The 72,089-nt window shown below is 35.6% G+C and overlaps 1 protein-coding gene across 1 annotated transcript; it reads left to right on the top strand.

Annotated features, from left to right (window-relative positions):
- Nucleotides 1-47,757: 47,757 nt before the first annotated feature.
- Nucleotides 47,758-68,627, top strand: oprl1 (opiate receptor-like 1). The gene is made up of 4 exons (XM_088608085.1): nucleotides 47,758-48,580; nucleotides 48,946-49,171; nucleotides 63,651-64,006; nucleotides 66,571-68,627. The coding sequence occupies exons 2-4, from the start codon at nucleotides 48,960-48,962 to the stop codon at nucleotides 67,092-67,094; spliced, it is 1,092 nt and encodes a 363-aa protein (XP_088464211.1). The 5' UTR covers nucleotides 47,758-48,580; nucleotides 48,946-48,959; the 3' UTR covers nucleotides 67,095-68,627.
- The last annotated feature ends 3,462 nt before the right edge of the window (nucleotides 68,628-72,089 follow it).

Here is a 72,089-nt window from a genome sequence, read left to right as displayed (position 1 = left end):
GGATGCTGACTGAAGAGCACAGAAACAACACTTGACTCATCTGATAATATGGCTGAGGTACAGTATGATATTACACTACATGTCAGAGGAATTACAGTGCATACTGTAAGTCTACCAATACACAGATTCCTTCGCTATTAACCTAAAAATGATTAGGCATTAGCAGCCATTAGTGCAGGCTTAAGTGTAGTAGAAAAATTGAGAAATTTAATGAACCTGCCAAATTCCTGGTCCCAGTACTCTACATTTCGCATGATTGTATGATGGCACATGGGATAGATAATTTTAAGGTGAACATTCTCTTAAATCGAAACAAAATTGTGTTCAGGTGGCATTTTAATATCACAGTAATGATGATATTCCCTTGCTACACATTCTTTTATTGATCTTCAAATTATTGTTTTTGTGGCAAGCTGTGTACAGCCACTGTTTTTTTTTTCCCCCCTGAAAGAACAAAGTTAAAGATTGGACAGAAGTTTTCTATATTGTGGTGCCATGGGGGTAGGTGACACTGCATCAGGCATGGACAGGCTCTCCCCTGTGATGCTCTTTTGTGTTCCTTTTCCATCTTGCACGCCCTTGTGACAGTCATGGTTCAGCGCGGGGTCGTGTCCCCCACCGCCCATTCCGGCCCCCACACCTGGGCGCAAATCCAGGTCTCCGGCGTAACGCAACAGGGCACCAACCGCGCGAGCTAAAGGAGACCTCCCCCAGCCCAGGCAGCTGAGGACCCTGACATCGCCGTACTAGCTCCGCTACACACTCTCCTCAGAGAGGAGTGATCACACTGACCCCCTAATCAGGGTAACAGGATACAGGACTCTGCATTCCGTTACTCCTGGGCCCTTTAACTTCAGTCTCACATTCACCAAGTTTGTCCCGTTGTCCTCACTGCTAGGAACGTCCTGCTCCCAGACCCCAACACATAGCCTCCTGCTCCTACTCCATTAGGTCACTATTTCACACACAGCCAGTGCCTTGGACTCCCAGGTCCACCTCTAGCCCCCCCGACGTCCTCTCCTGACGCCACCAGGGTGGGTTACACAAACACACACTACCTACATCACCGAGTCTCTTCTGCACTACACACCGTGCCGAGACCCAACACACTGTCCCTCTCTAAAACACACTCACAACCTTTCTGGAGCCTCACTCACGCCCTTAGGTTGTGAACTCACAGCTGCCAGCCCACCTCACATCATGCCCAGGCGCCCCACGTTACACCATGCGGCTGCCAGCGCACCTCACTGTGCCCAGCCTCCCAGAGGGTGCAACTAAATAAACCCAACTTGCTTCCATGATACCAATGTATTGCCAGAGGGAGGGTCCCTCTACCACACCACCCACTCTTGTCCACACACACTAACTCACAACTCATTCAAACAGCGGGCACGACAGTTCTGCTCTCACACCCTAGCAGGATGCTGTCCCTTTAAATCTTTCGATGATCTCATAAAGCTCTTTTTCCTCTGTCAGTCTCCTCGCACCCTGAAGTTTTCACTCTTTTCCTCGCAGGCTGTTCCTCTCACAATCCCCTCCGGAATTGTCCGTCGTTTTTCTCTACCCCCACACGGGGGTTACTATAGCGGCTAATCAAGTCTTTGCTCACTCAGACTGTACATGACGGCATGCTTTTCGAACATCGCCACGACTAGTAGCGTCTCACACCCGCTACTATCATGCTTCAGCCCAACTCGCTCTCACAGCAGAGCCTCCGCCTTTGTTCCCTCACCACTGCAGCCACAGCAAGGCCGAGGTCCTGCTGGATCTTTCGCCCTTTTAAACCACTTCTACCCCTGCCGTTCATTCACTTATTCACGTCAGGTGTGGTTTCCACGGCAACGCGTCTCCCTTAATCCAGGGCTCAACCCCCACAGCAGACACTCCCTGCATTGTACCACAATATATATATATACAGATATATAAAATGATATATATGTGTATATATAAAATATAAAATAGTAAGAAAGTTGTTCATAAATTGCTTGGTCTACCGCCAAATAAAGTCAGAAGAATTTCTGTTCACTGTAAATTATTGGATCATGTCATGCATGAGAAGCATAATCCAGGTCTTAGTAATTCTACCAATTGAAAGGCAACATGCAGTGTGTTGTTTCAACTCCATGCTTCTTTTTACTCTTCTTTTTATGCTCCTCCCAAGGAACCTACTGTATATATTCCAGTTGTCTCAGCTGTCTGCAGTGCTCCTGGTGCTCATGCCATCTTCTTCTTCCTTGCTCTCTGCATTACTTTCAGAAACCCAGCATTCCACTGGGTAATGTGGGTGATGCACAGCAGCCTTTATGTACAGTACTTGCAGCTCCACTGAACAGCAGGTCAGGTGAAGAAGTGAGAAATTCTTTCCCACTGGATTTAAGTGGAAACTTTAGGGAGGCCGGATTGTACAATCAAACAGAATTTGACCAGGACACTGTAGATAACACCTTTACTCTTTAAATCTTTTAGGACCACATCGTCAGGACTTTGGTTTATTATCTCATGCAAAGGATGGTACCTCCTACGGAATCGTTCCCCTGGTCATCCTACTGAAACATTGTTTTCTTTTGGAAATTCCGATCCAGGGGAAGGAGTGTCCATCAACACCACTTTAAACAGAAACCGTTTAACAGAAACAGAAACAGTTTTTTCTTGGGTGTCTCCCATCCTTATTACTGAGTTTTAATCTTATTTTGCTTCTGTGAGGTGTTCTATTTGTTGCAAGGTGGTAACACTGTTGCCAAGTGACTCTTAAGAGGATGATTGTTTACTTCATACAGTAGCTGACCTGTGCCAATTCAGATAGTCACAGAATACAGTCCCTCTATTGTAAGCCAGGTACTGTAAGTACAGGCAGAAAGTCTTGGACCTACTGTTAGCTGAGTGGCCCCATACAGTATCTGCACTGACTTTGAACATGAACATGTTGCACTGGAGCTGTGCTCGTTTCATAGAGGTGGACAAAGCCACTTGTAAGGTTCAATAATGTTTTGTAGGACAATATAAAAGCTGTTTTTACTTCCTGCAGTTAAGTTGTACATTCATATTCACAAAATGTATTATGCAGACTGTGAATGAAGTCCATTACTGACTTTTAGCAGACAATGTCTTTCATGGTCTATTAGTCGCTGCTGTGCTTTCAATTTTCTATTTCAAAAATAGTTTTTTACTTAGGTGGAAAATTTAATAGATCATTTCCTGAAGCAGAGTGAACGCTGAAGTGGTGAGATTACATTTAAAGCAAGGCACCTATGTATCAGAGACTCTGCATGTGTGTCACTGAGTGAAACACAGAAATCATAATTTGGTCAGGATAGAAATAAGAGCACACTGAGTGCTGAGGGTGATGTTAAGCTCTGTAAACATGGCAACATTCTCAGTGTTAATATAGCAACGCTGATTTGTGATTCTTACCCCTTTGAAAAAAACTCTCAAGGGAAATAAGAGTCAATAGCTGCTGCCTCTGTCAAGTAACTATTTCAATGACCTCATGGATTCTGCAGATCAAGTACTATATGAAGTATACAGTATGTCAAATATGTTAAAGATTTGTTACTATATGTTTAAATGTAAACAAAGTGGGAAGAAAGCAGATTGAGTTCCATGTACTGAATACTTCAGAAATTTAAAAGAACTGAAAAGTCAGTGAAAAAGTTTTTTTGAGCTGCATTTTATAAAATGTAGCATTAAGGAGGTGTGTTTTCAGTACTTCAGTGCAGGGCTAGTGAACTGCTTTCATATTTCTAGTCTTTTTCTTCATGTCTTTCTTCCTTATTTAATTACACCTTTGTACAAAACTGCTGTGAGGCTGTGATTATGGTATTCACCATAGACCAGTCCTTGCAGACCATTTCTTATTGCATTCTTTTGCCAGGCACTGAGCTGTTGCTTGGTTACCTACTGAAAACTGCAAAATCAGGAAAAGTGCTGCTAATTAAGGCAATCTGTTTGATGCCCGAGGGTTGAAATATTAATGTAGATTTTTGAAGACTGGTTCTGTTGTTTTTCTTTGTTATGCAAGACTACAGATAACTCAAACAGAATAAATAAATACATTTATGTTAATAACATCACGTCTTGGGTAGCATCATGGCTTTGTAGTTAACTGCTGCCTTGCAGCTGCAGGGCTTGGTTCCTGTCCCAGGAGTCTCCTTGTGGGGAATCTGCGTGTTCTTCCCTCACTCATGCAGTCTTACCTTGACCCATATGCTTCTATGATATCATACAGTCTGCTACCCTTAGAAGAAAAGGGGTTTTCTGGATGTTTCTGATAGGATGGATCACATTCTACTGTGTATAAAACACATTTTCCTGTTTTAATTCAAGCTTTACTGTATGTAAACCATGACTCCAAGGGACATGGAAATATTATGAAAGTACTACAGTTAAGATGTTCTAAGATTTAAATGACATAGATGGATAAAAAATGGATTGAACTATCATAGAAAATTAATCTCATAACTGAATAGGCAAAAAGCTGGAGAATACTTATTCATCCTTCTGTACCTCTGTAGGTAACCCACAAGGTCTCACTTCTAATAGAACCTACAGTATGGATGTCTTAGATAATTCATAGAAAACACCAGGCAAAACATCTAAAAAATATTCAATGGTATAGAAATTATAGATTTCCATTAACCAGCTACCATACCTTGTGATATGTGCTAATCTGCTACAATAACAGTTATTGCATGTTGTGTTAAGACCCAGATTTCTGCAATAATCTTTACATCTCTTATTAAAGCTTCTCTTATTAACAGCACATGAAGCGAAAAGGACAGCATTTTCAGTGATTCATGCATGGTTGATCCCTTTTTGTAATGCAGAATGATCTAAAGATGCCCCTTACTGCCTTTTTCTGTGCCATTGGTTGAAAACGGGTGGCTTTACAGAAGCTGAATGTCACAAAACTGGGAGAATGTAAAATAAAAAAAAACAATTAAAAATGAATTTAGGAATGAATTATGAATTGATGAATATGAAGTCAAGTCTATGCATGGTGCTTGTTAACAGCAATCACGCATTATCACCTCTTTGACTAGGGGTTAAATGAAAACATTCGAGAACATAAATACTTTATGACTTTAATGACTGGGCTCGTCTGCATAGAGAAAATATGACTTGATTCTTGTGAGATGTGATGTGCTACAGTAAAAGGGAGTTTTTATTAGTAGCACATATTATTGCTTTGAATAATGCCAATATTATTTTTAAGTGAAGTAACATGTTCAGCTTTAAATGCTGTGCTTTTTCAACTTGAAACACAAGCAGGTGATTAGCTATCCATCATCTGATGATTAAAAATGCAGCACTTGCCTCTGAGTCAGCAAATGGCAATGTATTTAATTTAGCATTTGCTTGTACAGTGTAAAGTTAAATATTCATTCTCCCCTCACCTTATAATGTGCAGCTGTGCTGATCTGTAGTAGAAGATAATTGTTACACTGTTATTCATATTTAAAGGTCTCCTCCAAAAAGAAAACGAAAAAAAAAATGAAAAACAGGAAAGTGAATTGTATGCAAAATTATTTATCCAATTTTCTGTTGATTGCTGTTTTAACTTGTATTATTAACTATTTTACAATAGATTTTTAAATGATAATAGAATACATATTAAAAAACATCCAATAGTATTTTTGATGAATTGCATGGGTTTATCAATCAACAGTAGCAAAAACATTTAATGACGAGTGATTTTTTTAACAGGTCTCTGACTATTAAGTTAAGTGGAAGAGCACTCTGAAATGACTTACAATATGATCTTCAACACAGGATTGAAAGAATAATAATGAAGTTAATTTTATGTAGCACCTTTAAAATGGCATCTCAAAGCACTTTAAAGCTGGTGTAAAAACAGTTATAAGGATAGAAAATTACAAAATGATCAAACATACAGTAAGTGGTAAGAAGCACAGCAGAAGATACATAGTCATTAGAAAATGCAGCAGAAACAGACACTAATAAAATGAAAGCCTTTCTGAAAAGAAAGGTTTGGAGTCTAGATTCAAATGCAGCTATGGTACTGTAGGTGACTCTCTGATATCCTTGGGGATGGATTTCCAGACCTTTGGGGTGTACCAAGAGAAGGCCCTATTGCTCATTGACTGTAGAGTTTGGGGAACATATAGAAGACCAAAGTCACACGAACGAAGGTTGCAAGGTGGAGAGTAGACAGACAAGAAGTCAAGTAGTCAAAAAGTAGTGAGGTACTCTACCGTACATGTGTTCCAGAAGTGCCCGAGCTAGGGTTAGGTTTAGGGTTTCAGTAAGAACTAGACATTTTCTGATGTGTTTGCTGTGCTTTTGGATGCATTTGAAATGCAGGAAAAGTGTGGTTTTGTTGTTTCCTCGAGACAAAAATTTGGCCGGATTTTGCAGTTTTTGCTAAGCTGTCGCCCAAAAATGGTCAAAAATCCCAAAGTTTGGAAACACACATTCTGCATGTGAAATTCTCTTGTTTCTTGCATTTAATGCCAAATACAGCACCTAGTCATGCAAGGCCTTATAGGTGAACACAAGGTTTTTGAAGTCAAGTTGAAACCTGATAGGAAGCAAGTGCAAGGACTACAAGACAAGCAAGCGATCTGGTCAGAACACTAGCCGCCAAATTGAAAATACAGTGGAGTTTGTTCAATGTAGATTCAGAGGCCCCAATGAGTAGAACACTCCAGTAATCAATTCTAGAAAGTACACATGTGTTGACCAACATTTCATAAAAGAAAAAAAAAACATTTTATGCTGTTTGCTTACCAGCAAAATACCCAGTGCTTTATCAACATCTATTCAATCTTTTTACTCACCTCACCTCATTTATTCATCATTCATAGAGCTCAGATTATTAGGTACATATTTTTTCACAAAGCCTTTCAATACAGTTGTGATATTATCTGTGCTTGTCCATCTTCTTGGTACAGACTGAAAGAAATGTAACGAGGTAGGTTAATATTCTGATTTTCAAATTCAGTTATTGTGTAAAATCCAATCAACCATGATAAAATCAATAGCTGTAAAAATAACTTTTTCTAAAATGTACGCAGTAAATAAGAAGTTTCTCACTGTTATTAATCATATTTTCTTTTTAAGTGTAATCACATTCAATCTGCGTAAGACCCACAGAATTTTGTCATATTCCCTTAAAGAACAGTTAAATGTCCTTCACATTATGTTACCCATAATAACAGATTCATTTAATTCATTTTAGCTTTGTGAGTCATTATTACTTTTCTCTAGTTCACAATTTCCCATTAAATTTCTCTTTTATTATTTTACTTCAACCTTTTACTGGTTCACTTTCAGTGGTCTATAGAGAAAAACATTTTTTTTAATCAATTAACAATAAAAAGAAATAAAAAATGGCAGTCATCTGATTTAAGAAATAAAATGCTAGTGACACTGGAAGAGTGAGGAATTTGAAAAATGTGTTTTATTCGGATATTGAAACAATACATTACAATAAGAGAGCTGTTAACAGGTGTTTTTATTTTTTGTCCCTAATGCGTGGTTAGTACCAGTTTATTTAATGGGTCTGAATTTACCAGTGACTCACATTCTTTTTCCCAGCAGATTATCTCGATCACTCCTGTTGTGTTCACTGGAAATCTGATTCACAATGAATGCACATTTTCTGCTAACCACAGAAGCTTCTGAGTCACCGTCTACAATAAAATAACCAATTTGCATATTCATTGAAGATCCAATTTTGGTAACAAGCAATTAATTACATACTTAAAGGGGAGCTAAAATATCTCCAGTCTTTGGAGCACTTCCAAAGGGTAAAATGCAGAGAATTTCCAAGCCAAAATAATTGGATTATTATAGAATGGAGGTGTTTGGCCAACCTTACCTAACCAGCTTTTATATTCTAGCTTGTAGCATTTCTGCTCACTTAATATTCACGAAGACATATGACTTATGCAAAGGCATTCAAAACAAAGACCTTCTTCATAAAATCTTCCACAGACTGTTTTGTTATGTAAAAATCAAGACCAAGACATATAGTATTAATTGGAGGGCACTTCAGAAGACATTTCAAAAAGCATTCATTTAAAAGTAAGATCCAGTGAAAAGCTTTAATGGATGTGATCTTTTTTTTTACTACAGATATAGCATCTGATAATCCTATTGGAATGGTGACCCATTATAATGAAGGCATTAATGCTACTTTTCAGTGGTTGTACCAGTTCCTTTTTGTTATGCTGACATAATCCATTGTGAAAGTGGATAATTTAAGCAAGGGAAATCCTTTACAAGGAGCTCAGAAGAGATTTCAAAATCTCTTAGGTATTCATTTCAAAATACTGCACTTTTAAAAGTTTCTCGTATAATCGACACCAGCATTCAGCATGCTCTTTCAATATAATAATAATTTCTTCCATTTACAGTATATATTGTTTTTCTGGACATTCCACTCAAATCGCTTTGCAGGTAACGGGGACTCCGACTCACCACCACCGATGTGCAGCATCCACCTGGATGATGCAAATGTAATTATGTAAATATGTAAATGCAATAAGCATAAAATGTATGTTTAGCTGTTCTGAACAGTTATAAAGCCAATCATTAACCTTATGGTAGGTATATTTTTACTTTAGCATGGCTTCGTTCATGTGACATCCCAGAAACTCAGAAAAGTTTATTTCACTGTTAGTATTTTATCTTTATGATTTGTGCATGACCATGCAAGATATTCCTGCTGACTGTATCTAAAAAAGTAAAAAAAAATATACTGTATGTAAAAAAGGAATCCAAAATTGTGATCTCAAAGTACTTTTGATTTGACTCTTTTAGCCTACAAACACCCATCTGTCGATCAGAAAGCCACTGCCAGAAAGCAGCAATCCTGTCCTGGACTTAAAGGGTGCTAGTTTATGTGTGTTTCAGAAATGTAGTTCTGTAGGCAAATGATAATGATTTAACATGCTGTTTAAAATGCACAAGTATTCACCTACAATAATTTTACTAATAGTAGTATGTCAGGAGATATTCAATATAACTGTTTAACATTAAAAAGAAGTCTATATTCCTTGCATAAATGTTTACTTATGGCATCTATTTTATTTTTACTTATGTTTTCAGGGAATATTTGAAGTATGCCAGCTTATAATATGCCTTATCATTAAATGTTTCGGATCCTTAAAATTCCACATAAACCTTCAAAAGATGCAGTTAAAGACTGGCAGAAAATGTCAAACATGCTGTATACACAAAAACTTTGCTGGGTCTTACAGCTTTGTTCTTGTCACATCAATTCAAATATTTTTGTAATGCTGCTTCACGATGAGTCTCATCTCAGATACAGTAAATTAATCATGTTAGAACACAACATGGTAAAAGTCATAACAATGATATTTAGACTATGCAATACTCCCCTTATTAAAGATACTGTAGTTTATATACATTTTGACAAAGCAAAGTCATTTGTTCTAGATTTATTTTTCATCTACTTTAGCATGTTTTAGCACAATTCAGCAACTCTTACTGGAGCATAAGCTGTCAAAGAATTTTAAATTAAATGGTCACCTGATTAGATGGGGTTTACATTTTTTAACAATCAGGACTCAACTGGTTGAAGTGGAGGACTGTGTCTTGTCCCATTGTAAGAGCAAACAGGAATTGCCAATTTATGATGTTTGCTGATGAAAGCTCCCTCTGCTTATTGAAGTACCCTGAATATTATCACAGTTCATTTTACGTGATTTTATTAAATGGTGCATTGAATTTTTGAAAATATTTTGAAAACAAAAGAACTTGTTATTGAATTTAGGGAAAATGTGGTCCCATTCCAACTCAATATAATAAATGGCCAACCTTGTGGAAGCTGTCAATAATTACAAATATTTGGGACTGGTTATAGATAAAAAATTAAATATTGTGAGACCATTTATACAAAATCCCAGCAGAGACCTTTTTTTTGTAAGGATGCTTAGCTTCTTTAAGATGGATAGAACTATTTTAACACTTTTCTATAATTAATTTAATGAAAGGGTCATAGCATATTGTCTCCGTTGGTTAGGTAACATCAAAATCGCACGTTGCTAAAGCTGAAACAATTTTGAACATAAACATTAAACTTTTGTAGTACTACTAATACTACTAATTGTAGTAAATCAGGTAAATCAACTTGGGATCTAAAGAAGGCTAACAACATTCTTAAGTGTTAGCACTCTGCCAACCCGAGAGACACTTCTGTGCCTCCAGGAGTAACAGAAATAGATTTAGGAAATCATGTCACAGTAATTCATGTCTACAGTTTTACTCTTAAATAAAGTGAAATAATTCTTTCATTTCAGGAATTATTGTTCGCCCAGCACTCTTTGTTTTTGATATATTGTTGTGCAGGTCTCTGCTGCAAAACAAATTTCTCCTGAGGGAAAACAAAGGTTGAATTGAATGGAAGTGAATAGATTTTTGGCTGCAGCATACAGTATGTAGTTTTTGTATGAGCTATTGTTTGCTACTGGTGTGCAAATTTCTAGTTCAGTAACTAGAGCATTGCTGCAGTTCCAGCAGTAAGAGACCAAGATGTGATGAAGTTATATCTTCCATGACTCTGGGTGAACCAGGAAGTATAGAAATACAGAATAAGGGAAGATGACCTATCAATTGGCATTTAGCACACCCAGGTTCATAAAGATGTTCTCAGTAAGAAAAATCAACCTTTTGAAACCACTAATACATGGAATTTGTTTCATCTTCAAAAACTGGCTTGTATTAATCTAATCTGTGGCTCAACAGTTTTGGAATATTTGGACTAAGGAATACTGTACATACTATAACGTATGCGAGTAAGAGGAAATGAAGGACAACATCTTATGTGATGTAGACGAAGGCTTTAAATGATTAATATACCGTATACATACCGCTGTGCAAAAATTGTCAACACAGTCAGGAGATACAACATGTTTATGTTATGAGCATCAACAATTTACTTCTCTTGTGTTTTCTACTTTAAAAACAAAATGGCCTGTAATGAATACAGTATAGTTTGGGTGAGAAGAAACAAAGCTTGCCATCTAATAATTTTTAATCCACATTGATCAGTATCTTCAAAAACCTGATCATGACAACTCAAGATAAATCGTATGTGAGGAGCCAAGTGTTGCACCAGCAATTCTATTACATACCGATCAAATTGAATTGACTTCAATTGAAGGTTATAACAAAATGGCTAAAATGTCGATTGAAGAATACCATTCCGTGAATGGAATGAAAAACTGAAGTGAAGAGAGAACGATAAAAACTGTTTAAGGCTTTTCACAGAAAGTGTTGCTTTTAACAAGGTAATTTAAGAGAAGTCCTTTTTCAGCTTTGTACTGTAGGAATAAAAGTAAACTGAATGCTCTGTGATTACATGATATTTACAGAACAGAGTTTACAAAGGACTTTTTACAGAAAGATTCTTTAACTGATTATTTTTTTAATTGTTTAATCCCTTTGTTTATGATTGAAAATAATAATAATCCATTCTGGATTTTAGTTTTTGCACACTCCAGTCCACCCTCCTGTGATCCCCTATCTAGGAGGAAAAATAATCCATCCTTTTAGGTGACATGGCCTAATAAAAGCCTATAAAAGGGGAAACATGTCAGGTGACTCAAGCATGCACAAAGCAAAACATCAGCTGCTGAACATTAATCCTTTAACTGTGTTACTACAGACTGCAAGAGGAGAAAGAAAATGACAACCTGCTGCTCACCAACTGTCGTGTTTCATCACCCAAGGGAGACCTCTGCAACTTTTAAACAGCTGGATCTGCCTGTCACAAGGGATTGCGTCAGACACCAGTAATAACCACACAGCTGGACCCTGACAAACCAGGGAAATGTGCTACTTGTATGAAGAATTAAGCTATCTTAACATCTCAGTATTGTTTCCTACAGACCACTTCTAACATCCAAAAAACGTATTTCATTATCTTCTGTGCTTTTTCCAGAATAACCTTTATGACATATTAATGACATGACGCAGAATCTTTCAGCAGCAAATGTTCATTTAATGCTGAATATAGTTCATGCTGAACCAATAAAAAATAATAGAAGAGCATTTTTACTGAGAACAGTAGAATTGACATCTTGTGCAGATGAAACATATTGCATAAAATGGCAGAGGACAAAATGAATGCTGAAAAACATTCATCTACTCTGTAAATAGCTTATATTATAAAAACTATATTTTTGAAATGTACATGTATGAATAAAGCATGTCTTTAATCTCAATACAAAAAAAACAAAACAACACATTGAATATCACAAATGCACTTCTGACTTTTTAGTGAAAGTTCTGTAAAGGTTTTTCTGCTTCCAAATCTCTGATCTTTTTTTCTTCAGACTTTTTTCCTATAGACCTGTCAGCCCCTTTGAAGCCCTTCTATTACAAGACTTCAGAAAAGATTGTTTGATGGGGATAAATACTAAGGAGAAAAAAACATATTCTGTCAGTGCATGTTACTGGTAAAGGTAAAGTTAAAGGTTAGGAATAAAAGCAGAGTTTCTTTAAAATCTCCCCCATTCCATTTAAAGAAATAAATGACCACATCATATTGTTAAATCATTTTAGACATTTGTGAGCTTTGGGCATTGCATTAAAATATCGACATAAGACTGCATTTAGCTAGCCATTTTATTTTAATAATCAACAGTTTGTTTAAAGCAATAACGTTTAGATAGGAAAATACAGTAATTATCAAATTATTAAAAGAAAAACTTTTACATCTAGAGATTGCCTGAGACTGTAATGTATTTACATGCACTTACTGTAGTTATGTCATATGTTCCTATAAACTGAGATTTGTACAAGATAAACTTTGATATAGTAGAAAAGACAGTCTGTCAGTTCATCAAATATCAGAAGTTGTATAATGGAATTTAAATGCAGCAATTTTAATTTAATTACATTTTGTATAAAACCACTGTTGCTTTTGACTTATTCTTTTATATAACACACTTTTTAAAGTTTATGGCACAAATCATATTAAATCTGCTTAAATATGTTCTATATATTATTGTCAGCTGACCCTGTTTTTTCCAGTCAAATTTGTAAGTTTATTACATCAGCGTTCATTTTTTCCTTATGTCAGACCCATGATTTCAGCAGGGAATTAGTGAAGAATCTGTTTGTGCATGTCATTAATTATTTTGGCAGATTCATACGCCATTGCAATGAAGCTGGTGTTCTAATGAATATTGAATGCATTTTAAACAAGCTTGACTCCTGGTCAAAATTCCTTTTTCTAATTCTAAAATTAAATTTGGTGTCTCAGACGGGTCAAGTAAAGAGAGCACTGTGTTTGCTTCATTAGCATATCAAAGATTGGAAATTCATTTCCCTCTTTTTGCAGGCTAAATCGTCTTATGAGCAGGGTGCAAAATTACAACTTAACCCAAGATTGTCCATCTGTAGTGTTCAAGGATTGCAAGTCTTTTTAAATAATTATCAGAGGAAGACCTGCAAAAAAACGATTGAATTGGTCCAGTTAAGACTTAATTAGACCAATAGAAACATCCTCTAAAGAGTGTGGCACTTGAGGATTAGAGTGAGGATTCAGGAAATAATTTAAAAATCCTTGTGCTCCTCCCATCCAAACTGAGTTGGGGTTTACTTGCCCAGGAATCCAAAATCCAGTGCACTATTAGTTTTTAGTGTTGGGGGAAGTAAAGTCCATAGGGTTAACTTGTACTGATCACATTTATTGATTCCCAGGTCACTGACAGATGGCATTGCCAGTCACATTGAGTATCATCCTGCAGGAAACTGAGTTGCATCAGCACCTGTCCTTATAAACCATACAAAATACAAGCATAGGACATTGAGGTGCCAAGAGACACTCCTGACAGGACAGAATTATGAAATGGTATTCCCAGCTTCTTTTGTCTTGAAGACCAGTGATAAACTCCTTAGAGGTATAATTTTAAAGCCGCCATTCAAACCTGTCCTGCATATCTCTGAAAGATTGGAAAAAATCTCAAAGAATACTCAAAGAAAACTCACATGAATTCACATGAGAACATGTAACTTTCACCATCACCAGGTTGCCAGACACAGACCTGAAAACGGGATCTTTGAACTGCCAAGTAGCAGCACTAAAAATGTTACTGTGCCAGGCACTACATCAGGATACATACAGTAAGTCTTAATAGGAAATACTGCAGTGCCTTAACAGAAAAATAATAAACTCCCAATTAAAATACAGAACACAACTTAAATAAAAAACAAGGCTTCACTTAAAGATATCTGGAATTAATCTTGTAAAATTAATTCATTTAATTTGAATTAATTAATCTAGTTTAATTAATTTAGAATTATTGTTTCCATTGGAATTCATCACAATCATAGACTCCACTGTGGTGAAAAAAATGAGTCACAATAAATGACCTTGCAAAGTCCCAGGATGCAAGCATTGTAGTCGTGAAGAAAATATAAACAGTCTTTGCATCCTCAGTCTGAATGTCACCACAAGAGTCTTGGGATAATGTAATAACTTCACTGCTGCGAATGCACTTCTGCCTCAAGGCATAAAAAAACAGTTGCATAAAAGTTAAATTACAAAACATTCAGACAGATCCAGTTATTTAATTGGATGAATAATAAATGAAGGGACTCAGAAAATCCTGAGCTGTGGAGTTGTTTTAGCCAGGATGATAATTCCCAATTGCAATTGCCTTGAACAAATTTGGGATCGGTTGGGAGGGGAACTTTGGGAATTTTAGAAATCAGCAAAACATCAAAAAACAAACAGAAAAAACAACTACTGAATGCAATCGGAAGTGCACTAAAAATGATATGTAAAATGTTGCATTCCATTTTGTTAGATTAAAATAACGAGGATTTATTTTCTTTGCTGTTTTAATACTTAGATTTTTTTTTAATTATTTGTATTTTATCAAATTCCTTGTCTCAAACTATCCACTTAATTCATCTTACAAACAGGCTAGCTCATTATTTCTCCATGTAATGTTCTTGCTTTGAGAACCTAGATTCCCTCAAGATCATTTAGTATGTGATAATACTAGTACTAATACAGTATTCTTGATTGTGCATTAATGCCGTAAAATATAAAACACCTCCACTGTTTTTAAAATGCAATTTGTTTCAAATACCTTTTTTTCATTTGTTTAATTCTCTGTGAGATTTAAATTTGAAGAATTAGACGCGTAACACAATGTTTCTCCTGGTATGTACTGTAATTAAAATGAATAGTTTCTGGATAGGAAACCTCATACCATAGAACTATAGAAATAGCTGGTTGGAATGGAGAGACTTTACTTTTTTTTCTTTACACTATCATGAGGCTTTTATTCACTGAACAGGATTCAAAAAAATAATTTTCCTTTCCTTCGCTCAGCTGATGAATGTTAAAAGTCAGGCTTTAAAAAGTGTATATGTACACACACAAAACATGGGCTAGTGATAAATGTAAAAAAAAATCGCACCAAGCTGGAAGAGTTTGTTAGTCTTCTGGCCTAATGAAAAATTCTGCATGCATTGAAAGTGTCAGGGAACTTTTGTATTGCTCCATGCTAATGGCTGCTATGACAATCACAGTGTATAATGATTCCTACAGGGATGTCATTTTCATAGCTTAACTGTTGCATTAAAGAACTGAAAACACATAAGGCTGAGCAAAGAGAGATATTATGAACTGCATAAAAATAGAGCAGTATGAAAATGAATTAAGCTGAGATTCATTGGACGCACTATTAATTGATCATGCAAAAGAGAAGCTTTATTTTACCTGTGGCCACTTAAAGAGAAAAGCACAGAAATCATGTTTTTGAAATAAAACCCATAGAATGTCATGTTTTTTTTTATGTACGAGAGGTTTACAATTCCTAACAGTAAAAGAATTGCTGTTTTTAAAATGAAAACACACATATTTAAAAATGTTTTAGAAACTAATTTTAGTCTAGTTTAGTGTTTCATTAAATTTAATGTTTTATTCATGGAGGGATTCAATAGCTCATCATCTTCCTTCTGGGGTTAAAAATCTGTCTTTCTACATCTGCTGCTCAACGGGTATTTGTTAATAAAACCTTCACCATTCTGTTACTCACATGTGAAAGGGCAGAATTAGATTAAGCTAATAATTTTGCTGTAACTGGGTCCCTTACTCTTTCATTATGAAAATCATAATCATATTATCTGATTTTGACAGGCATTCTGTCAGTGGTTCAGAACACTTGTTTTAAATGTTATTCCACAAAAATAAACGCAGATGTGAGCTTACACAGTTCTCTAAAAAATGATGCATAAGATTTTCAGATATTATATTAGAACTTTGTTTTTTTTTCAATCACAGCTAGGTTTTGTGACATAGTTTTGTTTTAGCAATTATATTAGAACATTTTAAAAAGGCATGTGCAAATCTTTAAATAATAATTTGCTCATTTCATCACATTTAAATTTGATTCTGTTTCCATTTCCTCCAGTCTTATAGTATGTACAGTTATTACTTTTGTTTACTCTTCATCACAATGAACTCTTATAAAAACACACAAAAATGCAATCCTGTCAATAGTACAGTACTTGAAACACTTCTCTCCATCTGATAAATGAGCTATATTTGCCTTTCAAATATCTGAACAGAGTTACAGTATAACAGTGTCAAGAGCAGATGCTTGTTCTTATATTTACTTTCACTCTGCTATTTTCAGTCAAGCTGATACACATTCCAGAACAGTATACTGTATTGTAGTAATAACATCACTTGAAGCTTGGCTCAAGGTCTTCTGTTTAAATATTTGATTCTTCTCTGGCTAGTGGTGATATGACTCCCAAATGTTTTAATGAGAATACTACCTTTGTGTGTGGAAATAGAGGCGGTATTATTAATCTGTTTGGCTTCCACTTTTATCTGAGGCAACTTACTGTACTTCTGCAACTTTTGCAAGTCCAGAACCTTAGCCACAGCTCTACACTGCTACCCCCAAAGCACAAGCCTTTAGATGTTTTGAAGCCCCAGGTGCTCTATATAACCAAATGTCATTTCTAGAAATACTATTAGTGAATCTTGATTTTTCTCTTGCTGAAGGAGTTTTATGACATAACACAAACCAAAGTGTGGACATTCACGTCAAGAGAATGAGAACATTGGAATTTAGAGCATCTTTGGAGCCAAATAAATCTCAGATGCCTGGCTCAAAATACTGCTGCAGTAAGTAATATCAGTTATCACTGTCCCTACCTTGTATAATTAAATGCTAGTTTTGTGAAAAATTATGCTCAGCTGTAAAATCTGTGTTCTGTTTAACAATCTTTTGAAATGGTTTATCTCCTATTTCATCTCTGTTTGCTATAGAGTAGCTGAAATTGCATGCATCATCTTTTGGTATGAGTTCTGTGCATTTGATATATAGTACTCTCATTTTGAATGGATGCGTAATTACATTTTTGAAGCAACTTTTTTTAGAAAGGCTGGAGGAGTTAGCAAAGTAATTTCTTTGGGAAAATTCTTAATTAGGTTGAAGAACACAAACCCTTTGTTCTCAATCCATAAACCTCTGAGTTCTGGCATAAATCTACAGATCAAATAAAACAGTAACCTCCTCTGGCATACATAGGGCCATGAGGTAATTCTATTTATTTCCACTTACAATAATCTCCTTAATGGCATATATTATCTTGGTTGTGATTGGATAAACCGGAGCATGTTTTTGCAGGATTTCCAAGGAGAATGTAAATGTATATATAAACCTAGTTAGTAAGGTTTATATGTAAGGTTGGGATTAGCAGAAACTTTAGCAAAATTCATTTATTACCCATGTTTTCTGCACTTTATCATTGAGCATTCAAATCGTTTGGAAACTATTTACTTTAATTGTATAAATTCTCCCATTTCAATTAGGCTATGATCTGTGTGATTACATGTTTTTCATGCATTTTAGCATTTTAGCTTGTTCAGTCATTTACTTGTCTGTAGAGGTCTTCTTGTATTGGCAATTTAGAATTAAGTTAATGAAGTTCTTTGGAATTATAAAAGAGAATATTGAGCTTTTTATCTCAGTATAACATATTTTTTAATTAATGGTCAAAAACACTTTATGTGCCCCATTCCTATAAATCATATACAGTATAATAAATATGGCACGTAGGTCATGAAACAAAGTACATAGAAGAGTATTAAGCAAGCCTCCTTACTGGTTTTACTGCTGAAAACTGAATTTAGCTTGTGGCCATCTTGAACATCACACTACTGTAGTTTAAGAAAATGACATTGAAGCTTTTCTTAAATCACTCCTAGTTGCCTTTTTCCTTTACTGTGGCTGATTTGATGATAAAGGCAATCATGGACCTTCTGCTTTTCATGCCTGATTGCTGGGATCAATTGCTTGATCAGTCTTAAATTTAGGGTAATCTTGTAACATTGGTGTTTTGTGGCTTGCAGAGTGCAGCTCTGCATCATCAGGGTGATGAGCTGAATCGTAGAACCTGTAATAATAATACAACTGAAATACTCCCATTTCAAACCATTTAACTACAGATGACCCGTAAAATAATCATTTTTTAAATGCTGGCCTCCTCCTTCAGTTCCTCCTTCAGGTAAATGCAAACAAAAGCAATAGAATCTTTATCAGGTGTTATTTTAACTCATTAAGTTTATTGAAGGGGTAAAAGTATTATGGAATGGACTATGTGTATTATTAGGTCAAACATTTTACCATATATTTTGAGTACAGAAGAACAGATTTAATCCTTCTTGAAAGATTGATTCATACTGTAGTTTAGAACTCTTTCTAGTGGGATGTTGGATATTTAAGAAGGAAAGCCTCCAGTTATTTCAGAAATGAAGGAGGTGGAAATCTACTCTGTAGTCTACAGTATGTTCCAGAGCTAACCATAATGGTTCAAAGATGTTTAGATCTGGTGTTTGAAGAGGCCATGGAAACTGTTTGATTTAATCTCAATGTTCAAGAAACCACTCTTGAATCCATTAAGATGTGTGTATAGGGGTGGTATTGTCTTGGATGATCGGATTCTTTAGGAAATAATGTTTGTACAATAGGGTGTAACTGGTTGGTAAAATGGCTTTGTAGTCTTTGGCTGTAATTTAACTGTGGAGAGAAAGAATTGGTCCCAATGACTGCCATGAGATGGTTACCCTTACCATAACAAATCTACCACCATAACAGCTGGGACCAAGCAGTGCGGGTTGAAGACTTCCTTTGGCTTTCTTTTTACATAATTCTGTCCAGATGTACAGTAAGAAAAAGTAAAAGACAGCTCATCAGATCATTTTAATTTCTTCCATTTCTCTGAAATCCGGGTTTTGTGCTCAATACACCAGGTCATGCTTTGCTACTCCTTGGCCTTCTTTACAAGTGGTTTCTAGATGGTGGCCTTACAATAAATATCTACTTTGTGAAGCTCTCAATGTAAAGATTTTGTTGAGACTGGATCGTAGAGGAGTAGATTCAGTTCTGTGTGAAGTTTTGAGGCCATTGGTTTTTAGCAATTCTACTGTGTATATCCCTGACAATCAGCCTTGATTTGCAAAACTGTTCCTCTTTCATGATGCTGTTTTCCCTTTTTTCGCATATGCTGTCCTGTGTTTTGACACTGGCACATTAAATTATTTTGCCGTTTCTGTGAGTAACCTGCAATTTGGACACCAACTATTTCTCCTTTTTCATCATCTGTTAGATCTCTCATGTTGCTTTAAAAACTCACATATTAAAGTGTTGATTTTAAGACATTTTTATAGCATAAACATATTAGTAATCAGTACTGAAATGAATATGAAACACATTTGTAGAATACTTTCTAATTGCGATTTAGTTTCTTGAAAGCATAGTGTAAGTCCTTTTTCAATGGGTGATTTGATTATTGTATCCACCTCCTGGATAATTCTATAATCTGCCAGAAAGGGCTGTGTATTTCTCTAGTACCAGTGAAAACTAGCATTATGTTCATCAAAATGTAAAGTCAAAGTATATATAAAGTTACAAACTAATGTAGGTTTATAAAAACCTAGAAAGATTTCTCAGAACTCTAGTTTAGTGTATTTTGTGGTTCAGATCCATAAAGGTTTTTTTCCTTTCATTTGAAATTTAAGATAAGATATCATGGCTTACTTTAATCCTTAATGCATTTTTCAGGAGCTTTAAACTGCAAACAGGCTGTTGGGTTTGAACTATGAACTGTGTCAATTGAAGGCTAACTCATGAATGACTAAGCTTTTTCTCTGAGGGCAAGTGAGGCGTGGTCTTGTAAGAAATCTTACAATGTAAAACTGCAATAGTCTTCTTTCACAAAAGAGTGCTTTGGTGCCAACCTGATTGAAACGGTAATGAAAATTTACATTGGAATGAAATGCTAGTTTACTGAACAGAATGAGAATAAGAGGTTTGTGATATTCGTTTTTATTTAGATGATACAGTACCTTGAAAACATCGAGCTCTCCATTTTTCTTAATTTATTTCTCTGGAATTCTACATCAATTAGATTTATGTTCTCATAAAAACTGTTTACAGTATGCTTTTTCTCAAACAATATCTGGTTGTGTTGTGAGTGAATTCACTAGAAATAAATTCTGTATATCCATAGAAAAATAGAAGTGTAACAGTTATGGTCCTTGTTACTTTGAATTCTAAAACCCAGAGTACTTTATTTAATAAATAATGTTTTCCTGTGTTTTGTAATTTTGTAAACTTTTTCAATTTATTGTATTAATTAATAATAAATAATAATGATAGCTTTTCAAATGCCTGTCAGCCTGCATTCAGAAAGGTTTGCAGTGGTAATTTGTACGGAGGAAATAAATGTAAATAAATCTGTTATTTTTCAATGATACAGAAGAAAATAAAAAAATGGGAAAATTGGTGTGTTGAATACATTCTGGAAAACCTGGTGTAACACTTTAAAGTAAGGGAAAATTAATGATTTCTTTGTTCCTTAGCTTTCATGTTGCTCAGAAAGATAAAGAGATTGAAGATGCCTTCTTTAATCATGGCTAGTTGGCTTGTTAACTTGTTCTGCTTGTAGGTTTTGAAGTAATAAGCCTGAAACAGATCAATACAAGTACGTGTAAGCAAGTCAATAACAATCTATAATAATTACATCCAGAATCCTGTCACCTTCTTTCAAAGGCTTTAAAAAAGGATATCTCTTTTCTAAGGAGTCAGTCAGAATTTATTTTAATGGACTGATGAAAGCATATTACGTTTCTGCATTAGTATGCTGTACCTTGAAGGAATACCTAAAACACTTCTTTTTCAACAGATTGGAAATTTGTCCAAAGTCGACACCTTATTGAAGACAAAGAATTTCCAAGAGTCTTTTTCAATGGTTTTGAGTGTTTCGAACTCTCTTTCCTTGGGTTGAGGAACATTTTCATATCTGATGACTGGAGACAGATTGCAGGATTGCTCTGTTGAAACCCCAGCTAGGGTTAGGGTTAGCATTCCCTCTTTGCTTGGACATTTTTATGCTCAGTGCTGGATTCTAGTTCCCAAGGGAACTTTAGGACGAGTAGTTTTCAGCTTTTTTTCTGAGATTTTTGTCTGCCCACGTTTTACAGAATATTCAGTAGCTAACAAGATGTGACATCAAGAATAATTAAGATTTAGAACAGAAAGGGGAAAAGGTGCTGTAATCATATCTGACAAAACTGAGTTAAGAACCTGCATGAAAAGTAATGCACTTGTGTCGAATGACATAAACACTTAAGAGGTTCTGGCATCTATCCCTGTGAGCGATGACATCCTACTTTATATGAATGAGGCAGTAGGAACTCCCTCATTAAATGAGCAAAAGTTTTGCTGAATTGGTTGTATTGGATATGTGCACAAGCAAGAGTTGGGGTATCATCTTGTCCCAAGCTTTCATTTGGCTTTAAATTAGATTATTTTATGAACACTAACAAAATAGCATGTATTTTGTGATCCAGGGATGGTGATGCTTTTGGTTTATGAATGCCGATATTAATACATTCCAAATATAACAGGCCAGTGGGGATAATATCTTCCCTCATTAAAGCCAGTTTGCCAGCATTTGGACATCTGGCCAATGAATAATGCATAAAGAAATATGAGACTAATTAGATAAACAAGTGGCATATCAATGGAAATGCACTATTACTATAGAAAATCTCCAATATGTTTTCACTGCATAGATTTAGATTTTCTAGGTATCTCCTTGTCTATGGTGAATAATGTAACTGGCCTCCTTGCTACTGAATAGGTAGCTGGCTGTGACGACTGTTATCTGCCCAGTTTTTTATCTCTTGCTGTTCACCCCTCTTAATTTTCAGACAGCAATGTCTTCAGATGTCTTTGCAATCAAAGACCTTGCATTCCTTTGATTCATTATTCTTTGATTATTGGGCTCAGGGGTGCTTTTGTCTTCCTGGATTTGGAATATGATAATAGTTAATAATAACGCCTAATTTAAAGTTCTTTTCTGAAGATGCAGTTCATTTATCCAGGAAAACATTAAAAGAGAGATACCCCCTGATTGGGTAATTTTTAAACAAACTGAGGAAACCCCATGAATTCCTTTAGAATATTTTTGGAAGATTAAGAAGGAAGATATTTACATGAATGGGTATAGTAATCTCTTTCTGTTTATTTATATATACATTTGTGTGCAGACAACTAACTATATACAGTACAGTATGTACACATATAACTCACCAATGTATTCAAACCCTATAGAAATAGGAAAGTCATTTGCTCTTACATTTAATTTAGTAATTAACAAATTTCACTTAGTAACTTACATAAAATTAGAGAGATGTTAAGAGTAACACTCTAATCTGCAGAATCAGCCTGTACAGAGCTACACTATCCCAGCTTGCAAGGCAATGCTATTAATAATATATAGTCAGGATATGTCAGTAGGTTTCAGCAGTGCTCACGTTTAAGCCTCTAGCTCTTGGGACTGTATACCAATGACCTTAATATAGATTGCTGTTCTCAAAATGCCATCTCTGTGCTGATCACAAAGTCATCACCGCATCTAGTAGGTGTAGGTGACAGAGGTTCTAAAGAAATTAAATATGGATTTTCTTACTTCTCAGACATGATGAAAGAGTAACTAATGTGTATCTATAGGCACATAATGGCTCCTGTGCATCACCCAGGTTGGTGGCATACACAGTACAAACCCCCAAGCTTGTAAAGTGCTTTTGGAGTCTTTGGCATGAAAAGTACTAAAGAAATTTAAGCATTTTTATTATATGCTTTAGATTGCAATTGCAATTAAATAAAGTAAAGTTGATGGGATCCGTCTTAGATAACAGTGCTTTGTTGTCTTTCACTGACAAATTTGAATCAGATGACCTATATAAGTGTTATTCCTCTCTACCATTATCTAGTGAAGATATGCTAATGCTGAAGCTGCATGTGGCATGTGAATGCCACTTCCTTGGCAGGTTTCCACAGATCGAGCTGATACAGTGTAACCCCATTTCTAACTTCTAGACATCTTTTGGCATTTGAAATGAAGTGAGAAGGAAGACTGACTTCTCAAAAGCCTTGTATTCAGAAGATCAAGCTTCCTTTATATCTGAAAAAGAATGTTTTTTGTGGAACCATCTGCATACGGAAGAGCACACAGATGAATGATTAAGAGGACAGATTTAATTCCCCTCTTTCTATTTGACTGTCAGTGACTCACTGCAGGATAAAAATGCTCCCGCTGATTAATAATTCATCAGCTAACAGAATTGACCTTGGCATCCTTGTTTACTTTGTGTCACCGCCATTCAGAAACATGTTGGCCCTGTCCTGGAACGATTCTGTTTCCATCAAAAGCTTCTGCTGAGAATTATGGCAGGGCTGTTACAGTTCAGCTGCCACAGAGCTAATGTGGATATGTGTTGTAAGCCAGATTTGTCACTCTACAAAAAGAATTAGAGTGCAATTATACAAACACATAAAGTACAGTAACCTGTGTCTTATGATGTACAAAAAGCCATCCCGTGTACAGTGCAAATGTTGTAAACCATCTTCTTTTTTTCTGCAGACAGACAAGATTGAAGAAAGTACTGTACATAAACAGAATAGATAAATACTTCCAATCAAAAACAAAAGTAAAATTAAGGAAAAAGTCAAGCATGTAAAGTATCTATATTTGTGCACCATATACTGTATTATCATGCTGTATTCAAAATGGATTCCTCTTGTCTAAAACATTAGAGGAGAAATTGTTTCATGCATTGGTGGTGGGGTGTCTCTGGATTTGGCTGGGCAGAGCTTTGAGGAGCTGGGAGGGCTCATGGATAAGGATTGTCGGACGGCTTCAAAGATGTTGACAGGTGAAAGGAGCACATTAAAGAGCTCTTGAATGCAGTGGACATGCCTTTCTTTCAAGAGGCAGTGCCGGAAGCCTCTGGTAAGAATGGACCATTTCTGTGGCTGAGGTCGCTGCGGTCATTAACCAGATCTGTAGTGGTAGGACTACAGTGGTAGATGAGATTCAATCAGAAAAGCTGAAGGTGCTGGACATTGTTGGGGTATCGTGCCTCTGGATTGGCAGACTGGGGTGGTAGTACCCTTTTTAAAAAAAGTTGGACTGGAGTGTGTTCCAACTATAGTGGCTGTTTCCGTTAAAAGCTTAAAATGCTGTTATTCAATCAACCCAGATGGATTTAATATAATTAGTCTAAAAAAAAAAGGTAACAAACATGCAGTACAAAACAACCTCATCAATCGACAAAACAAACTCTCCATCACCCACCCACACTCTCTTCTAAGTCTCCTGGGAAAAGCCTATGCTGGGAAGAAGATGTTGTTGACTCAGATACAGGGAAAACAATGAGGATTCTATCCTCGCCATGGAACAGTAGACCGACTCTTTATCCTTGCACAGATGTTTGAGTGGGCAAGAGAGTTTGCCATCCCTGTCTACACCTGTTTTGTTAACTTGGAGAAGGCTTACAACTGTGTACCCTGGGTTATCTTGTGCAGCGGGAGTATGGAGCACTGTGACTGCTACTGCGCGCCACCTGTCCAGGTATTTTGAACCAAGAGTTATGTCTGCATTCAAGGTCAAGCCCATTCAAGGTGGGTGTCTGACTGCTCCAAGGCTTGTGTCTTGTCTCCTCTCCTGTTCATGATTTTCATAGATTGGATGTCAAGGTGCAGATGATGTTTGGAGTGTATCCAGTTTGGGTTGCATCTCTGCAGATGATATTGTCCTATTTGCCTCATATGACTGTGAACTCTGCATACACTGGACAGGTTAGCAGCTGGTCAGGATGAGGGTCAGCACCTCCAAATCTGAAGTCATGGTTGTAACCCGGTAAAGAGTAGCTTGTTTAATTTAGGTGAGGGGGGAACTGCTGCCCCAAGTTGAGCAGTTTAAGTACCTCTGTCTTGCTCACAAGTGAGGGCAGAGGGAATCATGAGATTGACCAGCAGTTTGGTGCAGCGGCTTCATGTCACAGCTTGAATTGTATCCCTGGATATCATTCTTAATTCCACAGTTCTGAAGAAAATACTAATGACTACCCTTTTCTTTTATTAAAATGTATTCATATTTAACCTGTTTAATCATTAATCATGTATCTTTATTAGCAACTTTTGTCTGATGCAAACACAAATGTCTTTTTTTCAAAGGAGCCAGTATCACAGATTGCTGTGCTGCATTTTCAAAAGGAGCTTAGCATGTCCATATATGAAGAGGTCTCACTGTGAATATGACGTTTGCTTCATACTGAAACAGTTTACAGTTGGCAGTCATGTACATATAAATGAGATCACAGGAAAATAAACATTTAATTTATAATAATCTCTTGAAGACACTTCACTTATATTTTCTTAAATAAATAGAGATGAGATGCCTGTTTGTACAATAGAGTCTTTGTTTTATAAATCTGGAGACAGCAGAGTGACAGTTGTGTAGATGAGATTTGTCCAGTGTTTTGAATGCACGCCAAAATAATGTGTTTATCTTTATGTTTTTATTTTATTCATAATGATGTTTTGAGTTATGCACACAACAAATCTACAAAATACAGGTTACTTCATATCAATTAATCCCACAAAAAGCAGCATGCATTTTTTCTAGCTCAGCAATAGTATCAAATGCTAAACCAACATATTTTGTGATGTGATCAAATGATCCATCTGCCAGGGGCTCAGATCTCTTTTATGGACCCCCTAGTACAAAACAAATGGACTTTAATCTACTAGGGGTTAAGGAGGGAAAATTTCCTGGTGTTGATTCATCTGAATGAAAAGAAGGGAAGCATTCAGGTCAGTCTATGATTGATTGGTATGAACTCGACCTCAGAAGCTTAGCAATATTTAGGTGCATTGGATGAAAATCTTTTCTGGATAGACTGCAGCTCCAGATACAGTATCTGTTATTAGCTTTCAAGCTAGGTATGTTAAGGCAGCAATTAACTGGCACCTCCAAGTACTATGGAAACAGAATTTCCAGTGAATGCTTTTCGTTATATTTTCTTTTTATTATTTGGAATCAAAATTATACGACTGCATGAAATTTTAATTATGTACTGAAACAGTCAGTGGATAATACAATTGTGATGTAAAGTTCAGTTTTTGGGTGAAGACCATCAAACGTCAGTTTTGATACGCTCTATCTCCTGCACTGAGGAACCAAGAATGTCTTGAATTTTTACGCATTCCTACAAGGCAAAACCCCAACAGCTTGGGCCATCTTTTTAAAGATAGAAATCTTACAAGCATTTCAGAGCAATAAATATATCTGCAGTGAATTTAAGATAAAAGGATTGTGCTTTTTATATTGGAAGAAATATTTACTTCTGTTTAGTACCTTCCAGGCAGAATTTATATCTCTGAGATTTATTATCTGCTTTATAGAAACAATTTTCCCAGTTCAACATCAGTTTTAGAGAGCAGACTGTCCTGAGGAGGGTATTTTGTTATTTAGAAGTATCACTGTCAGTTTGCATTTTACAATTTCTCTCTTCTCCACACAGTCTTCTGCATGGTGGGGATACAGTACTGGTGTATGATGGTTGCTGTGCATTAGCAAAGTGGGTGCTGTACTTAAGCGGTGGGTGAAGTGAGTTCTCTCTTATGTACAAAGCACTTTGGGATTCATCACTATGAAAAGAGCTAAACAAATGCAAGCAATTATTAACATCTATTGTGCCTCAGGGAGCTTCTGAACTCACCATGAAGACAAAAAGGGATTTATTTACAAAATATAGTATAATGCAAACACCTGTTAAAGAAAACAAAATATTGTAAGCTTCAATATGGTTAACAGCAAAGTGAAAATTTTCAGAATCCTAAATACTATGATTAATTAAGCAAAAAAAGTCCACACAAATTTGGTACCACTGGCACAACTGCTTTTATGTGATTACTCTGTTCAATTGCCTGCTGCAGAAAAGTCAATATCCCGCTGTCACCTTAAAAATACAGGCTATTCCAGTATTCTATAATAAAGACAATATCCCTCTCAGATGACTACTGTATACAGTTCATGAGAGACATTATAGGGAAACAAAATGTGTCTGCTGAGTGAAACATTAAGAGAAGATGCACTTCTTTTGCTAATCACAGTTTTGCCATGATGCTTTGAGAATGAAGCACCATGACTGGCTCACACAAGCTGGAAACACAGGCCAATGTATTGGCATGACAACGACATAACAACTACTGTATTAATTTCCAGTTTATACTTTTATAGTAGGAAGAGAAACTGTAAGTACAGTATCACCAGGTTCCTGTTTACAAAGTAATTTCAACTGTCAAGTAAATAAACTGGAAGGAGAAAGACCTGCATAAAAAGCTTTGATTATTTTATTTTATGTTATTTCTGATCATGTCACTGATGGAAATTGTTGCCTTTTAACAAAAATATTTAGTAAAAATAATAGCAAAGATTATAATATAAATGCACATTGCTTCAGAATTTGAGAAACCACAGGAAAGAGATGAAAGTAAAAGTGTTTGTATTGTGAAGAAAGCATTAACATGTTCTTTTGCTCTACAGTCATCAAGATGTGAAAAAACATGTAAAACTTAAATAAGATGTGTGAACATCTTTCATACTGCACTAAATTTAGTGTTTAAACTACTTATTTAATGAATAATTGAGATTTTGTATGTTTTTGATTCTGTGTATGTACTACGCCATAAGGAGCAACTATAAAAATCTAAAGTAATGGTAGGACTGAATTACAGTTAATAGGCATTTACCGTAAGTAAATGCAAGAAACTGCAATAAAGGTTCATTATACAGGCTGAATTTTTAAAAAGGCTTATTAAAACTGAAAATGATCTTGAAAATTAAATTAGTGTACATGTGTCATATGATGATATAACATGAAAAACTGATGGGAAAGGTTGTTTATTTTATTATCAATTATAAATATTCTATGAATTTTGTCCTTGACTGCAAAACCCCCATTTTCACTTTGAAACCTATGTATGGCTTCTCTTACGGCTGGCTGAACTAATGTTTTCTGAGGCTTTGAATTAGTTTACTTCACACAGCAGCAAACAGATGGCCACAGGTTCCAGGACAATACCTTTAATCTTCCATCCATCCAGAAAGCTGCTTATTTGTGGAAAGGGTTGCAACAACCCAGAGCTTATCCCGGAAGCACAGAACACAAAGCACGGATACAATTGACAGGATGTCAGTCCATTGCAGGGTACACACAAATTTAGATACATCAATTGACTTAACCAGCATATTTTAGGGAGGTGGGAAGAAAACACAGCATCCAGAGATACAGGAGCTACACAACAGTACATACAGACTCTATACAGAAGGTACGCAAGTCCAGAAGTGAACTCAGGATCAGGAAGAATAAGGCAGGAATTCTAGCTACTACACCACTGTTCCAATCAAACTTTTAATTTTGTCTTGTTTTTTCTGATGTTTTTTATTAATGTTTGTTGACAGCTCTCAATTAAGTAGAATGAAGAAAACTGTTTTTTTATTACATTTTTCTTCATATTTTGTTGTTGAGCTCTGTAGATTTTACAAAATGGACAAGAATCGAATATTATAGCCTACATAGCCTGTATGCTTGTGAGAAAAAAATAACATTCATTATTTTCTACACATTTGCCTCTAATCTTCCCATTGTGTGAACAGGTCAGTGGGACAGTCCAGTCATATGTACTTAAGGACTACTCCCTCACGTAGACACCTGTTTTCATCAAAACAAATTCTCAGATACTGACTGTGAAACCCCACACTTTCATCTGGCTAACAGTTGTTCCATTGAATGACACTGAAATCTCATTTCACCTTTCTGTATTGTAAGAGTATTTTAAGAGTGTACACTGTACTGTATGTGAATGGTTTATGGGGTACCTATTGTAACACAAAGGATTATGTTTCACTCAAAGTTTGTGAACTAATACAATTCCCCAGGCTTAGGCAGACACAGTTTAGGAGGGTCATGATCAATTATTGTTTTTCTTTATTTTGGGGTGCAAAGGGACTAACACTCTGGGGCAATACAGAACTTAAGTAGACATTTACATATTCCAAGGATATAAGATTTTTTGCACAATGTAAAATTCTAAAATTATGAGTTTAGTTATTTCGTTAATTTCTCACTTGCAATGTTTGCATACAGTATAGTACACAACTGTTGTAAAATGTTGTTTTTTTAATATTTTGAAATTTGCCTATTGTCTTCATTACAAAAAAAAATATTTTCAAGCTCTACAGCTAACCTAATAGGATGTTTTGGTTGGTATAAAATCATATCCTCCCACAGAGGATATGAAAATTTAATTCCTGCTACATGTAAAATATTTACTGTAGTTACCTCTGTGTGAAAAATGTAGTATCTGTAGTATCTGTGAATTTTCATAACATACTTAGAGATAATTCACTAATTAGCTGAAGATCAATGGTATTTTCATGAACAAACTGTATGGCAACTGTATGTAAACTGTAAATGAATGTTGTAGTTTTCTTATTAAGTATTGACAATACTGATAATGATAATGTAGTTCATAATAATCATGTACTTTATGGGCAATATAAATGTTTTCTTATTTTCATGATACTTTGAAACAAATTATCAGTGGAGGACAAACTTGACTTCATCTGTCAAGCATCCCATCATTCAGAATTTTAGCACATTTCTGACCTAGTCACTTAATTAAATCTCAGCAGTGCCACCAAGTATTATCTGATGACATTTTGTCTTTCTTGTGAGTGAGATAATATCATTCAAGAGCATATTCTCCTTGTAACCCACTCAAAATGGAGAAAGACCGATTATCACAAAGCTGGTGGGTTAGAATTTCCAGAACAGGAGATTAAACTCTTTAATGAAATCATTCCAAAAGAAGTCCTTTGTTCAAATTAAGACAAACTATGCAAGGGATTTTACTATGTATCATTACTGAACTCATTACTGAACAACATATTGCAACTTTTCTGTTGTAGAAGTAGTTATATTTGAAAACATAGTTACATTCTTTAGAGGATATATAAGTGATATATAAGTATCTTTTGCTGCACTCAAATATTCTTATTATAAAAAATAAAAAGTGAACAACATTTGTGCTGAAGATCCAGATCTTCTAAAAAGTGTTTATTCTCTTTGTTTATGTAACTTTGCTAGTGTACTTACAGAATATTGAAACGTAAATTAAATATTGGACTGCACCGCATCTGACCGTAAGGCACTACAGTGGGTGGTCAAAACTGCCCAACACATCATCGGCAGTGCCTTACCATCCATCCAGGAAATATACAACACCAGGAGTCTGAAAAAAGCCACCAAACTTATGTCTGACCCCACTCACCCAAGTCATAACTTGTTTGTTCCCCTACCATCTGGCAGAAGGTTCTGGTCACTCCAGTCGCACACAACTAGACTCCAAAATAGCTTCTTCCCCAGAGCTGTCAAGTTGGTGACGCCCCCACTCCCTCCCACCATATTATGATCTCTCCTAACGTCTTCCTGTACCCACAACGACTGTACTCCTACACCACCACACACACATGTAAGGCGAAATTGTACTGTCCCCTCGATAGCCCAGTAAAACTGTAACAGGCATAATAATATTTAATATTTATTAATTAACCATACTATTTTTAACCATACTATTTTTGCACTGTTCCAAGAATTACCTTGCACTGTTTTAGTCCTGTTATATTTTCTCTGTTTGCGGAATTTTGCACAGTTTTGATTACTTGATTACATGTTATTTATGTTATGTTATTAAATGTTACTGTTATTGCTATTGTGTAACTGTCTATTGTTTTATCTTCTGTCCTATTTATATACTGCACCTGAGTGACTAATGAGAAACACTTTTCATTATACTATGCACCTGTGTAAGTTTAATGACAATAAAGTTGAATTGAATGTCTCATCCAAAAGACAGTGCCTTTTTACAGTATAGTGTCTCCATCACTATATTGGGGCATTAGGACCCACACAGACCACAGGGTGAGTGTCCACTACTGGCCCCACTAACACCACTTCGAGCAGCAACCTTAGTTTTGCCCAGGAGGTCTCATATCCAGGTACTGACCAGGCTCACACCTGCTGAGCCTCAGTGGACTGCCAGTGGTGAGCTGCAGGGTGATATGGCTGCTGGCTAAATTGGATTTGCAAAATACACTTCTTTTCACTTTATTCAAACCCATCAGATCAATATGGTTACATTTTGAAATATTGACATTTTATTTGTTAAAGAATTCCACAATTTATTATCCTCAATAATGACAAGTAAGTGTCATTATGTTTCTTTTGACATTTTCAAGGAATATTTTATAATACTGATTTTTTGTGAACAGGGATTCACAGTTTGAAAGGTTGTGTCCATTGTTTTTATTCTCACCTTCCTAAAAAAGGAAAATAAGGATAAAATAAAGGTTCAAGCTCTTATTTTTGTTGCTATAATGAAAGCATGATACAAATAAAACTACAAATAGAATTAATCGTCTGGGAACTAGAGCTGCCTCTTTAAGTAAGTAGCATTTAGTTTATGAATGGAAATAGAGCATTCATCCACTATACTGTAGATTTATAGATATAAATGTATTAGATTATAGCAATCAAAATTTTAAACATATAAGTAAAAAAAACAATAGATGGTAGTATCTTTTGCTCCCTCTCTATATTTATATATTTTTTTAATTTGGTACAGATCACTTTTCTTAGCTTCGTTGTTAAATAACATAAAATGCATACCTGATAGTAATAGCTGGAGACAGCTAATTTGCTGTAATGTGCTTGTCTGCTGCAAATCCAGTCCCTTTCCACTTCAATGAGGAGCTGTATTCAATTTAAGTATCTAATCAAGTTTATCTCACGGCTGCCAAAACAGCAGATTACCTGCACAAGTCCCACGTGAATATAAATATTCCAGAAGCCTTTTCCCTGTGCCTTTGCCTTGTGATCTGAACAGCTTGTGAATCCCAGACAGACTGTTTTTAGATACATGCATGTGTAGATGTGTGCATTACTGTATGGATGGGAAAATTCATGATTTAAAAATTAATTTGCAGACAACAGTGAAAGTACATTTACACGATATAGAAAGAGCTGTTTTCACTCTATTTTGAAATTAAATTTTGGAGGGTTAGTAATGGGTTAGTAATGAAATAAGAATTAGTAATGAAAGTTGCCATTCATTGATACTACTTTACCTTTAGTATGTCTATCTAGCTAATGTTCTAGGTTTGTTTTGTCTTTATTTAATGTCTTTATACATGGGACGTACAACAGGTAGACAATAAATTATACAAAATATTAGGCAGTGGTGTTTTTAAATGTCTAATTTCTATACAAGAATCATTCAAACTTTTAGATTAAGCTTCAACTTCTTTAACATGTATAATAATAATAATAATAATTGCTTACACTTATATAGCGCTTTTCTGGACACTCCACTCAAAGCGCTTTACAGGTAATGGGGTCTCCCCTCCACCACCACCAATGTGCAGCATCCACCTGGATGATGCGACGGCAGCCATAGTGCGCCAGAACGCTCACCACACACCAGCTATTAGTGGGGAGGAGAGCAGAGAGTAATGAAGCCAATTCATAGAGGGGGATTATTAGGAGGCCATGATTGGTAAGGGCCAATGGGAAATTTGGCCAGGACACCGGGGTTACACCCCTACTCTTTTCGAGAAACGCCCTGGGATTTTTAATGACCACAGAGAGTCAGGACCTCGGTTTTACGTCTCATCCGAAGGACGGCACCTGTTTACAGTATAGTGTCCCCATCACTATACTGGGGCATTAGGACCCACGTGGACCACAGGGTGAGCGCCCCCTGCTGGCCCCACTAACACCTCTTCCAGGTGTTTATAACACCTTTAAATAGCAAATCTGAATTGTAGATTAATCATCCTGATTTAAAAGATAAATCCCCTGTAGCTAAAAAACACAGGTGTTAGGCTTAATTGAAAATAATCTTCTTAATTTTAATTTGCTAGAAGATACAAAATGCTTAATGATCACTAACACATAAAAATCAGCATTTATTTAGAAGTGTCCATTGCATAAAATCACATAGCACAATGGCTGTAAGAAAGGTAGCAGGTGATGTGAAGGTGTTATTTCCAATCCCTAGGGGACTGTATGATTTGTTACTGGGTCCACTTATCTGTATTATCTGAACTGTAGATTGAAAAACACATTTTTAAAAAGGTCGTTGGTTTTTTTAAGTATGTCAGTGAGTAGACCAGGCTGTCAGCCTTTTTAAAAACTGGGTTGATCTGGATTTCTGGATTCCTGTCAGAGACATTTTGCCACGTATGTCTTCACAAGAGACTTTTGAAAGCTTTTATGCTGATTACAAAACAACAGCATTTTCAAAATGAAGGTCAGAAATGCCCTTTTAATACAGTATATCTTTCAAGCTGATATTTTTTAGTTTTATTATTTTTCATATTTCTTTCATGAATGTGCTTTTGGTGAAAAGGGAATAATAGGGCAGCCAAGGAAGGAAACAGAAGGAGGACAGAAAAAAGAAACACCTTCACCTTGAACCCTTGTTCAAGCAAGAGGACTTGTTCTGATCAGTCTTGGAGACCAGATTCTGGTTTAGTAATTTGAATCTTGTTTTAAAGAACCCACTGTCCTACTTATTTAAAGAAATTCTTGTTATATTTATTGTGGAACCCTCAGGATAAAAACGTCCTCTACAGGTTAATGATGCATTCTTCATCAATAGAGAATAGAGTTTGACCCCACGTAGCTTTTGGACATCCTTGTTGTAGGAAGGGGGATTTAGTGGTGGGTCATATTCTTATTTGTAGACACATTGTATTTTGTAGGTGGCGTGTTAGGGTGTTGTATAGGATTTCAGATTACAACTAGAATTTTGTGTTTCTGTATTTCTGGTTCTGTAGAATGTAAGCTTCTGAGGTACACTGTTTTGTACAGTGTGTAGTATAAATTGTTTAAATTGTGTTATTGTTTTGTTAATACGAGTTTGTCTACTTGTTTTGTGTCTGGTTGTAATGATCTTGCCAGAACTGAAAACAGAACAGAATTAGAACAGAAAATAAAGAACTCCACATGTCTCAAAAGTAGACCTACTACTTGAGCTTTTTTATTTTATTTAACTAAATTATTTTACAGCATAATTGACCTGACACCACCTTTATTTGTAACAGAAGTGTTACCTAAATCTATTCCTTTAGACACAAACTCTGCCATGGTTTTTGTACTGACTGAGCTCCTCAATAGCTAATTAAGTTCAATTAAACCTTTAATTAAACACTAATAATTGTTTTAATCAAAGCTTTTAGTGTTTATTGTCCTCTTCAAAAGCTGGATACATGTTTAAAAATATTTTAAAAAGGCCTAATTGAACAAATAATTAGTTCACATCAGTAGCTAAGAGCTCAGATGGACGATAAACCACAATACAAAATATCTGCATCTGTCTTAACATCTTCAAATTGTTTGGCATTCTACATAACTTAACCTGGTTTAATTAGCTAACAAGAGCTATTCAAAATAGACAAGTATACTTAAAAGCTTCTCTTTAATGGCACCTCTTCTGTTAAGTTAATAAAAAACAGGAAAAAAACAAAAATGAAATGCATACTTTGTTGCTCAATCATTATGCTCATATTCATTGTTGTAGCTGCAAATGTTAAACCAACAGGAAGAAGTATAATTTTATCGCAACCTTATCAGCCAATGAATAATGACTAAGCCATCAACAGATATGAGGCCTTTTATTAAAGAAACAGTAGGGAGGGGGAGAATAGCTACAGGAATGAATAATATAACTATGTAAATGAAGGGAATGGCTTTGATCCTCAGAACAAGGAATGTGAGCCAAAGAGAAAAGTCATTAAGAGTCAAAGAAATGACAGATAACAGGAGCATATGAAGCATAATAGCATTCTTAGTCTAAGTGACATTGTAGGGAGACTAACCACATGATGTGACATCTCCAGACAGGTTTATGCTTTCAAAATTAAATTATACAATGTGGTGCCAACATCTTCTTCACTGTTGTAAGAGTGCATGAGAAATGGTAGAGAATATGACATTCAGTTTAATATGTTCAATGTGATAGGACTGCAACAAATAGTATTTTATCTATTTCCTGTAAAGATATTAAAGGGTTTTATTTGTTTATTTGCCCTTGGTGTTGTTAATTTTAGTTTAGAAATATGTTCTGCAGTAAGCAGCACCTTGAAATTATTCTGGAGTTTCATCACAGACAAACATTTTAACATCATTAAGTTGCACTACTTAATATGCTCTCTTGTAATAATATTTAATATGTGCTGAAATCTACCATTCACAGTAAAGACTGTATGCTGTTTAACACAGTGACAGGCTGAAAAGAGCCTTAGTGAAATCATGCTACTTGGATTGTAACAATAATGCCATTAATTCAGTAATATGAAGGCTTTTTAGATAGTCAGCTATGATATCTCCACAGCCAAGCCAGGACAGCCAAACGAAAGATGCATTTAGCACTCAGCAAATTGGTTGTTTTCCATGCAAAGATTATGACTGACTTATAATTGATATTATGTACAGTATCCTGTATTTTGAATTCAAAATTAAAGTTACAATGAAGGTATGCTGTCTTGCTCTAAGATGTTTAGGGAATACATGTCTGCCAAACAACTCCTGCAGTGAATTAAATAACTAAAACAATCTTGCTTCAATTCTTAAAATACAATTTACTTTATTAAGGTTAGAGAATTACTGTTCCGATAGTTCCCGCTGCACAGTACTTGAGAGAATCAATGAATCACATTATTAAGTCTGATGCTTTTGGACCCTTGGCGCAGTTGGCACAAGGGTGGTTGTTTCATAATGACTAAAAGAAAAAAATGAATAAAGTATATTTTACAGATTTATCAATAACATATCTTTTGGATACTTCTGCTTTTTAACTGTACAATAGGAAATAATAAGCATTAATCAATATACTGTAGCATGAGGGAGTGAGAGGTAGCTTATAGGAAATGGATGGTGTTAAAGGTAAAAACCAGTGAAGCAAGACAGACCTGGTCTGATCAAGTACTTAGTACTCAGAGGAAGTGAAATTCCACATGAGGGACACAAGCTGTCAGGAAAGGTTATACATGGAATTAGCCACTCCCCCCAAGCTGATTATGAGGCTTATTAACAACTGGAAGGAAAAGGGTCTCAGGTGGTGTCTAGTAGGAGGAAGAGTGTGCTCCCCAGAGAAAGTGTGCATTAACGGTTGACTGGACTGGCTTACAGGCCTGTAGGACTCAGTGACCTAGGGATGCTAGAGAAAATACAGCTTAGGCTGTACTGAGTGGTGTCACAGGTTCTAGACAGGTGAGCTGTATGGTTGTTTGCCATACTCAACTGGGCTGAAATGGACTGCTGATGAACAAGGTTGGCCAGCTGAACCAGAGCTGAACCAGGACTGACCTGAGGGGGCATTACTTGGCACGATAGTACAGTAGTCTTCTCCCTCCATCTGAGAGAGAAGTATAGGTGGGACTACCTTTCAGCAGACACTGATGATTAGTGTGAAGTGAGAAAGAGAAGAAAAGACAAGACAAACTGGCTGCTGCTGTATCAGTAGTGCTAGTGTTGGTTACAAAAAAACATCCCTGGCCAAACAGGATCAACCTGGATAGTGATCAGCAGAATTTCTGATTAATGAAAGCCCTTGATGATTATGAAAAAAATGAAGAGCATTGAAGTGTAAAAAATATAGGCTAGACCAGCAAAAGAAAGAAGACTGCAGCCTTTCCCAGGAGGGGAACAATGAGAGCTAGGTTCCTGGAAGCAGTCTAAAAACATCACCACTTCTTCCAATTCAGGGTCACCACAATTTAGTCAGTGCACCTCTTGTGGATAGTTTAAGAACTAAACTTTTACTTTTCTTTGCCTTTGGCCCTGCTACCTGATGTACCCTTAGTCTCAATCTGATATGAGGTGCTGGTTAAGGAAGATAAAAACTCTACCTGTCTGCTATGGATGTACAATATTTATGCCTGAAAGATGTTTGTCTTCAAACTTGAATAAAATTATAATTTAAATAGCATATTCCATAGTTCTTCATTTTTGTTGATAACTCAGTTCATTATATCTGATGTGTAAACTGAAACTCAAATCCACAAAAAGAGCTCACTTTCTATGAGCAAGGCTAACATTAAAAAAACCTGGTGCCTGGTGATACCTTCCACTTTCAACTTCCATTTCCTGGAAATTATGGAAAGAGACCTACTCTTCCAATCCTGGGACATAGTGGTGTTTTCTGTTGCTGACAGGTGGCAGGATTGACATATTGCATATCAAAACTTCTTCTGAAAGATCTATTTTAATTTGGTTAATGAGAATTCATGTTAATGTTTTGAACTACACAGTTCTAAAATGGCAAGGTTTAGTTTCTCTTAGGCTTGCAAGGTATAGGTTCTCTGCATACAGAAGATGCTATGTCAACCTGATATTTTTCCTTCCATGTATGTATCGTTACATTTGTCTTTCAAAGTCTTGTCTTTTCTCCTGTAATAAACCTTTATGACCAAAAATATCCTCTAGAGAATGGTTGTGAGAATACAATTATTGCCTAAGCAAAACCCTAACCTAACACAAAGATGACTCATAATCACAACTGTGCCTATGTACGTTAAACATATTGATTATTAGGTATATACCATGCTCTCAAGTGAAATAGGAAAAAAAATATGTACATTGAGTTTTGGATTAGATAATATTGTGCTTGTGCAGTACATACTACACTTACTATACACTTCTAGTAAAAAAGTGTAAAGTATCACAAGCATATATAGTAAAACTAATATATTCCTAGTATGAGTATGAAATTAGCATGAGTTTTCTTATAAACGCAGCACGGGAAATTACATATAATATTTGAATATGATACATGAATAAATTATTCTATAGATTACATTATGATAGAGCCACTGATGTATCAAACATCCTGACAAATCAGAATCTACTTCAAATCTGATTAACTACAGCTATTTCATGTTTTCATTCTTTGCTTACTCTGCTCTTTGTTACAAAATCTGTACTGGTTTGATACAGCATTAATAATTCTAATTTACAGTAGTGTCGGAGAAGATCCAATAAAAAAATCATACTGTTGAGATTTCCCCAGAATTGGGTAGATGTGTGGGATGTTACAATAGTTCACTTAAGGATGAGCTTTGGTTAAGATGAAAAAGGATAATGATGAATACTGCAGCAGTTGATTAATGCAACTACTTACATGGGTCTCTTTGGCTCTGAAAACAAACAAAAGATAGCATCTACCAAGTAAAAGGAAAATGCTTTATCAGTCTCCATTTTCAGTAATAAACAACAGACTCTGAAGTAATGGACAGGAAATTAGGGACCCTTCTGTTAACAAGACAAATAGTGAGTTTAGAGACTTTTACTCCATCACAGAAAATAATGAGACCTTGAAAGCTTTTCCTTGTGATTGGTAATGGCTGCCATGTTTTAGAGATGTCAAAGGTAGCAACTTAGAAATTGTACTGTATCAGATAACAGAAGAAGATAAGAATTGTTAATAACGAAAAGAGGCCCTTCGATCCATCTAGCCTATCTGATAGTTCGTAGCTAACTGATCCAATGATATAATTTCTTTAAGTATGCCAAGGTATTGACTTCAACCACGTACTGTAGCTGAGTTGCTTGATACATACTCCCACTACCCCTTATTTATAGTGAGGAGTATTGAGGTAGTGCCTCTTTTTCTTGATTTAACTGTATTTCCACGTCATTTTCACTTGCGTCCTCTTGTTGGTGTTTCAGTGTTCATTCTGAAGACGTCCACTTGGTTGATAGTCAGGGTCAGTGTTCTCTTTCGGGGTGGCTCAGTGGCACAGTGGTCAGCATTGCTGCCTCACAGCGCTGGAGCCCTGGGTTCAATTCTGGACCTGCTGTCTTGAGGTACTATCTGTGTGTAGTTTGTATGTTCTCATCATGTTTGCATGGGTTTCCTCTGGGTCCACCAGTTTCCAACCTCAGTCCAAAGACATGCTGGTACAGTAGGTCAATTGGCTTCTGGGAAAACTGGCCCTGGTGTGAGTGTGTCTGTCTGGTGCACCCTGTCTTGTGCCTGTTGATTGCTGGGACAGGCTCTGGCTCACTCTTATGATGCTGAATTGGAAGAAGTGGTCTGAAAATGGGTGAATGGAATTTTCCCTCTTAATCTTCATTGATCAAGCATTTCCTTACAAGGGTACAGCGACAATGGAGGCCCCAGTCCACTTATCCAGCAAGGTAGGAGGGGACCTCTTTGGCAGGTGGGAGGAAACCCTGAGAAAGAACGTGTGGACATGGAGAGATAATGCAAACCCCACACAAAAGCACCCATAGGAAATTGAACCCTGGAGCTACAAGATGGCAGTTCTAAACACTGGGACAACCTACTGTATAATAAGCTATAAACTACTTTTAATTTAAATAGTTCAATGTCACTTTTGTCTGCTTTGTTAAGCTGTGCAGATTCAATTAATGTTTTGCTTTCCTCTGCCATGGCTCCTAATCCTGAAATTGTCCATAAAATATTCTAAGCAGTGCACTGTTCTCTTCCTAAATGGCATTTTCTCATAGAAGCCGGTTATTACCGCAGAATTCTAAATCTGCTCCTCTCAGGTCCTTCTGCAGTGGGGTGGGTGTCTGCAGCATGATCTATCACTGATTGTCTGATTCATTTATTGACATTCTGAGAGCGATAGAATCTGTTCAGGCCACATATGATATGTTACTTTATGATTGATCTATTTTTATTCACCTGCTGTTAACTGCTGTCTTTAGCATTTGTAACGGTTTGTCAATATTGAATAAACAAATAACTAAGAACAAGCCCTGTGTGTCCTGAAGGCTTTAAGAATGAACATGCTTATAACATCATCCATATTATCTGATTTTGAATGCACTTGTAACTTACTCCACAATGCAATCACACTGCTTCTAGCACAAACTTGTACAACTAAGACAGACAAGCACAGTCGTTTGGTAAATCAATACAAAATCCAGCGTTAATTAATTTCTACTCCTTTACATTGGTGACTTTACAAAAGTCACCTATAACGTACAGATCAGTCAAATAATGGCAATATTTTAAAAATGTGCATTTCCACAAAAAGCACATGAATAATAGAACGTACTGTAGATGTGTTTGTGCAGTATGTGTATGTCTGTGTTGGTGGTGGGGATGTTACAGTATTCCTATTATTTCTACATTTGACCTAAGACTGTATCAGTTTTTTTATCCATGGGAATCATTGCACAGATCCCACATTCTATTTAATTGTAATGAATTTTGTTATTTTTAGTGGAGATTTTCATATTGATGAAATAATTCGAAAGGCACTGTGATGTGACTCATTTCATGAGTCACATGTATGATTGAAAAAAAACACAAGAATCTTAAAGAGCAGCTGTGAACGAGGTGTCAGAGAGACAGAACCAAATAAAAGGTCTGTGCTCACAGGCTTACTTTCCCTATCAGCACTTCTGCTAGAGGCTTTAACTGTTTGCCATTTCATGGAACTAGTGTGTGGAAGGCAGTCTGTAGATCTTACCAGTTTTCCTGAGATATCAGCTCAATCTCAGCTCATTATATTGGATAAAAACAGTGAGGTATCAGAAAGTCTTCAAATGAGAACAGCTGGGAGGTGGATCACTATGGGTTTTGCATGTTTTTTGGTGATACAGAATATGAACAGCACAACCAGTAAAATGCTACTCCCTGAAGGATAACATTAAAAGATGTTTGTCATTAAATATGTCTATTAATTAAACTGGAAATTATTCCTGACACTTCTGTTTTGTATTCTTGGAAAATAATTCTTATTTCTTATAAGGAATTCTTTTAAGATTTAAACAAAATTAAGATGAATGTTGAAATGTATCAGGCCAATGGTTTATATGAAAGGATGGAAAAATGGATTAATACAACCTGTTGCTTAACAGTTTTCCTGTTGAGTAGCTGTGCTGCGCTTTGAACATTAGGAATAATTCTGACAGTCTGACAAGATGACACAAATTCTAAAGTATATTTCTGCTTTTAAATATTTTTTTACCTTCCTTCCTTTTTTTTCAATTCCTCCAAGAATTATTATGTCTACAGTCTAGTCTTCATACCATTGAAATGGTATAATGTATTATTTGTATTTGTTTGAATTTATGTCTTATTTGTTATTATGCACAGTACAACGATTGTCATGGTTTCTATATTCACAATTTTGAAAGGCTTTCTTCTTTGGCTGCTATTATGATTTTTTTTATTATTTGTCCTTAACAGAAAACCAGGTTAAATTTCCATATTTTAGAAGTAAGTGACATGAAAAATATTTAGAGCTCAACAAACATTATTAAAATACTATTAAAAAACTCATACTTTGATGGCACATTACTAAGTATGAATACCAGGGAACATAATACAAAATACTAAGGTATGATAATCACAATTCAAATGTTTAAGGCTTGGCATTCAAAGTAATTCTGACATTATCAAAATAGATTTTGTTCTTGTTTTGTACTGTATGTACTCAGTTTAGTATTAAAAAATATTTTTCATTTTGTCCTTAGGATCAGTATGATCAAAGCTAATTGGGTGTTCATTCAGCTTTTAAAAAATGTAATAGATATGCAGTCAGATTTGCATGATTAAGAAGACGTTGCATTAATGCCTTCTCGATTTACCAGACAAATTTACATTATGACATTTAAAGATTAAACTCCAATAATCAGTTTTATTGGGTGGATGTACAAACTCTCTGCTTCCTGTTGTAAGAAAATAATCGATTTTTTTTATTTCCAAGAAACTTCTATTTACCCTTTATAGTGACTCACAGCTTATTAATTAATTGCATCAATTCCATTGGACTCACAACTCTTATAAGTATACACAGAATATGTATTTTTCTTAGTATCATTTTAAAATATGTTGTTGCAAACATTTTTATATTTTAATGATTCTGTGTTTTGACATGATTAAGGTAGAACAGGAAGTATTATGTAAGACTGTTTTTAAATACTGTCCATCACAGGACTTTTACTTAAATCTTTAAGAAACAACTTTACATACTGAATAGACCAACTTGTGATTTCTGTTTTCATTTACAGTGGAATTAACCTCTGCCTGCTCCTCTGTAGCTTGACAGACACAATGACAGACCTCCCCAGTGTAAATCCTACATACAGTACAAAATCAAGGCAGCCCAAACCTTTCAGTAATGTCACAAGAAATAATATCAAGTTTCTGAAAATGTATTTATTTCATATACTTGCTTAAACATTTGTTTTACATTTTAAGGTGTGATTGCTAATTACCAATTGTCATCTAGACTTCCTGCTATCACTGAAGCGATGGGTTCATTGTGCACAACTCCCTTTAAAACTGCATTGTTATAATTAACATTAAATGTTGGCCTTGTTGTTAAAATTACAAACTCACAGGTGCTGTGGTCACAGGGATCATGGTAGCATGGCAAGTCAAGAATAACTAAGGGCACTGGGATCTACACAAACCAGGCACTTGACAATCACATAATGAAATAGCCAAGGTTCAAGCTGTTGGTGTCTTGACGGAAGAGCTCAGTGTGAGCTCTGGACAGGTGTCTTTAATAGTTAGACCATTCCCAATCCCAAAGTTATTCTTTGAAAATCACAGGTACGAATATTCAAAGTCATAAAGCAGTACTGTCTCCTGAGCATTCATATTCTAAATTCTTAGTGATTGCATGCTCTTAGAAAGCCATCATTATCCAGGAGTACATTCTTTGAAAATAAATATCTGTATTAAACAAATGGACTGTGGTATGTATTTCTTTTCATCTGGTCTGAGTAAAGAGGATAGAGCTGAACATGACAGCACAGTTGTCATCATAACAAAGGATGTAACAGTGTTAAAACCTGCATTGAAAATTGCAAGCATATTCTGTATATTGAGTAAGGGAAGTTTTTTTCGGAGGGTTTATATCAATAGCACACACATGAAACTTCCAAAAAGATTTATAATGTAAAGTAAGATTTGGATTAAAAAATTCTGCTTTGGTTATTTAGTTTTTTTCATGTGGAAATGTAAGAGTAGAGATGGTTTTGAAAGTCCTTGAAGGAATATAAAATTATGATTAATTTGATCAACTCTAACAGATCAGGCTCGGCCTTGTTCAGTCGCAGCAAAAGTACGTTGTGCCAAATCAGGACAAAATAGCCCACAAGCTGTCCTGTATGGTCCAGAGGAGATAGATGTCAGAAGAGTACATAGAAAATAATGTTGATTGATGCTGTTATCAAATTGTAACAGAGAAATCCGTCTAATAATTCTATATTTGATCAGCCACCTATCTGTGTTTACTAATGGAGACTGATGAATGCAAATGAAGATTGTATGAATGTTTTTGGAAACTGACATGCTATTATGTTGGGAGCATTACGTTATGGGGTTGCTTCTCATCAGCAGGAACAAGGTAGGTAAGTCAAGTTAAGTTAAGAGGAGTAAAAGAATGGAGCAAATCACAGACACATCTTTGAACAAAACCAGTTTTCGCTGCTTTAGACATAATCTGGGATGAAAATTCACCTTTCAGCAGCTAACAACCCAAAGCACTAGGCCAGCACTACGCTGGCTTGGCTTAACCAAGAAACAAACAAAAAAAAAGAAATAAAAGAAACACAGAAAGTCAATGTTCTTGAGTAGTAGTAGCTGGTGGTTGGTAGAGATTTATCCAAAAGCCTTGCAGCTGTAACTTCCGAAGGTGCTTTCACCAAGTATTGGGAATAAAAAAATATATTCATTTCATTTTCTGATTAATCTGTGGCAGTTTTAACTGACATGTAACTTATTTCATCCATCCATACAGCGTATGTTCAGTTTGAGTTATCCAGTTTGGATTAAAAATACTCACTTTAAATAGGAGTCTTATCACTTGTCAAGTACATCATTTGTAATACAAAAATATGGGACATCATTGGAAGGCATGAATACGTCTAAAAGGCATCGTATACAACCCATCTATATTTTGAGTACTGTACCAGGGACATATACTATATATACAGTATATACATCAAAAACATGGGAGAAGCAGAATTATATGAGACATGTTCAAGATAATGCAGTATTGTGCATGATGGTTACCGATTCTGTCTTACAGTTATTGTGTTGGGTTGTCTCCAGGTGCTCTGCTTTCCTCTCTGCTCTCACAATTTGCTGGCTTGGTTAACTGATGTCTCTAAACTGTGTGTGTGTGCCCTGCAATGCTGTATATTCCTGCCTTGTGAACAGTGCTTCTGGAATAGATTCTGGGAGCCACAGTCTTTACCAGGAAAAATAAAATTGGCTTTCTGATAACGGATGGATGGGTCATACACGTGCGACAGCTGTAGCTTTCTGAAGACAGATTAAAGGATTCAAAAGCAGAAGGGAAACGAAGAAAATCTTGTCTGCAATGTGGAACAGATGAAGACTTGTGAAGATTTTCTGTTGTTGAATCAAGTGGTACTGTATATACTGTAAATTCTTCAAAAGCCTCTCAATTAAGATTACAGCACTTGTTTCTCAAAATAATATTAAATATTCATACATTTTTGTCATGAAAAAGTATTCATGCTTAAGAAGAAAGAGTCTATCCCAGACTGACAAAGTGTTTTACGCAGGGGGAAGAAGGGAAGCAGTAAAGTGAAAGGAATTTGAGCTGAGAGGTGGAGAGGAGTGAAAGGAGGCTGTCCATTTTAAGAACGCTACACGCCACTGATTTTTTTCTTTTATATTGAACTCAAGCTTCTAGAATATTTCAGAAAGCATTGTTAGATGAATATTAAATTAACGCAGTGCTACACTGAACTTTATTTTATTTGTACTCATCCAGTAAATAGTGGTTATTTTATTAATGTAGCTATTTATTATTAAATTCTATTATTTCTGTGAATTGTAATTGACTTTTAAAAAACATATAGTCAATGACAGTACTGAAGCTCCTGCAGACAGATTTGATTACAAGCATCAGAGTTCCAGTGGCTTTCCATAGTAACAAGGCTGACAGCTACAGCAACCCAATTAACATTTCCCAACATCCTTACAAAATGTCAAGCTCACATTCCAATTATTTCTACACAAGCCTCAGTACACTATCACTTAATTTAACAGCTTTAAGAGACATCTGTACCAGACTCCATTAGTGGACTTTGTTGGCATCTTTGTGTAAATCAAAGTCTTGTGTGACTGAATTAAAATCCAGTTCTATCAGAGGCATCAATTAAATTGGAAAAAAAAACTAACTTTTTTTTTATTTCCCGTTTCATAGTTAAAGTTAAGCCAATATGCTACAGTATTTGGATGGTAACTTTTGTATATTTTCATTTTTTATAATTAATTTTAGCCAAATGAGAAATTGTAAGAAATGGACCTACTGGGTTTGCTTGCAGAAAGCCTGGTTTGTCTCGCGGCTCTCATTATAAAGGAATTGATGCTTTGCAGGCACTATGGTAACGCCAGAGCAAAAGTCGTGTTAACGGTGTTGTAGGGAACGGATTGGAGGATAGGTGTTAGCGCAGCGAACTCAGCGATAGATTAGGCTGGAGGCCGTCATTTTTTTTCCAGAATGGCAAGAATTAAAGTATGTCTTACACCCCGAATTGTTCTGGAAAGCGCCAAGGAACGAGGCTGGAGCTTTCTCCCGCTGTGCCATCGCTGATCGGAAAGAGACGGTGAAATCCACAACCTCTCGGCTCAGCACCATGGACAGCGGTCAACAGCTACAGCCTTGACAGCACAAGTACTTCTTAGATTCAAAATGGCTTTCAGCTAGGAAGGTTTTATTGTACAGTAGCATGTTGCGATATTATTATTTGGTACTTTCCTCATTTTAAATTTATTTTAATTAAAAAATGATTTAAGAGCATATCAGTTCAAATGACCTTCTATAGCAGATCTACGGCTATACTATAAAAACGATTTTTTAAACCTTTTTAGAGTTTTGTGATAATGAACAACTGTCTAGTGTTTTGCTCCATGTGTTTAACGCTCCAATAAAAAAAAAAAAAACAATATGAAATTAAATTCTCCAAAAAGCTGTTTGAATATGAATTATTCAAACGGGGTTGTGATGGCAAAGACATTTTATCTTACATAAACAACAGACTTTTACTTTTCGGCGTGGGATTAGGCTCTAGATTTGCCTTTGAAACTCGCACAAGCACGCAGCTCTATGCGGCAGATTGACATGCCTTCTTGTAAAGGATTAATGATTAAGAATAATTGCATCGGGATACTGTATTTTCGATAATTTCAATAACTTTTTAAAAAAAATACAAACTGGAAATAAACATTTAGGACTGATACGAGTAGTAATGATGCTCCGCTATATGTACTGTAATACAGTAGTGCGATTGATAGGAAAATGTCATAATTTTGAACGATAGCTCCACCTGCAGACAGTAACCGAGAGAGCTGGGAATGAGAAAGGACGAGAGGGGCATGACTACAATGCGCTGGTATTTAAGATGTGCACGCGCGTAGTGAACATGGCGTGTATCCTTACACTCATGCAACGCCACATTTTCAAAGCTCAATGTTTCTTTCTTAAATCTTTTTCAATATAAAAATATGTTGTGGTCCTTGCTATGCTTTGATACTAATGGAAACCTGGAAAGAAGACAGAAACGTGCTTTAGGGCTAAGACGGACCTGTGTTAACATAATGAGAATAATGAAAACAGTAGCTATGTAAAAATATGCGACTAACTGTAGCCAGTCCAACCACAGGACAATAGCTTTCTGGTCAAGGTAATTACAGTGGCTGTGCCATGACGCATCAATTCACAATAAGCGCCTGTTATTTTAATGTGATTACTTATTAAGTAAGACAGCAGGTGCTTTTCAATGGGGTTAATGCAAAATGTACTGTTGATGTATTAAGTCATTATGTACAGTACTCATGGGCTATTCATATGGCTTTCTCTATTCGCCAAGATTGAATCATGAACAGCCACTTACTGAAAAATGTTTCCTGTTTGGTATTTATATGAAAACATAAGATGTTAGTTGTCCCATCCTAATAACTACTTACTGTACATAATCCACTGTCTCATTGAAAACCATTTGATAGCCATTTCTTTATACCACCGCAATACTATTGTACAGTATATACTGTACTGTATGTACATGCATGGGTTTGAGTGGTGTTATTACATTGTGTTTGATTCATCTAGTAAAATGTTTTCATGACACGTTTCCACAATGAAAAAAAAACCTTAGTAAAGTACAGCCAAAAACATACAGTACATACAGTATTAACATAATTTACATCCCCTTTAAGAGACAGATTGTGTTTGTAGTACACTTCCGTCTGTTGGGCTGTTCTCTCGAGGTTTCTGCATACCGTACTGTATATCTGAAACACAAGTTGTGAAATTTAATATAAAGCTTCACTTTACGCTTTTCTCTGCATTACTCTTAATCGTACCGTTTTTTATCGTTTACAACATAGTGTGCATCCAATTTAATTTTTTTAAAAAAGGGGTCTAGCCCGAATGCAGTTAGGGCACGGAGCCCAGCAACTCGATGCTGTAAAGCATATACACCCAAGACAGTCAGTAGCAGTGCGCTAGTAGCTTCTGAGTGCGTGATTGGAGACAAATTGAGTTCGACCTCAGAAGTTTTGATTTCTCCGCATACGGAAACAGAAAAAAGAAGGGAAAAAATACAGCAGGCACTGACACACACACAGAGGTACCAGGGCGCTCAGTCTACCGACTAGATGTCTGTACTCGACTGAAAGCCATGAAGACGCGTTGTATTTTAAGACTAGCGAAGAATAACAGTCTCCCTTAACACACAGTAAAGCTTCCAACGGTACTGCTTGAGCTTAATCAGATCTGGATTGCAGAACAAACGAAGAAGAAGGAGGGTTTCAGCGTTGCCTGCTGGAAAAAAAAAAACATCCGCTTTAAATTGAGCGTTATCTATCAGCAAGCACACTACCACACCTCCCCCCTCACATGTAAAAAAAAAATGTTTCGTTCATCTTAGAGGTCTACAGTAACCTGAACAGGCTTTGAGAATTGCAAACAGAACACTGAGAGGACATTTAAAAAGAAGGGGAAAAAAAAAACAATCTACTGAACCGGAACCTTTGACATTCATCTTGGGAGACAAAAAAAGAGAAAATACCTGATATTGAAGGAGAGGTGGAGTTCGCAATATATACCGGTATGTACCTGAAACTATACTGAATGATTTGCATGGGTCGCAAAGGAACTGGGGTTTAGCTTTCGTGCTGGGGGATTTTTTCTGTTACTTGACAAGTGATTAGTCGTTTTGATTAAATATGTATTGACTGTAATGTTGCCTGTAAAAATCAATTATGAGCCTTTGATATATGCAACGTAATTACTAGGGTGCAAAGTGACCTGACGTCAAATTCTTATGTAACATACTTTCTTAGTAAAAGTGATTGAGGCAAATAATTCATAAAACTGGGTGTATTCAACTGTAATCAAAGAGTCTGCAAACAGGACCCGAGTCTAGAGATAAATGTGACAGGAATGTATCCCTTTTGTTTCCTTTAAAAACAGGTTAGCAGTTCATCATGGATTTCCCAAATGCACCAGGTGGTTTTAGAGACCCCAGTCTAAGCCGATTGCTCAACGACTCTGCTTTTAACATGAACTTCAGTGCTTATAACTACACCTTTGAGGGGGTACTGCCCATTGGCGTGAAGATTACAATTGTTGTACTGTACATGATCGTCTGTGTAGTTGGGCTGGTGGGAAATTGTCTGGTCATGTACGTCATTATCAGGTAAGTAAGACACGTTCTAACGTGCAAATTACTCTCGAACATACAGTAGATGTTTTATTTAAACTTTAAACATTTGCTGCGCGTTGTTGGCCTTAAACGTTTTATAATGTATGTTTTTTAAAGCAAGACATTTTTAAAATTTAAGTTATTTTATTGGCTCTTTTGCTCCCTCTTTTGGAATGTGGGTGGAATGAAAGGCTGTGCTCCTGTATCTCTTTTAAGTTTTAAAAAAGTTTAAAATTCCGCATAATGCCATATTATGAAAGTCCTCGAATACGCAGTGTTGTTTTGATCACATTGACGTGTTCGACTGATTATTTTTTGTTTATCTGTTCCAAGCGAATTAATCAGTCAAAACCAATATCAGCAAAAAGAAATCTGCTTGACTAAGTTGTGATGTGTGTCATTGCATGACGACCTCTAAAAGGTTACTGAAATGCCCCGAAAACAACGATGGAAAACGGCCTTTGATCGCGCTTATAAAACGTATGTATTGAGATCTTAAAGTAAAAAGAAAAGTTTTTAAGGATTTTTCTGATTATTAAACATAAGATTTCCTTGAAAATGTGATTGCTGTGTACACAAAACGTGAAGCAATTGAGCAAAAGTGTTGTTGTAACAACAGTACTGTATGTGTATTTTCACAAGTCCAACCACACTTGGCTATAAAATCATTTTTAAACTTTAAACTTTTTTTAATATGAATAAAAAAACTGCAAATTAAAGCATAATAAGCAGAAAGATAAATTAAACAACAGACAGCTCTTTTTTTCAGTGATTGTTCTGTTCCATATAAAGTATAAAGTATTCTCTGGAGTGGTTTATACTGTATATTGTTGTCTGTCGTTGTGCTTTGGCAGAACTGTAATGTATCAGTCATTATTGCCAATAAAGCCCATTGAATTGTTTGCAACCAAGTGATTATATTTCAGTTACAACTTCAGCTTTATATCTCGTGATCTGAGCAGACTGAGCTCATCAGGCCAAAACATCTTTCTATTTTTCAACTGTTTAAAGCATTTTGTTCAAACTCCAATGCCAATGCAGCTTTTCATGTTCACACTCACTGTTAACAAATCTACGTGGTCCAATAAAATAGTTTAACTTGAACTATGTTAAGTCATGGCAGCATAATTAATTTTCTTGTGCTTCGTTGTTGTTGATATAGGGTACTGAATTGTATTTCCTTAGCTTGCTGGTCATCTTATAAATACAGGCCCAGGCAAAAACAGCAGATCATCTGTTAGATGTCTGTTGTTGCTTGCTCGAGCATACATGAGACAGCTGTGCAGGTGAGCCTTGAATGTGAGTGAATGCCGACTAGATGTTCACAGGTATCTGACAATCTTCCTCGAAACTCACCCAATGTCACTGCTTCTATTCTATTTCTGGTTAATGTTACCAAAGATGCTCCAGGTTGGTTTGAAACTTAAAGTTCACTTATACTTTATTCAATTTCCAAATATCAGTCAATAGCAAATGTTTTGAAGTCATTGAGAAATGCTGAAAACATTGTGTTTTTGATGTGACATCTTTTTGAGAAATTCAGTGTGAAGTATAACCACAATGGCATTTGTTTTTATGGTGGTCATTTTGGTTTTAGAAATATTTTCATAGCAAAATACAAATAGGAAATAGAAATTTCTAACAATCCATAGCTGAACCGCTTAATATACAGCCCCTCTGATCCACTTCTCTGTTGTACTCTAGTGCAACCAGAACCTCAGTTACTATATTGATCCCACTTACTACTTACTAATTGCTGAAGTGAGCAGCTGCTTGCTGCAAAGTTATTCAAAGGACTGGCTTGGATAGACTGCAGGTTGAATAGCTCTGGTGTGTAATGTACCTAATATAGAGAGACGTCCTCTCTATATATTTATCTAGGACATGTATGAAACCCAGTAGAAGCCATAATCAGTGCTATCTGGTATACAAATGTGTCTAGTGCTAAGTCAGATAGCAGCTCTTCATGGGGTTATGCAATTTTACAATTTAAGAGAACAGTCTGTGAAGTATGGAATGCCACTGGCTCAGGACAAACACTAACAGTGGAACACTTACATTTATTGAGTAACAAATGGCATTGTACAGAATTACATCAGTTTAACACTGCTATCATAGTCTTAGAAATGTTCAGTGCCAAAGCATACTCTGACCAATATGTGAGTTCTGATATATAATTGTCAGTACTACAAACACATTTGAATATCTGTTATTAAGGAACAATGAAATGGAGGTGGAACCATTTATCTTTTTTTTAAAAATGATAATACTAACATAAGACAGTAGGAATGTATAAAAGTAAATGTACTAACTCTTATTTTTATGTACAAACACACCCATCCAAAATATTTCTCTTTATTCAGTATGCTGTGTTCGACATCTATTGTTTAAAATTTTGAAACAAAACAACCTTAGGGTATAGGTGTATTAAGGATCCAGATTCAGATTTTTTTTTTCTGCTAATATTTTTTGCTAAGTTAGATATTGTGTGCCTTCAAAACTACCAAATAAATCAGAAGAATGAAGATAACAAAGGGGTATTTTGATGAAAGGTTTAAAATATTAACAATTTTACAAAATGTTACTGTTAAACATGATTGAAGACTCTTAGGCTGGTTGTCACATCTTTTTACTCTATTGCAAAATCTGATTTTGATATTCTGAAACAAACTCTTATAATAAACTTGCAAGTCCAGAAAGGCAAAATAAATATGAACAAGTTACTGTATATTAAGTGTTTTTTTTTGCTTTAGCATAATTTAGGAATTTTGGCTGGATTCTGTTTGAAGACAGAGAGAATGGAGCAAATTGTACTGTACATTAGAGCAGAAAAATTTGAAATTCTTTAGCCTTATGTGTAAAGGCTTATTTGGAATCTGATTCATAGGAAAACAATACCTCTCTGAAGGCTTTCTTGAAGGACAGAAGTGAATGTCAGTATTATCTTCATCTTATAGGTCACATCGGTATTTTGTGTTGTTTAGTCCTCTAGTTGTGATTCAATTCTTAAGATACTTCCAGTATCATTCAAGATGTAATGGTATGGCCTTACTTGTTTTTTCAAAAACGTTCTTTATCCTGAATACATACATGAATGAGTGACTTGTACTGTAGGCTTTTGCATTGCTTCTTGAATATGGATCACCACAAGTGATTGTTGGAAAACATAACAGTAGGTGTGCTACAAAGTAGCACTAGGGTCTAATAAAATAAAAGGGAAATGTTCATTGCTGTTCATTTCCCAAAAGAATGGAGAGGAAGGATTATTTATGGGCATAGCAAGTGTAAGGAAGCTTGGCAGTTGTAAACAGTGCAGCAGCTGTACTTTTTTTACTTTGATGTTTATGCTCCAAAGCTGAATATGAAATGGGGCATGTTTTCATATGAGATGTGAATTTGAGTAATGGGCTATTCAGGAATTGCAAGGTCTGAAGCAATAACTTGTGGGTGATCTTCATGATTGCTATGAAGGCTAAATCTGTTCATTTTCTTACAGCCAGCTAGACTTTGTATGAGTTGAATAATTTTGGTTCTGGTGAAATGGCAGCTGTGTTATTTTAATTCAGGCCTCATTTCTATTTGCATTTCCAGGGTTGCTTACTCTCACAAAACAGCTTTGCTTTCTCAAATTAGGTGATCTCTGTATTTATTGTATTTAATTATATTTACAAACCCTAGAGGCACAAAAGTGAGGGAGAGAGATGAAAAAATGGTTTTATGAAATCGTGCTTACCAAGGTTGGAGAAAGAGTACAAAACAGCAGACATCTCCCTCTTGGCAGGTGGTATCAGCACTGTTTCTTTCTGTATTTAGATTTTGCCAGCTTTTTGCAAAAAATCATCTGCACAACCCTATAAAACAGTTCACTCCACACCCACTCTACAGATGGCCTGAGAGGCAAGCAGATTCCTGGAAACAATGCATATATTACAGTGGCCTCTGGCATGACTTGAAAACTGTAATTGTGATCCATTAAGTTGTCTACCGAAAGATCCATGAATCTTTATAATATATATGTATAAAATCAAAAGTGTAAAACTAAGACTATAAAAGAACTGCTTGTTCAATTATTCAATAAGAAACTAACTGGTTGCCAAGGCAGCAATGTGCTTTGGATGTGAAAAAATTATAATATACCAGCTTTTCACATTTGGTTGTGTCTTTTTTTTATATGCTCTTTGTTACAGTACATTTCTACTTCAGGGGGTATAATTAAATAATTTTAATTTTGGAATACTCAGAATTATTTGACACCTTTCTTAGCCAATATTTCCAGTGTTCTGAAACACCTGAGAGGTCTACAGATGATGTCAGTGGGTGCAACATCATGGATACCTTCATCAGCGCAGGATTACATTGTGATTTAAAGAATCTTCCTGTAAGACTGCCTTTGGGAAGGACATTGTAAAGAGCATACTTTTGGACAACGTGATGACAAACTCAAATATTTTCCCCTGAACAGGAACTCTTTAAGATTTCATTGGATGGAACTATATATAGAAACAGAAGAAACATAGGAACATGCCCAGGGGTAGGCGCACTGCATAATTTGAAATCATGTACAGTATACATAATTCCTTAATACGCACCTCATCTGCTCTCTCATGATGTCTTTGTTTTGCCTTTTTTAGATGATTACACATCTAGCAGGTTTGAGAGGTGGCTGTATAATAGTGGAGCTTAATTAAATTAGTAATTACATGATTTTCTCTGCATGGTATATGGCAGGGGTTGGCTCTGTTACATTGTAAGTCTCTGTTCCACCTAATCCTTAGTAGCTGAAGTGACAATTAAACAATCAGAAATCAGTTTAGTATTGGTTCTGAATGCATCCCTAGGATAAGCATCCTGGACTAGAAAAAGCAAAGGTGCCTACATACAGTATGGTCAATGATACTGTTGAAGATGTTTCTAACTGCAGTCTCCTGTCCTGGTCATTGAAGGCTGATATGTCTATCAGTTTTATTCCAGCTCAGCTCTTAATGGATTAAATTGGCTCAGATTAATCTATTCTTCTTTTTAGATTCACCTGTCTGGTTTGCAAATACCAGATCATACTGGATATGATCTATCATGAAAAAAAGAAGCAGGTGTTCTGTGTCTGAGTATGATCTTAATTGACTAACTCTCCCACAAAATTGTCTATCAGTTTTTCTACCTCATCATTATAGTGTCGCCAGTTCTACTAAGACTAGCTGCTGGTTGCTGAGAATCCAACGATTACATTTTTATTCATACCTGTATTTTAGAAGTTGTACAGTCTTGTCTATTTGGTCAAAACTACAAATGTATTGTTTCTGCTATTATTTATTGCCTTATTCAGGACATGACAAGGTACAGATACTCTTTGGGTTTCTGAGCACATATTCTTCACATGTCAAGTGCTGAGATGTGTTGGACTGGCAGGCTGTCACACAATATTTCCATCAAAGGAAGGCCTTGCTATGAAAATTCTTTCTGCAACATTGCAGAAAGAGAAGCTAGTTTTTGGAGTTTCTTAAGACTTACTTTTTATAGAATATTGTATCAGCAATAATGGCATTTGTCTTAATGTATGAAATCTCCCATGTAAAGAGTAGGGTTTTTCATGAGAAAATTTGATGTGGTATATTTGAAAATTATACAAAATGTATTTTCATGTTTTATTTTTTGTTTTTTTGCATAGGTCACATTTATTTGGTCTGTTAGTTGGTGTTCCCAGGTGCTGTTTCCTAGTGTCTTATCCACTATCTACCTTATCCATCTTACAGTATGTTGGATAGGTATATTGGTACATGTACATAATAGGAACTGTACCCAAATACAAAGACAGATTTTTTTTCTTAATTTCACTATTAAAATCATTTAACCAGTAACCTCTTTGACTGGGACATTGTTTTGGGGGTTAGTTTATTTTTAGATTTTAACATTATGCTTATAAACTGTAACTATGTATCCTCTATTGATTCTGAATCTATCTGTTCCCCGCTACACATTGGGTCAATGAAAAGTAAAGGTTTTTTTTTACTGTAATGAAAGGTCTTTTTCCTTGGATTATGCTATTTTGCTGCACATCAGACATCAGGGATGTCTAATTGTGTATGACTGCTCTATTACACTGGACTGTATGATGATATTGAGTGATGTAAGAGATATACTTTAAATGTTTCTGGCTAGCTGAGATTCGTTTGGGTGACATTTTTGAACACAGTATATGTAGGCAGTACAATCCAGTACTGTACAGTATGTGTGTTCCAGAAGTGCCCGAGCTAGGGTTAGTTTTAGGGTTTCATTAAGAACAAGATATATTCTGATGCATTTGCTGTGCTTTAGGATGCATTTGAAATGCAGGAAAAGTGTTGTTTTGTTATTTCATCGACAGAGAAATTTGGCCAGATTGTTTAGTTTCTTCTAAGCTGCGTGGCTGTCGCCTAAAAATGGTCAAAAATCTAAGTTTGAAAACACACATTCTGCATGTGAAATTCTCTTGTTTCTTGCATTTAATGCCGAATATAATGATACTTTTAGCCATACTGTAGTGGTAATTGTAATGCTATGCTGCAAACGGCACAAGACATGCTCATTTTATATGCCACTTCAGGAGCAGATGAGAAAAAGCACAATACTGGAAATTTAAAACAAATTCAGTGCAGATACATTGAATATACAGTACTAAAAAACATCATTGTACTGTACATGTATTGTGTTTGTATCAGTGTCAAGCCCTTCTTCAATGCTTACATTGAATATTATAAATATTAAAGTTATATGTTCATTTTCACAGATTTATAATTCCTTACAAATTTCAGAAAGAATTACACTATACTGTACATTACAACTACTATCATATTTCTAAAAGCAAACAGAAGCTTCTACCAGTAAATATTGAATGCCTTTTTATGAACTGAATCTTTAGCCAATTCAATTATACAGTATGTTCTAATGGCAGTAATAAGATTTGTATTTGAGGAAATGTTTTTTGTTGTTGCTGTTTTATAATTGATTTGTTATGTTTTGGAGAATTAAAGCTAATGAAAAATATGTTCACAGACAAAGTCATGAGACATTAATTAAAATGTTACTACATTTAATTTGCAAGCCATTTAAACAATAAATAAAAATCATTTTGGTTCCCTTTTATCCATCTTGCTTTGTATGTCTTGAATAAATTCGGATCTCGAACTTTGGCCAGTACATTGCCACCACACAGTGAGATCCTTAAGGGCCCAGTCAATACAATAAAATCTTTACTTCACTATTGTTGTTGAAGTGGTAGTTCCTCAAAGGGTTTATCAATGTGCCTTTTTAAGCCATCACATCGCTCCCTGAGGATCTCTATCAAGCCACAGTGCTGAAGCTAAGTGGGAGGGCCTTGATGCAGATATACAAAGAGTTGCAGGGCTTTAGTCTTGTTTGAGCTAGATACCTCAGGTTAGTGTTCATTGAGATATTTGTGTTTGCATTTACATCTGGGTGGCAACCGTGATCTGGATGAGTGCTAGGAATGGGACCCAGTAGGCAAGAGTCAATCTAAGTGCTTCTGACACTACAGAGAACTGTTGTTGAGATGGGGCATATCAAGAAATGTAGTTTGACTACTGTGAGTCCTCACCTGTGTACGCCATTCACCTGCAGAATGTACCAAGGCTACTGTACTCCTCTGGAAGACGTTCAACAAATGTTGCCTGTTACACATAAAGTGTAAGCAATTATTATTAATTATTATTATTATCTGTGTTTGGTTGTGGGAACATAGAACAAGCTACCCAGCCGTGTTGTTAAATCCTGGCTTCTTTCAAGAAAGAGTCTAATGAGATACTTGTATCAATGAGCTACTAACTACCAAATGGGCTAAATGACCTCCTCCCAGCTATAACCTTTCATAGGAACCTACTGTATGTTTTTACTTTTCATTAGTTTTTTCAATATAATAAGCACAGATGCTTTACAACTATTAAAGGTTGCTGCATTTCTGACCTTTTTGAACAATATCCTGTTTTTGTCCTATATGAAAACTGCTCGTTAAACAAAATTCAGCACTTTGGACAGTTCAAACCATTTTTTTTTCTGCAGTGTGGTAAAATCCTCTTGAGTCCTGAATATTTTTTGTAAGAGATAATGAAGGAGTGTCAGTCTGTCAATAAGTACCAGGCACTTCCAGTTAATCAGAAACTCAATCTGATTGCCCTGAACTGCAATTGTGTTGAACAGTAGACACAATCCCCTGGGCAGCTGATCATAGCCATGTGCTCTGCCTTCTATTTGTGCAGTCTTATACAGTATGTAAGTATCTCATTCATTCTTGTCTATAACCTCTTTGAACAAGGTTATTCACATTTATTAATTACAATACTAATATCATGAAAATTAAGTTAAAATATATGCATATAATAAATAGGATACAGCAGACCATTATTTTATATTCACTTGGCAGCACAATACATGTTTTCAAAACCCCAATTTGAAGTTAGTTAGTATGCACGTAGGCATTTGCAGACTATACTGTATGTATAGCAAGAGTAGACTAATTGTTAGCTTTTACTAATAAGAATTAATAGAAACATGTATAAATAAATGAATGAGTTAGTTAGTTAGAGTCTTAGTTAAACCATCAAGCACCTTAAACCTTTGCTGCCTGTAAGTGATGTTAGTGGACCAGAAGGGTGTTCTCTCCCTCTGAACTCCCTCTGAGAAGCTACCCTTCAGATGAGACATTAAATTGAGGTACTGCCATCCTGGTCATTAAACATCACATCCCATGACACTTAATAAAAATAGAGGTATGAACCTCCTCAGGCTTTGAATTGTCCAACTCATTGCACAGATGGGAACTGCACTCCAGTGGTGGTTGAAGTGGGTACCCTCCTGTACTGTATGTAAATGGCTTTGGGATAGAAATGCTATAAATTGTAGCTTTGTAATTATTTAATTGTATAATAATGTTAATTTTTTAACTAATTATTTTTTAGATCCAGGATGTAGTTTTCCTGTGATCAGTACAGTCAAAACTTCTATATTAATATGCAGCTGCAGAGCACAGCTGTGGTTTCTGATAGGACTAGATGATGTCTTGAGACAGATCTCGTGTTTCCTGCTGACATGCAATAGACTTTGCATGTAGTATCTTCATGCATAGATATATTTTTTACATTATTAAGCCATTGCTTTCAAAAGCTTGTTGTGTATTTTGTTCCCGTATTATGTTCCCTGAGAGAGCTACATTCACTTATCTTAGAATAAGTGAGTGGGAATCTTGTATCCCACTCACATTTCACTAAGTGGCCCTTAGTTCAGAACTGCTGCTTTACAAACATAAATCAAGTTCAGTGCTATTTTTTCATGGATTTAATTTGAAATACTCTTGATGGTTTACAAAAGTAGTAGGATCATTTACAGATAAAAGAAGAGCTAATGACAGTACTCATTTTGTGTAACAGCTCCTGCCCTTCAATTTTAGATTGTACTTTATACATCTGATTCCCACTGCTGATTATATTTACAAGTCTCAAATGTCTAGCATGTTTTATGTATGTTTTTTTTCCAAACATACATAAAACATGCTAGTTTGCTTCTTCCAATTCAGAGTTCAGGGGAGTCAGTCCCTTTCCTGGCAAGCAATGGGTGCACCTCATATTTTAGCCTAAAGGACAAACAAAAGTCTTGCACTTTGACAGTATCTCTTCAAATGAAAGCAGGGACATATGAATTTGAAGCATTTCCCTACTTAACCTTTAGCAGCCTGTAGTAACGGTAATTGGAAAGTTTGCTGTCTTAATAAAAGAGAGTGCTCACTTTGTTTGGAAGTGCAAACATGCACTTTCCATTGGCTGCTTAATGTTATTGTCAAGAAAAGCTCTCCAGGTTGTAACACATGACTTTAGTCTATTACAATCATTAATAAGAAAACAATTGTAAAGTAATGGTTTGTAGGGAATTTAGGAATTGGGATGCCATTCATCACGCTGGCTGTGGTCAGATTGACATATTATCTAGCAGTCTGTATACTTTCCTTGAAACTCAAAAACCTACATACCATTTCCAAAGTCATTAAATGCAGATCATGCCAATTTTGGCAAGACATTTTGTTTTGCAATATGAATGGTGCTGTTTCTCAGTGCAGAGCCAATTGGCTTATAGTTACATTCTTAATTGTAATTATTCTGCAAAGTTTCCACTAAAGACACAACAGTTTATTACAAAACAATAATCCAGTCCCACAGATCTTTTTAGTTGTATAATTGATTTTTTATAAGGCCAAATGTCACATTCATTCAGTAAGTTATATTGGTTGCTTACGCATGACAGTGTAGACATTGCAATTATTTCTACATCATACATGAAAATGGCTTGAGAAGCTTTGTAATTTCATGAAAATGTCAATGATGCTGTCAAGACTTGTACAATTTCATTTTAGGGAAGCATATCCATTAACTCCAGCCTTTTCTGTTTTGTTTTTCAGATTGAATAAATGCTATCAAGAAAGCTCTTTTTTACTTATACAGTATATATTTATTTAAAATGGAGGAAAAAAAATCTAAAACATATCCTCCATAATGCAATATAAAATATAAGAGGCAGTGAGCTGAGATGCAGTTCCAAACACATACCATATTGTGAACAGCTGGCTCATATATTTCTGGAATATTAAAAAAATACAGCACCTTGCTGCACACAGAATGCCGTACTGACAGACTCCCGCACCCTCATGTCAACATTGAGTGCACTTCTGTAACTGCAGTAATGCTGAAACAAGCTATGCAAATATAAAAATGGAGTGGAGACTTTGAACAGGTCCTGTTGTTTATTATTAAGCCGACTGAGTAGCAAGATCAGTAGGCAACAAGTTCAGTGCACCAAGTAGCAAATAAGAAGAGCTCAGCATGGTTCAGGGAATTTAAGTAGCACCCTGTTGTGAATGTCGTTGTGCAGACTGTAGGGATTGTGGGAGAGACTGCACTGTAGTGATGAGCCATAAAGATGACGTCAAACAAGAGCTACATACAGAGCTACAGAGCACCACAAAGAAAGATGGATGGGTGAATGGATCAATGGATGCATGAACTGCTTTGATCACAATGTTTTTTTTTTGGTCAGATGTTAGGCTTTTTTTAGCTACTGTATGTAAAATGTGCATGAAAGTGTATTTAATCTCAGACATCATTACAGTGTAGCAATGCCTTCAGATGTGATATTTCATCTTGCTCTAAAAAAACATTTAGAAGAACAATTTCGAACCAGAGAACCAGCTGTTGAGACTCATAGACTATCATTCAAACAGCCCACAGTATAATTTATTGGATTATTTCTATTATGTGAATGTCAAGGTTTTCATTGAAATTGAAATTAGCACAGACCTTCACATTACTTCTGTTCATTTGTGTTTGAAATAATAATGTTAACAATTACGCCCTGTTGTTCTGCTTTAAAAACCCATATGGTGTTTTGACTCAAAACAAAGCTTGCATCACAATCTTTGTTTAAAAACATTTAACAAGTGTCAAATTTTTATACCTAAATATACAATTTAACATTTCTTTAAAGTTCTCTTAAAAAGTGTACCTGTTACCATATAAAAAGACAAAACTGACATCCCCATCAGATCATGATTCAAATTGAAATGAACACTATTTACATGTCTCCTCTTTCAAAAGACCCCTGGATATTATATCAATTTCAGATGTGTGATCCTAACCTTTATTAGCAAGTCACAAAGATGAACAACCAAAAGACAATAGGTGCTTTGAAATAATTAGTCCATGACTAGAATTTCATCACATTTTTGCTTATATTAAAATAAATATACTATATTTATACCTTTTAAACTTTGTGCAGTGGATTCTGAATGATAAAGTGCTCTGGAGGAGGCCTACAGTTTCTCTACTTCCTTTTACCAGGAAATGTTAGTTTTGTAACATTTTACCTATCCCAGTGGTCGAAGCTGAAGTAGCTATGTATTATAAACACTATGAAAATTTGGTGAACTTCTATGTGCAGCAAAGATGTGCTTGAGTGGTCAAGCTGCAAAAGGGAATTTTAAGCAGTTACCCTAACCTATGTTATTATCTGTGGCTCATACTGTTCGGTTAATGTAAAAGTATATTCTGACTAAGAAAGACATAGAAAAACCAATATAAACTTTTGGTGTAACATATTAAATAAACATAGAAGACCCAAAGAAGACTCCAACAGCCGAAACATGGTGTTTCTTTTCATCTCTTTTCAGCATGAAATAAACCTTTACTTGTTCCTTTGCAGCCTAGGCATGCTGATGCAGCTTCCTACTGTACGTGGAATACAATACGCCATTTTTAAAAATATGTGTTCATGACTGTATGGCTTATACAGTATACTGTATGGCTTATTAGTGACAGTTCTATAAGTCAGCCAGGCTGAAAGGCATCAATTTATTTACTGATGTTTTCTGTTCTGATAATGTAATGGTTGACAGTTACTATTATATGAGTGAACTATTTAATATTGCTAAATGTTAAACACCAGGTCGAGGAGTGACCAGCTTGTCACAGTATTGTTTCCGTGTGTTTACCAGAAGCAAACAAGCATAATTTGTGAACAAGAATATTTGTCATCACTAATACCAAAAAATGAAGCCAATGGTGACCAGATATCTTACCTTTTTAGCTTCATACATATGCTAAACATTCTAAATTGAGTGTAGGAGAACATTACATATTTCTAAGGCTACAATGATTACAGCAAATTATAGTACAGGTCTTTATTGGAAGCATTTTTAAATACAGTATTCTACAAGGCACATTTAGCTCATACTAGCAATCACTTCAGTCAACTCTTGTAAGACAGCTAATTAGCCATTTTAATTTATTCATTATGTAATTCATCAACAGCAAAAACAGAATTTTAATACATAATTACATTCAAATTATTCTTCCAGCAGCAATATGTTCAGCTCATTCCCAAAAGAAGTTATTATTTACTAGGTTTTCTAAGCATACAAAAGCTTATAAATACTCCTTTAAGTATTAAATTTGGTGTTTTGGTGTAGCTCAAATATATACAATAAAGCATACACCCTAAAATATTGGAAGCATTGCTTTTAATTTCACATCTGTCTTTTTTATCCTGTACTGTTTTAGACAATATTGTAATGTACAATGGTGTCCTACATATGAAACAAAAGCAATGTTTTCTTCCAAAGATTAAATATATAGTATATGAATGGGTAGAGTAGAGGAGTTTATTGCCATATGTACATGTACATTGAATTCTTACAGTATTTGTGTTGTTCTCTTAGGACATGCACTGTACAGCTGACGACATACTGTAGACAGCATCACACAATGTAGGCAGTACATTACAAAACAGTACATAATAAATAATAAATAAATAAATAAATGAGACAGTGGAACTTGGCATTTGAAAACATTTTTACTTTTCTATTGACCTCAATCACACTATAATATATAGTATGAATTAAAATCATAATTAGCCACCTATTGTTCCTTCAATATGTTTTTAAAACTCAATACATCAATTTACTCAGTGATGTACTGTATCATCTTGGAAATTTGGTGGATTGCTAATGACCTAGCTCACAACATGGCTTAATTTAGAATTCCTTTACGTAAAATATAATCATATCAGGATCCTGAAGCTATTATAAACAATATCTGATTTGGCTATTTCTGTCTGAAAAGGAAATATCCAGTTTGATCCATTGTAATGAATTAATATTAGTGTGTTTGCTCATGTTTTTTCAGTAGGATTTAGTCCATGAAAGACTTACAAAATCAAAATATATACAGTAGTAATATTCAATATTGTTTTCTTCTTTGATTCTGTGTTGTGTACAGTATATCACTCTAAGAGATAATCACTCAAACAAGTAGCACTGTACTTGTTCCCAGCAATACACACATTGGAAGATAATGCTCATGTGGAAGACAAAATCTTTTTGTAGGAAAAACGAAATTGAGAGCAGATAAATTCAAAGCATGCAAATGTGAATTAAGATTTACACTCAGGTACTGTACCTTCTTTTGTTTATAGCCTAAAGAAAGTCAGATGAATTCTGACAACAAGGGGACATGTTTTTAACGTTCTGATGAAACAATATGACTGTTTTTAGAGGTTTTGGTTCAGTTCCCCTTTGTAGCTCTGAGTCACACAATTTCACATTCCAGATCTAAATCCATTCCAGCTGAAAGACAGGGATTTGAAAAGTCAACACAGGACACAGTAGTTCTAATCAAATCTGACCTTTGGCTCCAGGGAATGAAAGCAGAGCTGCATTGTCCCATTAATCTCATTTCACATCAATCTAAGAAGCTTTGGTATATGAATAGCATATATAATAGGACAAATATAATGGGGAAATATATAATAAAATATAATAGTATATAATAGGGCAAATATGGCTCACAATATGGCTGTGTATTCTGTGGGTAACAAAGGCCTATCTCATTCTCTTTTTCAGGGAGTCAAATTCTAATGAACTTTTTCATTTTACTGTTTGCAGGTACACAAAGATGAAGACCGCGACCAACATATACATCTTTAACCTAGCCCTTGCCGATTCTCTGGTTCTCATCACATTACCTTTCCAAGGCACAGATGTTTTCCTGGGCTTCTGGCCATTTGGAAATGTGCTCTGCAAGATAGCTATCTCAATCGATTACTATAACATGTTCACCAGCACCTTCACCCTCACCATGATGAGTGTTGACCGTTACATTGCAGTCTGTCACCCTGTGAAAGCTCTTGACATGAGGACACCCCATAAAGCCAAAGTCATAAATATCTGCATCTGGGCCCTGGCCTCCGCAATTGGTATACCAGCCATGGTGATGGGTGCTGCAGAGGTTCAGCTCATTGGTATGTAATGACAGAAATGTCTTCTTTCTAAGTTAGTGCATTGAAAAAGCTGTTGTACTGTAAGTGAAAGATTATTACTTTAGCATGGTTTCCATTGCTATCCAAGTGATCAGGTTGAATATACCTTTAAAATTTTACACACAGCCCTTTTATAACATGCACATCTTGACAGTCATAACAAGTAGAATGAAATGCTGAAACCCCAGGATATTTTTTAAGTTGATGACTTAGGATCTTCAACAACACCTCTCAAATACTGTATATTACAGAGATCACACATGCTGTGTACAGGACATTTTAATTTGCTGGAGGAACAAATTCAATTTTTGCTGGTTGTGTTAGAATTTTAGAATATTTATATGATAATGTACAAGCTCCAAGACATTTCTTTGGTGCATTTCTTAAAAACAGAAAAAAGTAAAAAATCTTGATCTACAATATAAGCCATTGTAATCACAAATGTTTGACTTGACAAGGAAATTAATTTGATCAGGTGGCCCTTATTTTTACCGTATCTATTACAAATTAAATTCACACGTGAGTCCTAATTTATTGTGAACTTCACTGTTTTGTTTGATTTCACTGTGACATAAATCTGGTCACAGTGGATATGATATTGCATTATATAAAATATTTAATTCAGTGCATAAGGCTAAAATAATTCAACTGTGTCAGACATTTACCTCAATGTATTAAGTTAAGCAGTGGACCAGAAGAAAATATGTGTTAGATATTTCATATTCAGAAAGAGAAAAGAGACCAGTCTGAAAATGACTGGAAAAATGATTAAAACCTAAAAAGCTCTTAAAACTGCAAAGACAGACATGTAAAATTAATATTAACTTAAACACGATTGACAAGGCAAACCCCCAGAAAGAAAAATGTTTTTGTTGTGAACAACATACTGTACAATATCACCTGTCCAGGGTGCAGTCAAGTCTTTTTCTGTTGAAGATGACTTAATGGTGGAATTTATTAAATAATGACTTTTTGTTAATACCGGTTCAATGAACTGGACATAAAATACTTATAAAGAATTAATATAATTTGTGACCGATTGCAGTCATTCATTAGAAATATTGGACTAAAATCTTTAAGCCTCAGTCTGTCAGTAGTGTTTTCCAGAAAAAAACTAGTTCTTTATCCATTTTTAATTAATGACACCTTAAGCTCTTTATTTCTTTTCTTGGAAAACAAATTAAAGTTAAAAGATTGAAATTAAGTTATGTTAATACATAAAAGTACAATTTTCAAAATATGAGATGTTTGCATGTGATTATATCATTTGTCTTCACACTTACTGACTGGCATCTACTGTACCTCGTGTCTTTTTTCATGAAAATTAATTTTAAGGAAAGAATGTCAAGATATTTGCTGCTGGTGTATTGTTGCAGTGTCAAATAATGTGTTCATTAGTTACTTGAGGCGTTAAAACATTTTCTTTTAACTTTTTTATTTTCTTCTTAACTTTAATTTACCTCTAGGCAGGACTCTCATACTGTATGTAGAGGAATCCTCACTGAATTGAAAGCTGAAATTTCTGTTGTACATATTTAAGTTATTATGATTTACTGTACATTGCCAGCTGTAATGTAGATCTTTTTCATAAGTGACAGAATAAAACTAAAAAACAGTTTATAATCCAGACCTTAATTTCTTTTCTGTTCTTTTATTCAGCCACTGAGTCATGCTAACCGTTGTGTATAATGGAAAATCATATTGCACTCCTTATATTATTATTATTGCCTTGGGTGTATCATTCATATTGCATATTGCCAACTAATTCTTAGATGAATGTTTGCCTCTTGAACCTGCATACCAACATCTTAGACTTGTCTTGCATTGATAACACAAAGAACTACTGTATAGGCAGGAAAGAAACATTCTTTTTACAGGTGTAGTAAATTAACTACCATTCAAGCTGACATTAATAATGGCTTGACATAGCTTAACCTGTGCCTTAAAGAGAGAAAATTACATGAACTTTGTGTAAACAATACAATATGATGGATGTATCAAACTGTAATGTGGTTTTACAGTCAAAACTGTCAGGAGACCTGCCTTTTAGTGTAATGGATTTCACAAGTGCTGCATGGCTCTGTAGCTAAGGATCTGCGCCTGTGGCTGGAAGGTTACCAGTTCATATCCCAAAGCCGGCAGAGGAGTCCTACTCTGTTGGGCCCCTGAGCTAGGCCCTTAACCCCAACTGCTCCTTGGGTGCTGTATAAATGGCTGACCCTGCGCTCTGAACCCAAGCTTCTCTCTACCTGCCTGTGTGTCTCATAGACAAATTCCTAATACAAGAAATTGTATATGGCCAATAAAGTGATCTTATCTTAAGGCAAGTGAATCAGGAGAGGCACCACAAAGGACACAGTAGCAATGATAAAAGTTTAAACTTTTTGCTCTAGGAATTAAGCTGGATTAATTGTAATTTTTGAGTGATTTATAGTATAGAACATTTGTTTTCCAGCCTTTTATGAAGATTTCATGGGGAGCTAGGCTTTTTGAATTGACCTCATTGTGATTTTCTTTTTGTTTTATTGGTTTCTTGTTTCCCGCAGGCATTGAGTGTATTATTGTCCTGCCTCATCCGGACAGCTACTGGGAACCTGTGTTCGGTACATGTGTCTTTCTCTTCTCCTTTGTCATTCCCGTGGCCATCATCACGATCTGCTACAGCCTGATGGTGAAGCGCTTGAGGAACGTGCGGGTGCTCTCTGGCTCCAAGGAGAAGGACCGGAATCTGCGCCGGATCACACGGATGGTCCTCATCGTGGTGGCCGTGTTTGTTGTCTGCTGGACCCCTGTCCAGATCATGGTGCTGGTCCAGTCTCTTGGCTTCATTCTGGACAACGAGGTCACTGTGGCCGTCATGCATTTCTGCATCGCCCTGGGCTACGTCAACAGCAGCCTGAATCCCGTCCTCTATGCTTTCTTGGATGAAAACTTCAAGCGGTGCTTCAGGGAGTTCTGCTACCCTTCCACTTTCCGCATGGAGCTACAGCAGTCCAGCAGGATGAGGAGCATCGCCAAAGAGGTGGCCTACAATTGCAAGAATGCAGATGGGACTAGTAATCCAGCATGACTAGGCGTGGAGCTGCCACTAGTCAGCATGCCCCAACCAAAGCCTGGCAATTCGAACGCTGAGCTTACCCAAATAACAGCCCTTTAGCATTCCTGTGTATTATACCACACTGAACACAAACACCATTGGGATAAAGGGGCTTTTTTGTAGTGGACAGAGATTTCACAGCTCTGATTTTAAAACAAAAATTAGAAGATGTATTTCATGGCCTTAATTATTCTGTTGTCTGTTAAATGAAGCCGGACCAGGGTGTTAAATTTGTCAATTGGTGCTTTTTGTTTCTAATGCCTAAAGAAATGTCATATTGTGAAAAGGACAATGAAACTTGGAGAATTTTATAGTTGTGCATTGGTGAAAAAAAGTGAGCGCTTCTGTTTTTGTTTTTCTTTTATGTCCTGTGAAGAAACAACAGAAAAAAAATCTGTTTTCAATGTGTGTATGGTAGCATTATTGGACAAGTTCTTGGAAAATATGGAACAATGTATGTGGCATAAAAACAAATGTGTGGTTCTATAGATGTACATAATTCTAGTCCCTGCATTTTAAAACACTATATCTACAATGTGCCTCTACATATTGCTGATTTGTTTTAATATCTGTTAGCAAAGAATATTGCATGTCATTTTACATTTTTGTAAACCTGATTGTTGTAATGTTGAACAGGAACAATGGGAAGGAAATTAATGGATGAATGGTTTGTTCATATACTGTACTCCCATTTGATATGCCAAAAGCTGCAAAAGTGTCCATATATCTAAGATTGCATTTATTTCTTGTATGACTGATGACTTTATTATTAACTTAATAATTGACCGATTACATATCAGGCTTACAGAAAGTTTAGCATTAATTCTAAGCATATCTATTTTTTTCTGCACATTAATTAAACAGCAGTCATTAAAATTATAAGTTGTAATCTTGCTTCTTTCCAATGATTCTCAATGTTTTTGTGTGCCTGTTACAGTATACTGTGATTTTTGCACTTTATAGACTTGCCTCTTTTCAGCTCTGATCTTTAAATGCTCAGTGTTTGAAAAGCTTGTTAAATTGTTCATTTAAACCTATTACGTATTCAATACAGAATGTGTATCCCACATCCCACTGGCTGAAAATAAATAGTACCTCCATGATGGGCTGAGATTCCAGCAGATTAATTTGTCTGCATTGAAAAAAGAATGTGAGCATCCAAATCAATAACCAATTTCAGAGGCAAGATTATGTAAGTCCACTGTGAAATATAGTTAGGGAAATGGGGTTAACACCACTACTCATACTTACAGTGCTATGGGCTCTTTAATGACCAGATATTCAGGACCTCAGAGTTTAACATGCTATTCAAAGGAGAATGCCTCTTATAGCACAATGTCAATACTGACCATATCCAACCTGTAAACTGCCAAGATCAGACTATTATATGTTACAGAACACACATTTTTTGATAAGTAAAGGTGATTGAAGACTGTTGTATTTTAAAAGTTATTTTATATAGTACAATAATCAGTTTGATTATCATATTAAAGAAAACATAAGATATTGGATTCTGTAATTCTGTTTTATTTCTGCCAGCCTTGTATGGAAGCACTGAATAGTACTAGCAAGACAGGATATGAAAAGCCCTTGAGCTTAAAATCAAATTAAATAAAATAAGCATTCTGCGTGTGAGGCTCTAATTTAATTAAAACCTATGCTGCCTTGCAAAAAGTTAAGTCCTTTCTGTGTAAATTAAAATTTAAAATTGATCCATCTTTTTCCTGATCCCACCACTGAAGCCAAAAGGCTATCGGCAGTCATTGATCTACAGCTCTCAGTGAGAGCCCAATAAAATACCACTTCCACCACTGAGAACTTTGACGTCTACACTCTTCACCTTTTCTTATTGGTATCATTTTGTTGATGTTGCTATCATTTTTATGGAAAAGCTATACGGTAGTTTAACATTAATCAATCTGTTGACTTTTACAGCACAAAGATATTGATTCTTTGGTCATGGACAATTAGTTTACGCCCTTATTTATATTTCCTAAACACTGTGTTTGCACCAGCCTATCGAAGAAGCATCTCTTCTTTCAGTCCATTCACAGGCATGCTGTATTCAGTGCTGTGCATTGAGGTTGAAACACTTGCCTTATTTAAAACTAAAAACAGAATATATCTGGGAGCTCACAGAAATAATGTAAGACAACAGAGCACATCTTAGACTGCTAAGTGAGTTCAGTTAAACCTGATAGCTGCATAAAGTTCATTTTCGGTTTCTTAAATAAAATGATAGAAACAGCTTGTAACTATTGTCTTATTGTTTCAACATCTATAAGTGTGCCATTCGTGCCTGCACTGCAAATGTTCCCTTCTCCAATTATAGAGCCAATAGCCTTAAATGGCGCTTTATAATCTGGGCAAATCTCTTTTTCATAGTATCTGTAAGAATAAGCAAGTTTCACTTGTGGGAATGCATTCTGCCAGACCTCCTTTGTGTCTTAAGGGTTGTTTGAGGTAGGAACACTCAATACGATGAACTCTGGTTACAGTAGATAGATGCAAATACAGACTGCAAATGGGCAGGGTGTGATATTTACTACAGTATATAAGACATCACTAGAAAAAGAACATCTGCAAATGGGCTGTGATGGGGACACCTCTAATTGAGGAACATTGCTGCACCTGTGCCACCCTTAAAGGCACACAGAAACAAACAAGTTTGATTTCCTTGTGCTTTTATGTACTTTTACATTTGCATTAAAAGGGGAAAGAAAAATAACATTTGACTATAAGACATTTAAAAAACAGTTGTGTTATATTAATTATCTATTTTTCTTCCAAACAGAGTTGTGAAAGTAGTTTCAGCCCTTAATAAAATAGAAGTTACTCTCCAGAGAATAAATGTCATAATTCATTAGTACTTTTTAAATTAACTTCTTGAAGAAGAAATGTTAACAGCATCACCCCTCTGCGTATTGAAAACCTGTGTAAGGGCATCTGGATTAACAGAGAAAAAAATAACATTTTTTGAGCACACATTTTTATGTAAACATACATACTTTAAGATTATTGTGATCCGCAATAACGCATGTAAAAAAAGACAAATGTAGTATAATATTATTAGGATTTTCTAGATTAATCGAAAAAAAACTTTTTTGTAGCTATATTTTCTACATTGTTTTCTATTAATATTACGATGGACTAAAAGTGAGAAAATTCTTCAGTTTATATTTTGTATTTCTGTATTATACATTAGGAAAGCTACTAAACTGCTCTTAAACTTGCATTTTAATCAAAAGCAACATTAAATCCTTAAAAAAAACTAAAATACACATTTGTAAAATGTTTTCTGCTGTTGACGTTTTTGATGTTTGCTGATTAAAAGTGTATTACAGTATACACAATGGCAAGGAACAAATCCCAGCCACGTGAAAGATATTATATCAAGTTAAAACTTAAGCATCACATGTATGACTATGAATTAGAGTCAATAACTCATGGAGTTTTATGCTCCTCACTTAATTTGCAGGAAGCAACCTTGATGCAGTGCAATTACAGTTTGACTGACGTTTATTATTTATGAGCATGAGTTGTAAACTAGGAAGAAGATTTGATTGCTATCCCTGGGCAACAATAATGATCAAACAGTCTAGTAAATAAACAGGTCACATTCACCAACGTGTCAAATGCTCAATGGAATGGAAATGCAACAAAGAAATGTCAGTTGATATGATGAAAAAGGTATATGAAATATATAAAGAAGTGTCTGTTTTACAAGACACACATTCTGTTTAACATAACCAAATGCATTGAATATTATTAATTACTTTCTACTTTTTCCTAATGAGGAAATTTTAATTAAACCTGAGGCTTAAGGAATTACAGTGTGTTATTAAGAATGGTCCAAATCTGGGAATACAATATACTGGTTCTGGAAATGAACAAGCAAAATAAGTTCAACCTCATTCCTACCCTTTCTCTTGGGTACAAGGGCATGAGGATTTATAAGGGGCTAAAAATAATAATAACATTTCTTTTGTACAATCCAAGCAACTAAAGAATAGTAACAAGTCCCTCACCACTGTGTGCCAAGTCTTCAAGTAACGCATAATTACATTGAAATTGCTCTTGTCAAATCATGTAATATAGGATAGGTTAGGATGCCTGCAGCTGCTGTTTTCCCATGCTGATTTTTTTTGTCATTGCTAGTCAAAACATTTGTCAATGTAGAAACAGCAATCATGATTTAGAGTCACTCACACATACTGTATACCACAGACACAGAGAAAAACCATGATTGCATATTTATGATTAATCGAATTATTTCTGTGCTGCAAATGTAGGGAAATGGAATTTCAGTGAGAAGAATGAGTTTTTAAGGGCAAAATAATAAATAAATACTCCAGTTAAATGTATTTAAATAAGATTTTTCATGCATATACAATATCCTACATTTAGTTTTTTTTCTTTCATATTTAATCACAAGAAAGAAGGCCTAATACCTTATAATTAGGACTAAACTAATTGAAACTAGATGCTGTGTTGCACTCTTTATTCTTATCAAATATCAAATAAGTTTTATCCTTCATACAAAAACTGTGGCCAAAGGTGATTATTAAGGGGAAACTAGAGTTGTAAACTTGTTAACTGAGTGCAGGCACACAGGCATCTTGCAAGCTACAGGAGTCACTGTTGAGTCACAAGCTGAAGATATCCTGGCCATCTCAATCCCATTGAAACCCTGGCTATGTTCAACAAGTTGTGTGCTGCTGTCGGGGTAAAACTAGTCACAGTCTGCTAATACCATATCTCAGACTTGATCTAGTGATGTTTGAATAAGCCCAATGTGAATATATTTAATGCAAATCTTCATAACCAACAACTTAATATATTAAGCAGCACATTGACCAGCACACACCTTCACTACATAACAAAAATATATATTGTGCAGTAGCTCTGGAATCAATCCAAAGCAGTGGAATCCAATTCATTCTGAGACAGAGAAACATAGAAGACTAG

The sequence above is a fragment of the Lepisosteus platostomus genome, chromosome 15, assembly GCF_059453375.1.
Source record: "Lepisosteus platostomus isolate fLepPlt1 chromosome 15, fLepPlt1.hap1, whole genome shotgun sequence".
Lineage (NCBI taxonomy): Eukaryota > Metazoa > Chordata > Actinopteri > Semionotiformes > Lepisosteidae > Lepisosteus > Lepisosteus platostomus.
This window is presented reverse-complemented; position numbering and strand designations above follow the sequence as displayed.

Excerpts from the sequence above, each read along its gene's own strand:
- oprl1 (XM_088608085.1), top strand. The coding sequence starts at position 48,960 with ATGGATTTCCCAAATGCACCAGGTGGTTTTAGAGACCCCAGTCTAAGC. Across the intron at positions 49,172-63,650 it reads GTCATGTACGTCATTATCAG|GTACACAAAGATGAAGACCG; the intron begins GTAAGTAAGACA and ends TACTGTTTGCAG. Across the intron at positions 64,007-66,570 it reads TGCAGAGGTTCAGCTCATTG|GCATTGAGTGTATTATTGTC; the intron begins GTATGTAATGAC and ends TGTTTCCCGCAG.